Source organism: Tamandua tetradactyla, chromosome 6 (genome assembly GCF_023851605.1).
Source record: "Tamandua tetradactyla isolate mTamTet1 chromosome 6, mTamTet1.pri, whole genome shotgun sequence".
NCBI classification, from domain to species: domain Eukaryota; kingdom Metazoa; phylum Chordata; class Mammalia; order Pilosa; family Myrmecophagidae; genus Tamandua; species Tamandua tetradactyla.
Genome location: NC_135332.1, coordinates 92390355 through 92462443, shown reverse-complemented (window position 1 = coordinate 92462443; position 72089 = coordinate 92390355).

Sequence of the window (72089 nt, the reverse complement as noted above, 5' to 3'; positions counted from 1 at the left end):
TTGAGGAAGTCAAGCAGACATCTGGGCAGCATCTTCTATCCCATGGAAATGCTACCTCTTATTAGGGAAAAGCAAACACCTTTGCAAGCCCTAGAGATCCAGAGGGGGCCTTCAAGGTTAGCAGTCCCAGAAACGTCCATCCTGGGGTCTCTGTCTCCCAGTTTCTGGTTCCAGGTTCTCCTACAAAGGCCCAAACTATGCATAATATACTCACATGGCTGAGCATCCAAATGGCTTGGGAACCCAAGACTATAACAGCAAACGCTCAGCTATAATAGAATCTGCTCAGGTTCTCTGTCCCTCCACTGTGAGCTGACACAGGAGTCCTACAGCTTGCACACTTACCCTTCAATGCCTTTGAGCAGCCACATGTCCCTCACTGTCTTTCTTCAGAGCATCAGTTCGACACCAAGATAATCACCAACCTACTCTTTTAAGCAATACCCCCCACATAATTTTTCTAATCAAGAACTATCTCACTTTCCACATTTTTCCTTTCCACTGCAACTTTTCCCCGGTTCACCACTAGTGAAATATTTAGTAATTATGCTGCCAACTTACGTCAGAACTTTATCTGCCCCATATACCAAACAAGCCTACACCCTCTCCGCCTGTCAAATAATTGATGAGCCAGTCAAAACTCCCCTACCACCTGGCTGAGTCCTCAGAGTACTCCTAGCATCACTTGTTTTAGCCCAGGCCCTCCAAGAAGTAGAAGCTTAAACAGGAAAGCAACCTATTAGGGGAAATATCTATGATAGAAAATGAAGAGGGAACCGGGAGAGAACAGAAGTATCCAATTACAATGCTTGTCTGACCTGAGAAGAAGAGTGAAGGAAGGTAGGAAAGTGGACAAGCATCTTAGACTATGGTGCAGTGTGTTCAGGAACATTCAATAAGGCCATCGGGGGAATTCTGGATTGTCCTAGCAGTGGGTCTCCCTTAGCAACCGTGCTGTGCAGTCAGTCATCGTAGCAGGCCATGGGAAGCATTCTGTTTTGCAGACTTTGCAGGTGCCCACTTTTAAAGGGAAGTTCTTATGATTCTTTGAGTTTCTGAGTATCACAACCAATTTAGCCCACATGTCTGAGAGTCATTGGAATGTTCTCATCATGGACTTTTCAGGTGATGATGGCTGCAGATGTGTTTGGGGAAGAGTCGTTGCCATCTTCATGATATATGTTGACCCTGGTGTTCCCAAAGCAAAGCATATTGACTGGGGCCCTCAGTCAATATACTACCTGCTTTCAGAGATCTGGAAGGTACATTCTCACAGATGTGTTTATTTGCTGAAGTGCTGGGGAAAATTGTTACTGATATTTGTTTAACTGTATGATTGTATTTACAAGTGCAAATGTCTGGACCTGGCTTCTTCATTGGAAATTATTAAATTATGGATTCATTTTCTTTAACAGATAATAAACCATTAAGATTTTCTATTTGTTATTGCATCTTTGAATGCAAATTGTGTTTTTATAGTTATTTGTCTGTTTTGTCTACACTGTCAAATATACTGACATGTATATTTGTATAACTGTTCTAATAGTTCCTTATACTATTTTCAGTGAGTACGGGATCTGTTGTCCTATCTCTTTCATTCACAATTTTGGATGTTTATGTTTTATGTATTTTGTTTTTATTTTTCTTGCTAGGTGTTACTTTGTTCAGTTTTTCAGAGAAGCAACTACTTGAGTTTTGAAGTTTCTAAATTATTTTTCTTGTTTTTTTATTTCATTGATGCCTGTTCTAACTTTTATTATTTTACTGTGATAATGTAAACAGAAACACATAGATCAATGAAACAAAATAAAGAGTATGGAAAAAGACAGACACACACACACATACATATACATATAGTCCACTGATTTTCAACAATTGTTCAAAGGCAATCAATTGATGAAATGACGGGATTGTCTTTTCAACAAATACCATGGGAACAACTGTGTATCTATATGCAATAAAGAAAAAAAAATTGCTCCATTATTTGCATCTTGCAACAAGACATGGTTAGTTCAAAACAGATCATAGACTGAAAGGTAAAACCTAAAACCAATAACATTCTTGGAAAAACATAACAGAAAATAAATGTGACATTGAGTTGGACAAAGAGTTTCTTTATCTGAAACTGAAAGCACAATCCATTAAAGAAAATTCTTGCTGTGTGGGAGCAATTTTAAGAGAACAAAAAATAAGTAACATACAGGAAGTAAAACTTTTAATTCACATATCTGATAAAGAACTTAATCCAGAAAATGAAAAAAATCAAAGCTTAATCATGAAACTACCCAATTTTAAAAGACTGAGCAAAATATTTGAACAGACACTTCACAAAAGAAGATATTTGGATGGTAAATAAATACACGAAAAGGTGGTAAATACAATTTGGTATCAAGGAAATGCAAATTAAAACCACAATGACATAGCACTGTTCACCTATTAAAATCTCTAAATTTAAAAGAATGACCATACCAAATGCTAATGGGGATGTAGAAAAACTGACATTCTCATTCATGGGAAAGCAAAATCTTTCAACCATTTGTAAAACAGTTTGACAGTGGTTTCAAAATGCTAAAGATATGTTTATCTTATGACCCATCATTCCACTCATAATCACTTGCCCAAAAGAAATAAAAACATATGTCCATACAAAGTTTGGTATACAACTGTTCTTAACCACAAACTGGGGAAATCCCACATATTCATCAATAGGTGAAGGGATAAACAAATTGTGCTTATTACACAATGGGACACTACTCAGTAATAAAAGGAATGAATTACTGATACACGAAAACAACATGGCCATTTCCCAAATATTATTTGGAAATATATATATACATAAAGCAAACTTGTTTTCCTGGGTGGGGAGTAGGAGTAAGGGGAACAGGGAAAATTGAGAGGAATGGATTGCTAAGGGTTACAGAATTAGATATGTTTATTATTTTTATTATCGGGATACATTCATGAATGTATATATATGTTAAAAAGTCATGCTGCATACTTTAAAATGGGTAGTTCAATGCATGTAAATTGTAGTTCAATAAAGCAGTTAAAATAAGCTATCAGAAAAAGTTTTAAAAATTTTTGAAAGTCACTGAGACTCATAACTAAGCACTCATTCTCTCTGTACATATTTCAAAATAATGTGCATTCTAAAGTTGCTGGGAAAGTGCTTTATAAATGTCAATTAGGTCAAGATGATCTATGGTGTTCTTTGAGTCTGCTATAGCTTAGCTATTTTTGTCTACTTTTCCCAACAATCACTGATAAAATCTCATTAGAATCTTTAATAATGTCTGCATAGTTGTTTATTTCTACTTTTACTTAATATTTTTAATTCCCAACATCTATTTTTTTTCTGAATTGGATATTTTTAACTCTTAAAAGCTAGCTGTTTCTCAAAATTTTAAATTCCACACTTCAGATTCTTTTGTTTTAATGCATTACACCACATTATTTGTAAATGTGAGAATGCTTTCAGAAACTGACAAAGTTAAAACAATTATACCAAGAGTTTACTCAATATTGATAGGACTACCTTCTATATATAATGCATGGCCTTTATTATTACAGAATGTTTGCCCTCATAAATTACCTAATGAAGAATCACATTACTTTTTGCTTTACTATCCCAAGCAATGTGTGTCTGCAGTTGTGGATTTGATAGTCTCTGGGTCCTGGGGTATTAATGATCGTCCTAGAATAATTTCCACTTTCACAGTTCCTAGAGGTAGATCAACATTGAAACCACGCTCCTACTTTGCTGTGAGGTCCTCTAAGACTCAGATATACGTGAAAGACCCCTCCCCATCCTTATTCGGTTGATGCCACCTCATTTGTATAGCAGGTGTAAAGCTTTGATGGGCTTCCCAGAGTTTGCACGTCCAGTGACTAGGTCATTAATTTGCTTTTTTCCTTACTCATTCAGCTTACCAGTGGTTACCATGACACTGGTGTTCTGGTGGCATATCCTTTGCCAAAATTTTTTTTTAAGTGCCTTTAATGTTATCAATTTATTTTTACTTATTTTGAAAATCTGTTCCTAGATGCATTCAGGTTCTTAATTCTCTCTAGTGAACTGATCATTTTCTTATAAAATACTGTTTTTTTTCCTTTGGAGGTACCTCTTTTTCTTGGAGTCCATTTTGTAGGATAGTAGCGAAATTTACCAATTTTCCATGAATCAATATTTCTATCCTTTTACTTCAACTTATTGGTGACTTCATATTTTAATGGATTCACTTAGTGCATTAAAATTCATATTTTTAAAGCATATAGTTGGATCTTACTTTTTGGATGTTGAAAATATCTGTGCTTAGACCATTTGCATTTAACGTAACTATTGATATGCTCAGGTGGAAATCTATAATCTGGCCTTTTTCTTGAGGAGGGGTTGCTGTTATCCTTTCTCTTTTTCCTTTCTATTGCTCATTTCCTGCCCTCCTGGATTAATCAATACTTTAAATATTCCATTTTATTATTTCTATTTGATTCTTAATATATCTTTCTTTAAAATAAAATTTTAGTGGGTTGACATAGCACAATATGCATCCTTATCTTATTACAGTCTTTGTTTTATCATTTCACACTTCAAATTTCATATCTGACACTTCCTATTTCCCATTTACATATTTACACTTAAATTTTTCTAACAATATAATTCATTTTAACCATCGTCCATACTATATACTACTGTCATATTTTTACTACTACATACATAATATGCAGCGCCATACAATGTTAATAATTAAAGGGAAAAACACATTTTTGATATTTACCCCAATTTTTTTTTCCAGTGATCTTTATGTGTTCTTTTAAATTCATTTTTCTACAACACTAAGCATTTTTGGTGGTGTAAATCTACTGAAATGATAATCTCAACTTTTGTTGATCAGAACAAGTATTTGTTTAATTCTCATTTTTGAAGTGCATTATTACTGGAAATATAATTCACTTCTTTCTCTCAGCACTTTAAAAATGTTGTTCCACTACATTTCTGTCTAGAAGTCAGCTCATATTTGTGTCATTATTCCATTGCATTTATCTATGTTTTTCTCTGACCGATGTTAACATTTTCTCTTTATCTCAGTAATTCTACAAACATGTTGCTAGATTTGATTTCCTTCTTTACTCTCTATCTCCCTCTCTTCCTTGCCCCACCCCTCTTCTTTCTGTTTTCTTTTAGAATTTTTGCTTAGAATTTATTGAGTTTCCTACAAATTTAAGTCAATGTTTTCTATCAATTTAAGAAATTATATACCTATTTTTTCCTGCTTATTTTCTCCTTTCTGTCTTTCAGGTTCTATCTATACTATCCGTGTTACTTTCCACAAATGCCTGAGGCTCTCCTCATGTTTCTTAATTCTTTCTTTACTTCAGATTGGATAATTTCACATTGATCTATCTTTAGATACTTTTATGCCATCAAAATTTGCTGTTAACTCCATCCAGCAATTTTATTTTTCCTTTTAGTGCTGTTCTGTTCATGATTCCCATACGGTTCTTATGTTTTCCTTTACTCTACTGACATTTCACAACTGCACACTCCTTAAGATTATGTTTATCGTTATGTCTTCTATTATATTTAAAATAGGTGAGTTAATCTATTTTCTACTTAATCCACGGTTTGGGTGCCTCTGCCTGTTTCTTTTGACTATATTTTATTTCTTGACTATTAATTCTTTTTAAATTTATTTGTATTTATAGTAATCTTTTTATGAGGGACATTTTGGCTTTTTGTTTTTCCTTTTAGGAGTGGTGATATTTCATTTACTGGTAAGTCGATTACTGGCTAATGATCTACGAGCTGTGCTGATAGCTGTTACCATAGCCCTCTTTGGTGGGGCTCAAATTCGAAACTCTGTATGCCCCATGAATAATTTTGAGGCTTAATGTTCACTTTGTTAAGGAAAGTCTAGTGTATTTCTTAGTCTGGGCATTGTCCTCCCTTCTAAGCTGGATCCTTTCTGGTGTCTCAGTTGGGGCAGTGGGTGTTATGGGTGTTTCTCTATTCCATGGAGGCTGTCAGATCCTGTCACTGCTGGATCTCTAATATTTCTGTCCGGTCTCCACCTTGTTGTAACCACACTCTGAAGGGGTGCACGTTGTCTTGCCATGCACATGCGCAAACCAACTGTCTGCCCAGGAGGAGCCTCCACTTCCACACAACCTTCTACTCCCTGGAGTCCATTCCCGGTGTTCAGTCTATTTGGCAGCGTGGGACTTCTGTGTGGGTCTCCATAGATCAGCAGGAGGGTCATGGGGAGAGCTAAGGGGATGTGGGGCTCACCTCTTTCTCTATTAGAAACAGTTTCTAGCTTATGTCTTGTTATCCAGTACCTGAAAATAGTTACACAATTTATTTCATACAGTCTTTCCAGCTATTTTATCGTCTACAGAAGAAAAACTAGTGTAGTACAATTTGATACAACATGGTAGAAATTTTGTGTCCACTTTTAATTGACAATATTAGACATTTTTCCCAAATTGTTCAAACCAATTGATAGTTTAGCCACCAATTCAAGGGTTCACTGGGTCTCAACGAGACATTTATAATATTGTGGTCTTAGTGTTTATTACTCTGATTGCTAATGAAATTAAGCACATTTTCAAAAATTTCTTATGTCTTTTCAAGACTATTGCCCATTTTTTTATTGATTGTCCACTCTTCCTTTGAAATTTGCAAATTTACTTTATGAAATGTGTTTTGTCCTTTTTACATATGTATAACACTTTTTCCACCTACCCAGTTGCTCTTTCTAATTGCTGTTTCAATCTCCTATGATGTATGAAAATAAACAGAACCAATTTATCCATTTCCCTTTGCATTTAACTTTCATTGCTTTCTTTAAGAAATCCTTGCATCTTTGCATAGAAATATTTCTCTTCACAAAGATAATTGTTTTCTCCAAAAAGTATTATTATATCTTTCACACTTATATGTCCAATACTGGCATCGATATTCTTTAGTAAGAAATGACATAAAAATCAAGACCCATACTCTTTTCCTATCGGGATATCTCATTGACATAGCACAATTTGTTGTTAAGGACAATTTGCTCTTCATTGAACCCCTGTACTATCCCCTTTAAAAAAATCAGTTTTCTGTAAATGTATGCAATACATTTTCTTAATTATTGTTACTTTACAATATGTCTTGCTAATACTGACATAAGACTTTGTTCTAGTTTGCTAGCTGCTGGAATGCAATATACCAGAAACAGAATGGCTTTTAAAAAGGGGAATTCAATAAGTTGCTAGTTTACAGTTCTAAGGTTGAGAAAATGTCCCAATTAAAACAAGTCCATAGATATGTCCAATCTAAGGCATCCAGGGAGAGATACCTTGGTTCAAGAAAGCCGATGAAGTTGAGGGTTTCTCTCCCAAGTCAGAAAGCACATGGCGAACACAGTCAGGGTTTCTCTCTCATCTGGAAAGGCGTCACCTGCTAGCTTTCTCTCCTGGCTTCCTGCTTCATGAAGCTCTCCAGGAGGCATTTTCCTTCTTCATCTCCAAAGGTCGCTGGCTGGTGGACTCTCTGCTTCTCATGGCTATGTCATTCTGCTCTCTCAGAATCACACCTTTCTCCAAAATGCTTCCTCTTTTATAGGATTCCAGTAAAGTAGTAAAGACCCACCTGGAATGGATAGAGACATGTCTCCACTTAATCCAGTTTAATAACCACTCTTGATTGAGTCATATCTCCAGAGAGATAAATTAATTAAACTTTCCAAACATACAATACTGAATAGGAATTAAAAGAAATGGCTACCTTTACAAAACGGGATTAGGATTAAAACATGGCTTTTCTAGGGTGCATATATCCCTTCAAACCAACACAGACCTCTTGCTATGCTCTTCTTTAAAACTATTTTCTTAGATCTTAGATTAAACCTCTCAATTTTTTCAGAAATGTGTTAAGATTTTGTTTGATATTGTACTGCAACCATGGATTAATTTGGAGAGAACTGACATTCTGTTGCATATTGTATATTCCTTTATTTGTTTAGACATTCTTAAGTTTTTCTGAATATTGTTTCATAGTCTTAATTTATATGTAATTTATTTATTTCATTAGATTATTTCCTAAGAAGTTGATACTCTTTTGCTGCTGTTGCTATAAACCATACATTTTATGTGTGTTGTTATTTATTGCATCTCGTTCATAAAAATACAACTGATTTTTTATACTGACCTTGAAGTCAGAAACAATCTATACAGAACTATTAGAATTTATAAGTTAATTTAGCATAGCTTGAATTTTCTTCACTGAAATCATGTTATATGTCTCTATGAATAATATTTTTTCCCTTCCAATGCTTCTCCTTTATATTTTTGTTCTGCCTTACTAAGTAAGAACTGCAGTAAAATGATAAATAGAAGTGGAGATATTATGCAACGGTTATCTGATAAAAAGCTTTAAAACATTTCTTCCCCTTTAAACAGAGTATTTTTCATAGCTCTTGGTCACTATAAAGATATTTTCTAATAGTAAGTAACTTCCTTTCTATTCCTGTTTTGAATGTATGTTAAATTCTGTCAATTTATTTCATTGCATCTCTCAAGATTTCCATTTGATATTTTGCCCATTTTTCTATTAATAATTACTGATAGCTAGATTGATTAATTTTTAAGTGCTAAAGCATCCCATTTTTCTTGAATAAACTCTACTTAGTAACAATGTATTATCTTTCTTGTAGATTGCTCAGTTCAGTTCTGTTTAGATTGGGATATCTAAGTTCATGAGAAGGACTAGAATAAATTTTTCTTTCCTGTAATTTTCTTGTTAATTTTAGTATGCAAGTTATGATGCTCTCCACAAAATAATGGAGCAGATATTTGCTTATATTTTCTAAAGAGTTTGTGTAGCATTGGTATTCTTCTTTTCATAAAGTTTAAAAGAATCATTGGCAAAGCTTCTGGGCCTAGAATTTTCTTTAAAGGAACTTTTTCTTCCAGTGTAATAAATTTAAAATCTTTAATAGATATTAGGTTGTTCATATTTTCTCTTTCTTCTTTTGTTATCTTTGGTGTCTTGAATTTTTAAAAGAAATTTGCCGATTTCCTCCAGATTTAAAAATTTATCCATATCTTCTCATTTTCTTTTAGATGTCATGACAATTTGTAGTGATTTCTTTTTTATTCCTCCTTTTGTATCTTGTGTTTCTTCCTTTCTAGACCACACATTTTTTTTACGGATTTTTCAAGGAATAAATAATAATTTTGTTTTTACTCCATTGTTTTAATCTGAACATCTCCTTGATTCTACCTTCCTTACATTTAATTTCCTGTTCTTTTATTATTTTCACATACTAATTCATTAATATTTGTTTTTTCTCCTTTTGTAAAGCTCAATGTTTTAAAATTACCAGCACTATATTTGCCTATATCCCCACAAGTTTTATTACTTTATTTTCATTATCGTTTTGTGAATACTTTTTATAGTTTCAATTTTGATTTTATCTCTGACCCATGAAATATTTTAGAAATTTCGATTTAAATTCTTGTCTTCATTTATTTTTTTAAGTTATTTATCTTGACTAATCCCAATGCTCTAATAGATGATGGTTTCAATAATTACCTTTAGATTTTCAAATTATAAATGAAGTCCTCAAAACTGTGAAAATAACTGGATTTTAAATAAAAATTACGTGGTCTTATGGCAAATTTTAATAGTAATTATTCTTAGAGAAATTTTAGATTTACAGAAAAATTGAATGGACGCTACAGAGTTCCTATATACCTCTACCACACACTTATCTTCATAGTTTTAACTATTAACATCTTGCATTAGTTGGCACATTTGTTACAATTGATGAACCAATATTGATAACATTATTAATTAAAGCCCTTGTTAGTTTAAATATGGTTCACCCTTTCAATTATAAGTCCTATGGGTTTTGACCAGTGCATAATGTCATGTATCCACCTTTGCGGTATCATGCAGTATAGTTTCACTGCCTTAAAAATCTCCTTCACTCGACCTATCCATTGTTCCTTCTCCACACCTCCTTCTGAAACTCTAGCAATTTTTTGATCTTTTTATTATCTCTACAGTTCTTTCAGAATGCCAAATAGTTGGTATCATATAGCATATATTCTCCTTAGACTGGCTTCTTTCACTCAGCAGTGTACATTTAAAATTTTCCATGTCATTTCATGGTTTTATAGCTCATTTCTTACCTCTGAATGATATGTCATTGTATGCACATACTAAGATTCTTTATCCATTCACGTACTGAAGGACATCTCCATTGCTTCCAATTTTTGACAATTATAAATAAAGTTGGTATTAAAATTTGTATGTAGGTTTCTTTGTAGAGATGTTTTCAACTCCTTTGAGAAAATGCTAAGGAGCACAATTGAAGGTTTGTATGGTAAGCTTCCACATAGTTGTGTCAAAAACTGTCAAGCTGTCTTCTAAATTGGCTGTACCCTTTTATATTCCACAAGCAATGAATGGGAATTTCTCTTGCTCTACTTTTTCATCAGTACTAGGTGTTGTTAATATTTTGGATTTTAACCATTTTAATTGGTGTGTGATGAGTGATATCTCATTTTAATTTGCAATTATCAAATGACATGATATTGAGCATATTTTCATGTTTGTTTGCTGTCTTCTTTGGTAAAGTGCTTTTGTAGATTTTTTGCTTATTTTGTTTTCTTGTTGTTGGGTTTTAAAATTTGTCTATTTTGAGTCACATCCATTGTCAGGTATTTGCATTGTATTTTTCTCCAAAACTGTGGCTTGTCTTTTCATTCTCGTAATAGTACTTTTTGCAGAGCAGGAATTTTTTTAATTTTTATGAAGTCTAATTTAATCTTTTTTCTTTTTGAATTTTACATTTGGGGTTGTATCCAAGACATCCTCACCAAATCAAAATTAAAGTACATGAATTTTTCCTAAGTCATGATGTATAAGTTTTATAGTCTTGCATCTAACATTTAGGTCTATGATACAGTTTGAGTTAATTTTTGTGAAAATTTACGGTGTCTGTCTTATTCATTTTCTTTACATGTGAATGTCTATTTGTCACAGGACCATTTATTCAAAAGATTATCATTTCTTCACTAATTCGCCTTTTCTCCATTTTCAAGGAGAATTTAATTATATTTGTTTGGATCTGTTTCTGGACTCCTTATTCTGTTCCAGTGGCATACTTAACTATTCTTTGGGGAAAACCACACTCTCTTGATTGCTGTTGTTCTGAAGTGAGTTTGAAAGTAGTGTTAGTCCTTCAACATTGTTTCTTCAGTACGGTTTGGGCAAAGTTGGGTCTTTTGATTCTCCACCTAAACTTTAAAATCTGTTTGTCGATAACCACAAAATAACTTGCTTAGGTTTCAGTTGTGATTGCATTGAATCTGTAGATCAGGTAGGAAAGATTGACATCTTATCGTCATCCTATAAATGAACATGGAGTAAATTTTTATTTGATTGTTTGGGAATTTCTACATGGACAATTACAGCATCTGTGAATAAAGAAAGTTCTACTTCATCTTTCGCAATCTGTCTACTTTATTACTCCCTTTCCTGTCTTACTGCATTAGTTCTGACGTCCAGCCCAATGTTAAGTAAGAGTGGGAAGAGGAAACGTCATTGTCTTATTCCTTAACTTTGGGGGAAAGTACCCAGTTTTCCACCATTGTGATGTTGGCTGTGGGTTTTCTATAGTTTTTTTATCAAGATAACGAAGTGCCCCATATTCCATATTTGCTGAGAGTTTTGCAACTGAGAAATGGGAATTTAAGGGATAACTTTGTTTACTGAATTATCGTGTAGATGTACCTTTTTACTTTTTGGTGTATTAGAGTAGACAGAGGGAAATATCTGAAATCTTTGAGTTGTAATCCAGCTGCCTTGATCTCTGATAAAGATTGTAAAGCCTTAATCCTGTGCCTTTGTGACTGTAAAAATCTTATGACTTGAACTTTTTTGACTTCAGAATTTGTGATCACTAAAGATAGCCTTTAATGTTTATTAGTGAAGGATCTTTGGTCAGTTGAGAACTAAGCCACCCCAAGTACAAAATTATCTTTATAAATGAAACGAGATCTAACCAAATTGGGCCCACATGACATGCTAAAAGCTTAGACTTTATAAGTCACTTGTAGCTCATTATAATACTAAAAAGTATGCCCATTATCATATTAAGGTCACTATTTTCTTACACACATTTGATGACTAGCACTCAATCTCCGTGTGCCCAATTTAATCATCTCTAATTACATCTTCTTGGACCATTGGGCTCATTATCCTACTGATCATCTTTGAATGCTATAAAACTATTAGAATTGCTGCAGTTCAGGGAGACAGATTTTGGGGTTGATAGGCCATCTGATCTGCCACATGCCTAGAAATAAACTTTTTCTCTCTTTGGAACCCTCTGTCTCAGGAATTGTTCATTTGTACCCTCAGGCAAGAATCCCCTGCCTTTGTCCAGTAACAGTTTCAGTTTTATTATAAATGTGTATTATACTATACAAAATGCATTTTCTGCATTTATTGCTATGCTAATATGTTTTTTCTTTTTAAATTTGTTAATGTGATTCATTACATTAGTTGATTTTTGAATATTTAAACCAACTTTGCATACCTAGGAATAAATCGAGTTTACTATGGTATGCAATTATTTCCTACATTATCAGATTCAATTTACTAATATTTTATAGAAGATTTTGCACTTATACTCATAAGAAATATTGGCCTGTAATTTTCTTTTCCTGTACTATTTTTATTTTTTTTATATTAGTTTAGTGTTGGCCTTATAAAATGAGTTGGAAAGTGTGTTCTCTGCTTCTAATTTCTGGAAGAGTTTGCAGAGAATTGGTTCTGTTTCTTCTTTAAATGTTTGGTAATTTTCTCAAATGAAACCATCTGGGCTGATGTTTTCTTTTTGGGAAGTTATTAATTGTTTATTAATCAGTAGGTCCTATTCAAATGATCTGGTTCTCCTTTGGTAGATTTTGGTAGATTGTTTTTTACGGACTTGTTTCCTTTCATCTCAGTTATGAAATTTGTAGTCATAGAATTGTTCATAAAATTCATTTATTATCCTGTTTGTGTACAGGGAATCAGTTGTGATGTCCCTTCTTTAATTTCTGATATTAACAATTTATCTTTTCTCATTTACTCTTGATGATCTTATTTAAATGTTTATCAACTTTAGTGATTTTTTTTTCAAGAAACTTTCTTTTGATTTCTTTGAGTTTCTCTATTACTTTCCTGTTATCAATTTCATTGACTGTTAGTTTTATCATTTATTTGTTAATGATTTCTTTGGTATTAAATTGGTCTTCTTTATCTCATTTCCTAAGGTAGAAGCTTAATTATTGATTTTAGATCTTTCTTCTTTTCTAATATTAAGTGTTTGATGCCTTAAACTTCCTTCTAATCACTGCTTAGAATGCATCCCACAAATTTTGATAAGCTGATTTTCATTTTCATTTAGTTCAAAATATTTTAGAAATTTAACTTGATGTATCTTCTGTAGTCCATGAGTCATTTAGAAGTGTGTTGGTTGTTTAATCTCCAAATACTGTGGAATTTTGAGCTTCTTTCTATTATGGATTTTTACTTTAATCCTATTGCATTCTGAGAGCATCTTTTGCATACTTTCTATTATTTTAAATTTGTCAAGATATTTTATGGCTCAGGATGTGTTCTGGTTTGGTGAATGTTCCTTGCGAGCTTGAGAAGCACTTGTATTCTACTGTTGGATGAAGTCTTCCATAAATGTCAATTAGCTCTAGTTTATTGATGGTGTTCTTTGGTTCAGCTCTATCTTTACTGACTTTCTGTCTGCCTTATCTGTCAGTTACTGACAGAGGGGTGTTAAAGACTTCTGACCTTTCTATCTCATCTAAAGAAATGGAAGAAGCAGAAGAGTATTTGTGAAGGTCACAGCATTTCCTAATATAACTCATGTAGATAGTTTGATTGAATGTCATAAGTACTTGGAATCTCAGGTAGCACATGAGATTTTATTGGTTTGTCCAGAGTTATCCCCTGATGAATCCCAGAATGATTTGATCAGTGACTGGAAAAGTATTTGCAAGCCCCCTTCAGGGAATAGTGAGAGTGGGGAGAAATTCAACTTCCCCAAGTTGAATTCTTGATATTCTCACAAGCAGTGTGGACAACCAAAGCTATAGGCTGAACCCCCAGTCTTGCAGTTTGTTCACATGAAACTTAACCTTACAAAAGATAGGTCAAGAAAAAAAAAAAAGACTCCAAGTATAAAAGTAATCCATCTCTTTTCCTATAAGTTTTTTGAAGCTGTGTGATGTGTGCATATGCTTTCAGGATTGTTATGTCTTCTGGGAGAATCAACTCCTTTATCGTTATTTAATGCCCCACTTTATCCCTGACAATTTTCTTTGCTCAGATATCTTTTGTCTGAAATTAATGGAGTTACTTGAGCTTTCTTTTAATGAGTGTTTGTATCATAGTTCTTTCTCCATCTGTCTAGTTTTTATCTTTCTATATCTTTATCCATAAAGTGGGTTTCTTATAGATGACCTAAAGTTTGGGTTCTGTTCTCTTACACTCTTTGATAGTCTCTGTATTTTATTGGTACATTTTGACCATTGCCATGATCTTAAAGTTTCCATATCTATGCTTAGAGTACCATCTGTTATTGCACGCTGTCAGTTTTTCCCATTAGCACAAAATTCATAGTCATTTTAAATTCCCAGTCTGATATTTCCAAAATAACTTCCATATCTATGTCTGGTCCTGATACATGCTCTATGAATCCTCAGTGTGTTTTGTCCTTTTAGTATGCCTGTTGTCTTTTTCCTGAAAGCTATTCAAGATGTACTGAGTAAAAAGTACTGAGTTCAGTAAAACTTTAGTATGAGGTCTATGTTTATCTGGTGAAGAGTTAGGTTGTGTAGCTGTAGGTATCAGAGGCTCAGATTTCTTCTTTTGTCCTTCTTTTAGTGTCTCATTTTGTCTTTAAGATTCCTTCGAACTTCATTGTAATCTCCTATTATTATACCAAATTCTTATAGATATGGTAGTAAGGGGTAGGGGAAGGAGAAGCACGCTGTAATCCTATGATTAGCCCTCAGTCTTTTCCAGAGCCTGTACCCCCAGGCTGTGACCTTCACAAGTACTCTTCTGCTTTTTCCATTTCTTTAGATGAGACAGAAAGGTCAGAAAGAGTTGTACTGGGGTGTTTCTCTTCCCCTATATTGGTTAAACTCTGGAAAAATAGTTTCTTTGGAAGGCAGTCCTTTGCCAAGTTGAAAAGAATCCTCTGAGTATTTGAAAATGCCCACTTTCCTTCTCTTCCACTGCTGGAGGGAATTTTCCTCCAATATTCACAGTGGAGTTTTCAGAGGTAAAACTAATAAAAGTGTGTCACTCTCCCCAAAAGTAATTCCCTCCATGTATCCTAACTATCACTTTGGTCCCCTGTCGTGGTCAGGTTCGTGTGTCAATTTGGCCAAGTGGTGGTACCTTTTTGTCTGGTTGGGCAAGTGCTGGCCTGTCTGTTGCAATGAGGACATTTCATAGAATTAAATCATGATCAGGTCAGCTGCGTCCACAGCTGATTCCACTATAATCAGCCAAAGGGGAGTGTCTTCTGCAATGACTGATGCTTAATCTGATCACTGGAAGCCTTTTAAGGAGTATTCAGAAGAGACAGGCTCTTCCTGCTTCGGCTGACGAGCCTCTCCTGTGAAGATCGTACAGATCCTCCATTGGAATCGTCAGCTTCACAGCCTGCCATTCGGATTTTGGACTCTGCGTTCCCACGGTCATGGGAGACACTTTCATAAATTTTATATATATATATATATATATATATATATATTTTTAACATGGGCAAGCACCGGGAAATGAACCCTGGTCCTCTGGCATGGCAGGCAAGCATTCTTGCCTGCTGAGCCACCGTGGCCCATAAATTTTATATTTGCAAGTGTTCCCTGTTGATTCTGTAACTAATACAGTCCACACTGAACCTCCTATGGCTCCAGTACTGATTTCAGCAGAGAGTTTCTAGTCACCCATCTTCTCCAGGTAAGCTGCAATTCTCTTTATCTGCCTATCTTTTCTCTCTTTCGGAGAAGAGGCTTACCCAGAGACCTCACTTCTCTGATTGATCTGAGAAAAGTTGTTGCTTTTCAATTGTTTGATATTTTTCTTGTTGTTGTTAGGATTGGAGTGAGAAATTCCAAGCTCTTTTTGTTGGAGTGGAGCTGGAAGTTCTTAATAGCCAATTTTGATCTGCCAAAAAACAATGAAAAATATTATAGGCCACTAATATATATATAAAGCTATCATTCTTGCTCTCTGCACCAAGAGTTCACTCTTTCCTAACTGCTTTGTTATACAGTAATAATCTAATGTGAAATATGATGCTTTCCTTAGCAAACTCAGTTTACTACTAGAAGCTAAATGGCTGTTGTTCAATTAAAACAGAATAAAGTAGGACAATTGCAGGTCCTTGGTTTCCTATCCAGCTTTTGAAACAGTTAATAGGCAATTGCAAGTCCCTAATTTCTTATCTAGCTCCAAAGGAATTAATGCAAAGCTGTAAGCTTCATGGGACAAAAATTTTCCCTAAAGCCCCCAAACTTTTCAAAACTATGGAAACCATCTCAAACCACAAAAGTCTGTAAAATCATGGGCCCCAAATGAATTATTAGTTAATAACAGAAAGTCTGGGATTGTATAGATTGTTAAACATCTGCCCAAACACAAATTTTGGTATATGACAGGGGACCATGAGTGTCAATAGTTATTGCTCCTGAAACAATGCAAGCCATCTAAGTACCTGGTTAGTACAAACCATGTAAGCCTCTGGTGTTCAAAGGTTACTGTGAAAATCTGCCACCAGTAAAACCTTCTTATCAAACAAGTTAACCCACTCCTCTCAGTGTGTATTTCTCCCTTGAACATGTCCTCCTTAACTTATGTAATGTGTATTCTCTCTGTCTTTAACAAACTTTACTACTGATTCCTACTGGTTCTCTTGTCTCTAAATTCTTTTATCATCAAGATCACTGAACCTGGAACAGGGCTCAGCTGGCATTATTGCCATGACACTTAAATAGAAAATAATCACAGAGGTATTAAGTTTATCAAATCCAATGACACTTCTAAAAATATAATAGTCATGGGTGGGCAATGGATGCTCAGTGGCAGAGTTCTCACCTCCTGTGCCAAAGACCAGGGTTCGATTCCAGGTGCCTGCCCATACAAAAAAAAAAAAAAAATAGCTACTTGATCTTGGAATATATAAGAAAATCCAAGATATAATTATGCGAAGGATATTTGATTCTCAGCTAAGCAGTTGTATCTGTTTTATTATATAAAACATGTACATAAGGGGTTATGCTTCTATTAAATTTCCACTCTGCACATCATATTCAATATTGATTATATGACTTATCTAGTTATAAATTGTGATATAAGTACTCACAGCGCTTGTCACAAAGCCATGGTCCAAAAGACATTAATTTATTGTAATAAGGTTATATGAAAATAAGAAAGAAAATAATTTTGTTAAAGGATCTAAGTGAGATTTATGAGTGTTTTTGTAGCCTACTTGACTGTATATGTATCAAGAATCTTTTCTGCCTTGGTTGCAATACTTAGAATATCAATAAGATACTTTTCTTATAAGATGTCTTATTCCAAAAATGAAATTGCAAGAATGAGATCAATTATTTAAAGTTTCTGATGATTTTTGCCTAAAGGTGTTAAAGCACAAAAGAAGTTCTACCTTGAGTTTGCAATAAATGGAAAATTGCATTAAAAGGTAAATATCAATGGTTTTTCTATAACCTAACAGAGTGAGGTGAAGAAATGTTGACACAGTACATTCCTGGTTAGACAGTATTTCTTTCCTAATGTGGCCATATAATCACTTATGAAATGTTTAACAATGTTAGTAAAAAATTCCTCATGCTTCTTGAAATTAATGATTAATTGGGTTGCGTTCCAAAGTATAACATTTTTAAAATATTCAATAAATTTAAATGACGAGACGTAGAATGACCTCTATGTAAGCAAGTAGTAACAACTGAGATAAGGAACTTATGAAGTTAGACCCATCTTTCTCTGTTTCTAACCTATATAAAAACCAATTGAAAAATCACTAAGGGGAGGCAGATTTGGGAAGTTTTCCTGCCCTCCTGCTGATATAAGTAAACCTCCTTTTCCTCCACAGCCCATTTGATGTGTCTGTGTGTTAAGCCACATGAAAAAAATGAACTCATATTTAAGAAGCCCTCATTTACAGTAAATGTATAAAGCATGGACCAGGAAACTAGGGGTGAGAAAGACTACTTCACTTTTTTCACTGCTGAGAGTTGCCTGATAAGTGTCAAAACAATCTGATCACTAACATTTGATTAATGCTCTTTTGTTACATAAGCATTCGGCAAATGGGTGAAACAGTTCCTGCCTGGAAGAGCTCATGCTGTCTTCTATTCAAGGACTTTCTCATAGGCTTGTGAGTTTGTGGCTTATTCTGAATATTATGAACACTCAGTGATAATTCAGTTTGTGTAACACTACACTCAGCATTGCTTAAAATATAGAATATGTTACAAAACCCCATTAAATGAGAAAGAGAAATAAGCATGTACTGAAATTATCATACATGATATTTGAATAATGGTAATCTAAAATTAGAATCGCAAAATTGTGCAAATTTAAATAGCAGTTTTTAAAGTTGTTTTATTGTTAGCTGTATATTTAGCATGTAAATGGTGGCAATAAAACCACAATTACCCATTAATAAAGCAAGTCTAGTGATGTGAACCTCTTTGGATCGGCATGTTCATTCTTGGCTTCAGAAGGATATACAACAGTTAATATAAAAGTCCAGATTATAAATTCTACAAGTTGAAGATTGAAAGGCACATTTGGAATACCTCAAAAAAAGTCTCATTTTTAAATTGCCTGAAAACTGAAGCACAAATTATAAAAGCACCCCCCTCCCCTATACTTTAATCAAAACCTGCTGTGGAGAAGAATTTGTAGCACAGAATAATCTTAGAAAGGGATGGTGACACTGAATTATATTACTACTTAAAAATCAATAAGGAACCAGGTGGAAACAGTGTTAGAAATGTGTGTGGCATTATATCAGGATGATGAGGTAGATTCACACAGCTGTAACAGTACCAGAAGAATTCAAGTGTCTCCGAAGCAAGGCACAGATTCTGCATTTAAAGTGGAAGAAAATTATTTTTGCTGTCTGAGCTGCTGTGTTGTAATTTGACTTGTTGTGTTGTGAATTTTTTGCATCATCTGTTGGGTTGAATTAGGTGAAAGGGAGCAGTTTAAATTCAGGACATTTGTCAGCCCAGATACCAGCCCACCATTGGTAAATATGCCTCCCAAACACAGTGTCATCAAAACTCCTTAAATATCTTACATTCTGTTAGTAGAGTAGCTGCTAATTGGTGGCTTGGATAGCAGCTATTGGGGTTGATCTCAAAAGATTGTGTTTGAGAGAACCATCTGGTTCTAGAAAACAGCATATGAGAATGCTCTTGGAAAGGGGTTGTGTGATAGACTCTGCCTTTACCTTGCAATTCAGAGTGATAAAAAAAGCTGTGAGGAGGAAAAAGTGAAAAACTAACTTCTTATAATGTGTAGGAAACAAATGCTATTAAGAGAACTTAATTGCTGCTAAAAGAAATAAAACTGAAAGAGGACTTGGTACAAAATAAAGGAAATAACTTTAAAGCAAAACAGACTGTTGGACTGAAAAGGCAATATATTTTCCTGCATATTGTTTAAAACATTTTATTTTAAAATAATAATAGCCTCCCAGGAAGTTGCAAAGCCAGCATAGAGTGCTCAAGGCACAAAACTATCCCACAACCACAAAGTTTTCCATCGTTACCCCCTTTAGCAATATCCCCTCCCCCCAAATCATTCCTTACTCCTGACAACCACTAATTTGCTTACTATTTCTACAATTTTGCCATTTGAGACTATTATTTAAAGGGGTTCATACAGTACGTGACCTTATGTTATTGGCTATTTATACTCCAACTGTTGTGCTTATCGATAGCTTAGTATTTTTTATTGCCAAGTAGTATTCTGTGATATGAATGTACCATAGCTTGCTTAACCATTCACTATCAGGGACATTTTGATCATTTCTGTTTTTTTTTTTACTATGACAAATAATGCTTACATGAAAAATCATGTAGGTTGTGCTTTAGGTGTAAAGTTTAATAAGCTACCTCCTATTACTAGATCTTGAAGGTATTTCCCTACATTTTCTTTTAGAAGTTTAATGGTACTGGCTCTTACATTTAGGACTTTAATCCATTTTGAATTAATTTTTGAATAGTGTCAGGTAGGGTTCATCTTGCATTCTTTTGCTCTTGAAATCCAGTTCTCCCATGCCTATTTATTGAGAAGACTATTCTGTCCCAGTTCAGTGGATCTGGGGGCCTTGTCAAAGATTCAATGCCCATAAACTTGCTGGTCAATCTTTGCACTCTCAATTCTATTCCACTGGTCACTCCTTCTATCTTTGTGCCAGTACCATGCTTTATTACCACTGTGGCTTTATAGAAAGAAAAAAAAATAGACAAATGGGAACTCCTTAAGATCAAGAGTTTCTGTGTCTCAAAAGACTTTGTTTAAAAGGTGAAGAAGTAGCCAACTCAATGGGAGAAAATATTTGTAAACCACATATTGGATAAAGGTTTGATATCCTGTGTACATAAAGAAATTATACTGTTCAACAGCAAAAGAGCAAACAACCCAATTATAAAATGGGCAGAGGATATAACAGGCACATTTCTGAACAGCAAATACAGATGGCTAAAAAGCACATGAAAAGCTGTTCATCTCCATTGACTAAAAGAGAGATGACAATGGCATATCAACTTACCTCTAAGAATGGCTGCTATTAAACAAACAGGAAACTATAAATGTTGGAGAGGATATGGAGAAATTGACACACTTATTCACTGCTGGGGAATGTGTAATGGTTCAGGTGCTGTAGAAGTCAGATTGATGATTCCTCAGAAAACTAAATATTGAGTTGCCCTATGATCCAGCAATACCAATACGCATTATATATCCAGAAGAGTTGAGGGCAATGACATAAACAGACATTTTTGCACTGATGTTCATAGTAGCACTATTCAAAATTGCTAAGAAATGGAAAGAATCCAAGTGCCCATCAACAGATGAGTGGATAAGCAAAATGTGGTATATACACACAATGGAATATTATGCAGCAGTTAAACAAAATGATGTCCCAAATATATCACAGCATGGATAAAACTTGAGGACATAGTACTGATTAAAATAAGACAGGCACAAAAGGACAAATACTGTATAATTTCATTATCATGACTCTGGAAAAGCCTCCTATGTTTTGGAGCAGTTAGAAGGAAAAATCTGACATGAGGGAATGGTATCCCAGGTCAAACCTACTAATTTTAACATGAATCGGCGGCCAACCTGTCGAACACCCCTTTATCATTATCAGCCAAGTAGCCTCAATCTCATAGTTCTCAATTATCTTAATCCTAATCCACTAGCAGGCATCCTAGAAAACCACCTAATAAAACTATAGCCCTTGTAGTATAAATATTACACTGCTTGTTTAAGCATGCTTTGAAAATTATTGCTTTTATCTTTCTTTGCTTTGTATATATATTTTATATTTTACAACAAAAAAATGGTAAAAAGGAAACTACAGGCAGCTATAGTAATACTAGATAAAATAAATTCCTGAAAACTTTCCATAAGAAGACATAGCTTCAAGGGATTGAGAAAACCCCTGGAATGAGCTGAGACTCAGCATCAAGGGATTGAGAAAAACCTTCTCGACCAAAAGCGGGAAGAGTGAAATGAGACAAAATAAAGTGTCAATGGCTGAGAGATTCCAAACAGAGTCGAGAGGTTATCCTGGAGGTTATTCTTATGCATTAAATAGATATCACCTTGTTAGTCAAGATGTGATGGAGAGGCTGGAAGGAACTGCCTGAAAATGTGGAGCTGTGTTCCAGTAGCCATGTTTATTGAAGATGATCGTATAGTGATATAGCTTTCACGATGTGACTGTGTGATTGTGAAAACCTTGTGTCTGATGCTCCTTTTAACTACCTTATCAAAAACGAGTAAAACATATGAAATAAAGCTGAAATTTAGAGTGAAATACTGGTGATCGGTGAGGGGGAGGGGTGGGGGTATAGTATGTATGAATTCTTTTCTGTTTTCCTTTTATTTATAGAGACTTAAGGAATAACCTTATATAAGTACAGATAATTTCTTGTAACAAATGTTCCAAGAAATGATCATGATGATGAATATGCAACTATGTGATGATATTGTGAATTACTGTTTATATATGTAGAACGGAATGATCAAAAGCTACAGATGTTTGCATTTGTTTGGTGTTTTTTGGTATTTAAAAAAATAATAAAAAAGCAAAAACAAAAAAAAATTAAAGAAGAAGACAAAGCTTATACATTATTTAACTCTGTAATGGTTATTCTAGTTTATAGTTAATGTTCCTACATGGAACGTGAAAAAAAATAATGTTCATCAGCTTTTACTCTGACGTATTTTGGATTCCTAGTAATAATTCTCACGTCAAATATTTTCAAAAGCATGGCACGCATGGGTGGTTCAGTGGTAGAATGCTCGCCTTCCATGCAGGAAACCCAGGTTTGATTCCCAGACTATGCACCTAAAAAAAAAAAAAAACATTTGGATTTTTCCGTGTTTGGACTGGCTGGAACAAGTCTAGTTGTTTCCTCCCAATGTGAAAGCCAAAGAATACATTTCTTCCGTAATGCTAGGGTCCATACGAAAATGTTATCTTGAACGTATATGTTTTCTACCATTATATTGTATTAATGTTCCCCTAAAATGAAAAAAAGGAAAAAGAAAAAAAACATGTAGGGTTTTTTTGTGTACATAAGGTTTAATTTTTCTGAGATAAGTGCCCAGGAGTGAATGTGGGAAGTTTCTCTTCTTTTAAGAAATTGTCAAACTGTTTTCCCGATGGATTATAACCAATCTATAGTCCAACCAGGAGTGGATGAGACAACCAGTTGCTCCACATTCCTGCTGTCATTTGGTGTTACTTGTATATTTGTTGTTCTCATAGGTATTTAGTGATAGCTCATTGTGGCATTAATTTGCATTTCCCTAATGCCTAGTGACGTTGAACACCTTTTCCTGGGCTTATTTATCATCTCTACATCTGCCTTGGTCTTTTGCCAATTTTGTAATTGGATTGTCTTCTTAATGTTGAGTTTGAGAATTCTTCATATATTTTATGTATGAGCTTTGCTGCATATGTGCTTTGCAAATATTATACCAGGTTTTAGTATTACTATCCATCCCTAAGTAGGCTTTTTTGAAGAGCAAACATTTTAAACTTTGATGCAGTCTAATTCACCCATTTATTTCTTTTATGCTTCATGCTTTGGTGGTCATTTAAGAATGCTTCACTAAACCCTAAGTCCTGAAGTGTTTCTTCCATGTTATCTTCTAAACTTTTGTCGTTCTACATTTTACATTTGAGTCTATTATTTATTTTGAGTTAATTTTGTACAGAGTGTAAGGGTTATATAAAGGTGTTATTTGAAACTTTTGTTTTTCTTTCTGTCTATGGATATGCAATTGCTCCAGCAGCTATTGTTGAAAAGACTATAAGTTTAATACTGAATTGCTCTGGCACCAGTGTCAAAATAAATTAGCTGTACTTATATAGGGCTATTCCTTAATTCTCTATTTTGTGCTTAATTTTTTTTGTATTTTAGCATCTCTATTAAGATGTAATTCACATTCCTTACAATTCACCCATTTAAAGTGTACAATTATATGGTTTTTAGTACATTGACAGAGTTGTGCTACCATTAGCACAATAAACTTTAGAACATATTTAGCACCCCAAAAGATATCCCATAACCATTTCCAGTTACACACTGTTTCCTTTCAATCTTTCCAGTCCTAGGCAACAAATAATTTTTAATGACTTTTTAAAAGGCTAATAATTTTCTCCACATGATCTTTTTATACTCGATTGCTATGAAAATATTATTTTGAGAATTACTTCCTATGGGTGTTTCCTATTATATAGAAATACTAAACTCCTGTGTTCTAAAAATCCTTTGAATTGTTTTCACATAGATTATCCTATCCTAATAAAAGACTACCTTTTTATTGTAAATAAAAGTTATTTATTCTTACTTTTTAATCCTAATGTATCTTAGAATATTAGCATTTCATGATTTTTATGAAGGTTTGTCATTAGCCTTTGTACATAACCCTTATATAGTTAAGGTGCTCCCATATTATAATTTTTATTCTGAGTTTACATTAAATTGTAATGAGGGCTTTTGAGAATCTATTGGTCTAATAATTTTGTTTTTTATTCCCTTTAATTTCCTAATTTGGGAAATTATATGAATATATTTTCTAACATGAAACCATTCATCATTTCTGAAAAAAAAATAACTTTGTCATCATTCACTATCTTGTATGTCCCTTGCAGGATTTAGTTTGGCAATTTTAGAAATTTTACAGCTGTATTCATCTGGGCTATTGACCTGTAATTTTCTTTTCTCATCTGTGCTTGACTAATTGTGATATAAAAATAAATAAATTATGCAGAACTGTCATATAAATAAATGTTGTTAATTATAAGTAATAAATGAGGTAGAGAATAGTCACTCATTTTCTTGTCTCTGGAAGAATTTTCTTTATTGGAAATACTTCTGCCATGAGTGTTCGTAGAAATCACCTGTAAACCCCCCTGTTATTTTGTGTCTGGAAATATTTGAAATTCATGATTCAGTATATTTGACGGTTTCATAAATGTTTGGACTGTTGCTCCTTGGGTCAGTTTTGATATGTTATATTAAGTTAGCACACAGAAAAACAAGCCGTTATGATGACGAATCAAAAGAAAAAAGAAACACCTTGAAGAATCAGCAGGTGAAGGCTACATATATTAGAATAACCAGAGAATAAAATGAAGAATATTTTTATACTGAAAATAAAGGAAAGGATTAAAAATATGATGAAAGACCATCAAAACTGATCACACAGAATTTGAAAAATAAATATTCTTTTAGAAATAATTTTTTTAAAAAATCTCTATAATATCCAGCTGAAATGGAAAATAAAGAATTGACATAGATATGAAGAAATAACAGAATTAATTCAAAGAAACAAATGCCAGCCATGAAAGGTAGGTTTAAAAATAGGTAACACAGTAAAAATATCCAACATATGGCAGCTATTAGTTCAAGTTAATTGATTCTTTTATTTTTTTTAAGAATTCAAAGACTTTATTATTTTTTAACTTTTTTATTGTATAATATAACATATATACAAAGCAAATAAATAAAAAAACAATAGCTTTCAAAGCACTCTTCAAAAAATAGTTATAGGACAGATCCCAGAGTTTGTCATGGGCTACCATACGGTCCTCTCAGATTTTTCCTCCTAGCTGCTCCAGAGTATAGGAAGCTAGAAGGCTTAAAATTTGTTTTAACATCACAATCAACTTTTTTTTTATTTTTTGTGAAAAATAACATATATACAAAAAGCAATAAATTTCAAAGCACAGTACCACAATTAGTTGTAGAACGTATTCAGAGTTAGGCAAAGGTTACAATTCCACAATATTAGGTTTTTACTTCTAGTTGCTCTAAGATACTGGAGACTAAAAGAGATATCAATTTAATGATTCAGCATTCATATTCATTTGTTAATCTCCTTCTGTATAAGTCCACCATCACCTTGATCTTTCTATCCCTCTTTTGATCCTTTCTTGTGTCAGTTCATAGATACACTTGGGCCCTTTCAGTAAATTTTTCATGTTGTTCAATTTACATTTCAATGTCAGAATTTTTTAATAACCTCCACTCTTCACTGATATTCTGATGACAAGTTGTCATGATAACTGTGAATGGGATCTAGGTGGAGGAAGGGAGACTCTGATCTCTTGGGTGTACTTGCTAAGAATTGAGCCTCTGAATCTCGGAATTGGCAAGGATGAGAAATGCTGGCAAGCTTCCCCACCAAGCGAGACATCTTACCCTTTGGTTTGGAGCTTAAAGGAGGTAAAACTCCATTTTATTGGCCATACCAACAGACAGGAATTTCCACAGTCATGCTGAGATAGGGAAGAGGGAATGATAGAGAGGGCCAAGCTGATGTGCAAAAGACTCTCTTTTTTACCAATATATAGTAGATTTTCTTAAATAAATGTGCTGTCACTTGTTATTTGCTTTCAGCGTAATTTCCAGAAACTTGAAGTGGCTGTTTTTCAAACATATTTTATACCAATATATTGATCAGTTTTCTTTTTTTTTAATGCATTATTACTTGCCTTACACCTGAAGGCAGCCCAAATCTAAACACTGTACAATAGTTTCAGACAGAAAATGATCCGGCAGAAACACTCTTGTTGGCCAGAGGATGGAAACAGGAATCCCTGTAGTATGGGGACTATGTGGGAAATACCTTATTTTTTTCTGTTTCCTTTGCTGGACCTGCTCCAAGGCAAGCTCCAATCACAAAGGTACATTGTTTTAGTTATGGTAGCTAATATGCACCCACCCACTACTCTTAGACACAAGATATAGCAAAATATCTAGCATGTTAGAGATAAAACTAAAAATTACTTGACAAATGATTAATCAGGAAGTATAAATTTTCAAGAAAAGTACAATAGATGCCAACATCATGATGGCCCCAATGTTGGAATTATCAAAGTTTTTAAAACAGATATTATAATGATGATTCCTGATGGGTGAAATTCATGACATCAATGGAAAAAGAATGTCTCAGAAGAGAGTAGAAATTATTAAAAATGTAAATTTTGGCACTAAAAATACAGTAACTGAAATGAAAAATTCGTTGAATCAGTACAATTGCCCAATTGAGATTACAGGGAAAAGAATCCATGATCATAAAAATAGATTAATGGAAATTACTCAATCAGAAAAACTGACAGAAAAAAATATTTTGCAAATATGAACAGATCATCAAGGACCTGTGGGACAATATTAAAAAAAAAATCTAACGCTCATTTTTCTGCAATTCCAGAAAAGGAGAGTTTAGTGCAGAAAATATAAATATTTGAAGAAATAATAACTGAAAATTGCTCAAATATGGTGAAGGACAAATATGCTCAGATTTAGGAAGCTCCGTTTATCTTAGAAGAATAAACTTTTTAGGAGTCCCCAGATACATCATAATCAAACTGATCAAAACCAAAGATAAAGAAAATCAGAGAAGGGTACAATGATTTGAATGACTGGATTTCACATAAGAAACCATGAAGGGCAGAAGGCAGTAGAGTAACATCATTAAAGACATAAATAAAGTCAACCTAGAAATCTGCATCAAGCAAAAAATATTCTTGAAGAACAAAAAGCTCATTCCCAGATGACAGAAAATGAAAAGAATTTATCACCAAGCAAAAAAGCTTAAGGAAAAGACTTAAGGAAGAATTTCAGTTTCACCTGGTTTCTCCTATCCAGATTTCCATACACCAAGTTTTAATATCCCAATATTTCCTGATAATGCTTAAACTCTCATCTGGAAGAAAACTGATGAGTCTGTGAATTCAATTCAACTGCTGTGATTTAAAAATTGCACAGTTAATTTTTTTTAATTTTCATCATAATCATTCTTGCAGCTATGAGAAATGAGAGATTCTTTTAGGGATGTCATACAAGCTGTCTTACTCAGACTGACTAAAGCTATAAATTAATCTGTCTGAGCTTGCCATTGTCTCTCTGTAAATTCCCTTAACAACAGTCTTTATAGTCATCATTACTGACTATATATTGAGAGTCATGTGCAGAAGCATCCTGAGCTTTCAAGTCATTGAAAGGCTCCATTGCTACTTCATCAAAAATAACCGAAGGCAATAGACAGTTTAAGTTGCACAACCATATGCCGTGTGTTACTAGCTTCCCTTTTCCCAGTGGCAAGAAGCTTAACACTTTACTTAAGACCAAAGAGAATGCAAATACCATCTTTAGTGCCATATCTCAAGGAACTAGTATGGCTGCAATCAGGAAACAAACTGAACAGTATTTATACAAGGCAAGTTCAATATAAAGAATTAGCAACTATGATAAAGGAGCAATTATAATATGTAAAGATAACTCTAATGTACACCCTAGGGCTGAAGGAAATTATCTAAGGAAGGACAAACATTGAGGAGAACTGTCATTTCAAGGATGGAATTCAGACATCATTGAAGAAGGGTATAAACAATTCCCCATTGCCCACAGGTGTTGCCTGGATCAGAGCTGTTTCACACTCTCAGTGCAATCAGAAAGCAGCCATCTAGCCATCTGGTACAACAAGCATGCAGAGATGGGCAAAGCTGTGGATGGCAGGGCTGGATACCTGATGTTTGTGTCAGGAAAGCTGCAGGAAACAAATCTTGGGGTGCAGGAGAGCTACAGTCAGTCCATAGAGGGAGTTGGGGCACTGGTGAGGACAGGAGAACTGGAACATAAAGTATATGTATTTGGAGATGTGCAGAAGACAAATCTATGGAGGACAGGTCTTGAAGAGGGAGTCAGGGCACCACTGAAGGCTGGAGGCCAGTAACATGTAGTATCTCCATTGGGAGGGCTATGAGAAGGTGAACATGGAGGTGGACTGAGATGATAGAAGTTGCAACCATTTGGGGCATGTGACTGGGGAGCAGCATCACAGGATATGCTCACATCTACAGCTCACCAACTGTGCAGCATCCAGAATAAGCTAGAAAGTCAACTTCATCCTCTAAGCTCTCTTTGTTGCCCCTACTAAAAACAGTGCACCATTGTGCTCCCTGTCAAGGGGAAATAATTGAATTATTCAGTTCATGATTGCAGAGAGAACTTGTTGCTTCAAGGCAATAAAATTGATAGTTCACACAACTCTTCTCTCTAGTGACACCAAGTTGCTACACTTGTACAACATCACATTACTATTCAAATCCATTAGAGCAGAGTCCAGGCATTCCCACTTTTCCTGAGAGAAGTCCCCATCACAGAACATCACTGATTTCTGAGTCACTTGTTCTAGAATTGCAATACTGATCAGTTCACTTCTAGATTCCTATATTAGGAAGCACAGAATCTGGAAAAGGCAGAAACAGACAGAGGATGCAGTTTAGGGTCCAGAATCTGGCAACCTGATCAATGCACAGTTCTGGGCCTACCAACCCAGCCAGAGCTTAACTCTCTACTCTTTTTAATAGCCTCTCTTTATTCCTCCACTAATACCAGAAGTGTTCATTATTATAGCTATAAAATAAGTCTCAAAATGAGTTAGATTGAATCATCCCATCTTATTCTTATTTTTGCAAAATAGTTTTAACTACTCCAGTTATTTTTCTTACCACATAAATGTAAGGATATTCTTCTCTATATTAAAAATTGTATTGGGATAATGAAAGAAATTGCATTAATCCTGTATATAAATTTAGGGAGAATTGAGAGCCTTACTAAGTCGAGTCTTTGATCAGTATCGTAGGATGGCTCTCAGCTTTTTAGATCTTTGATTTATTTTGTCAGCACTTTTCAGATTGTATGTTTCCTTTTTTTGAGTGATTGTAATTGGCAGAATATTTTTAATTTCAGTTTCAGCATGTTGTTTCTAGTACATTTGATTTCTATATATTTACCTTCTCTTCTGTGGCCTTGGTGAATTTGTTTATAAGTTCTATGAGTGTGAAATTTATGCATGATAATTTGTAAGTTGGAATTGTTTGATCAAAGCATATGCCCATCTTTTATAATTTATAATGATTGATAATTAATTATCCTAAAGAAAGATTGTGTTAATTTGCACCCTCTCCAGCAGAGAATGAAAGTACCCACTTCATCACTCTCTCACCGAGAATGTTGTTTCTTTATCTATCCATTTTTGGCAATTCAACTTTAGGATAAATATGAAGTTCTTTAATATATGATACAGTAATATGTAGACTCTCACTATTTCAATAGTAGAACGAAAATATTGTGTATATTTTAAAAGCTATAATTATCTGTAGAGGTAAACTCACATTAGAATTTGAAAAAAAAATTACCAAAAATATTGGTTAAAAAGAGAAAGTGCCAGGATAGTTGTCTAGTTTCCTGTTTCTCTCAATTAATTAAAAAAAGCATATTTCATTTGAGAAAATATGTTAAAATTGCAGCATTTAAACTGTAGTTATCAAATGTTTGTTCTACTTTTCTTGAGGGAAATATTGATCTAATTCCTGGTGGAAATTTATATATCCAATTATATAAATTGGATACAACTATGAGTAGAATGTGTTATAGGTCTACGTGTTCAAAATTCTCTTTATTATAATTTAAAATACTGAAGAATAATAAGATCAGTTAGAAGAATAACACCATTTTCATAGTAGGTAAAAATGATGGTTTTTGGATCAAAATTTTTTAATTTAATATCATGCAGAGTTTTCCAATCAACAAATCATTATAGGAACAACACAACTTAATTTTGTTTCTCTCTGGATATCTTTCATGAAAGTCGAAAAAGCTATCTTGAACTTATCATTTAGTTATCTCTCTGAAATTATTTTGTCTAAGATCTCCAAACCATGTTACTAGACTGAGTTTAAGAATAAGAAATTATAAATACCTATTACATGCATATATAAACACACATATCCTTAAGTGTAAAGAATACTTGGCTGATGTTTCTATTCTTATAATGCTTTCTTAAACACAGAAAATAGAAAGAAAAGTATAACGCTCATGGCTCACCACCTAGAATTAGTACTATTAGTACTTTTCAGTAATTTGAAATTGTGGTGAGGGAAATAAACCATTTAAGATATGGTTTATCTGTCTCTTGATATTCTCCCTGTCTTATTCTGTTTATACTTCGGGGGCGATGATAGCCAAAATTGCTGTGCAAATCTTTATAGCCCGTGTTTTGTTCTTTTTAAACTTTCAATATTATTAATTGTATGAGTGATATTATAATGGGCCTGTGGTCTTTAACTTGCTACATGTTTTTCCATGTAGCAATGTTTTTGTGGTCTAACCCCGAGGGTGATTGTAGATCTAGTTCATCAATTTTATTGGCTGTAGAGCATTTTATTCTAGGAATCACATTTTTAAAATTATATCACTGGTTTTCTTTTTACATAGCTGTTCTCTTATTCCTGGACTTGAGGGTTTTCTCAACAATACTCTATTAAATGTCATATTACAATACTACCCTTATGTATACCTTTGATATATGGCATATAGAAGTAGGATTACTAGAATACAAAGCATCCATAATTCCAAGTATAACAAATCTATCTGAAGTTTCTAATAGCAGATGAGGAATCTTCAACACCAGTTGACATTGAACTCTTGAACTTCTTGAACCTAACAAATTGGAAAAATACAATTGGGGAGTTTTAATCTGAGTTCTCAATTTTTTTATTGAGCAATACATATTCTTTACTGAATAACTGTTAAATTTATGGGTTATGTTATTTTGTATTTTCATAAGAACTATCTGTCAATATATTTTAAAACAATAGAAACAGAATCATTTAGACTCTCTGTTTTTCTGGACTGCTAGAACTTGTGGTTTCAACCCACCTATCCTGGTGCTTCTACACCACCCATTTTCTGGTTAGATGGGTAAAGGATATATTTTGAGCATTGCTAAGATTAAGATGAATTTTAGAGGAATCCAAGAAGGCTAATTAGGGAGAAACTGGTCCCAGTTGTCTCCCAGAAAAACAACTAGGGGACAGATAGAAAATGTAATATCTGAAACAATGGATCTGGGACTCAGGAAATCATGGGGAATGCTCTGTAACATCCAAGAAAGTGAAAGGTGAAGGGACAGAGAAGCAATGGTGACAAATCATGAGCAACCTCTCACAGCCCTGGCTTCTGCTACCCATTCACCACTTTTGGGGCAGAAAGCTTCGGGGTCTCTGGTCTCTGACCCCTGGCAGGTGGGCAGTTGCATACTGAAAGGGCCATGGAAATGCGCTCTCCCAAGAACAGCCTCAAGAATGGTCACAGTCTACCACAGTTCCAACTGTTAGCTGGTGAATTTGGACTGCTAGAACTTGTGGTTTCAACCCACCTAGCCTGGTGCTTCTACACCATCCATTTTCTGGATCCAGCAGCTAGGAAGAGCCCACTTGCTGAAGGCTGAGATGAATAGATTGCCAAAAAGTGCAGCTGTTGGAAAGTCAGGAAAGCACACCAACAGGAAGATGTCTAAAAGTTTTTTGGGCAAAGAGAACCATACATAAGGGAGACCAGGAGGACATCTTTTGGAAACAGAAGTAAAGAATTTTTTTTATTAATTAAAAAAAAACAACTAACAAACAAAAACATTCTTGACATAAGATCATTCCATTCTACATATATAACCAGTAAGAATTAAAGAATTTTTTGTGTCTTTATTTGACCATCTCCCTGATGCCTAGTGGAAATGGTGTATCACCCATTCATGAGTTCCTGGCCCAGCCATAGTTCGGTAATATTGATGAACCAAATATAAAAGAACAAGTCCAATGAACAACAAAATCTTTGACAAGAAATAAAACATTACTTTCACATTAAACTCACCAACGTAAGATGCCCAGAAATCAACAAAAAATTACCAAGAAATAGAAAGAGATGGGCCAGTCAAATTTTCACGTCAAAAAAGTCAGATAGATAAAGAATATGGAAATGATCAAAGATGTTCAAATAAATCTCTTAAAGTAATTCAAGGAGATGATTAAAGAGATAAATGATATTAAGATACTGTGGTGAGCATAAAGAAAAATTTGAAAGCATACAAAGAAAAAACCTAACAGATCTTATGGGAATGAAAATCAAAATAGATGAAACTAAAAATATACTAAAGGCATATAACAGCATATTTCAAGAGGCAGAAGAGAGGATCAGAAAGTTGGAAGACAGAACATCCAAATTTGAACAGACAGGAAACAGATAGAGAAAAGGATAGGAAAAATTGAGCAGGGCCTCAGGGAAATGCCTGAATGCATAAGGTGCACAAGCATTCACATCAGGGATGTCCTAGAAGGAAAAGAGTAGGGAAATGAGGCAGAAGGGAAATCTGAGGACATAACAGCCGAAAAATTTCCAACTTTTATGAAAGTCATAGCTATCCATGTCAATAAAGAGAAACATATTCCAAATTGAATACATCCAAGTAGGCATACTCAAAGACACACATGAATCAAAATGTCAAAACTAGAGAGAATTCTGAAAGCAGCAAAAGAAAAGTGATTTATTACTGTCTTAATTTGCTAAAGCTGCCACAATGCAACACACCAGAGATGAGTCAGCTTTTAATCAGGGGATTTATTTAGATAAAAGATTACAGTTGTTCAGAGGAAAGGCAACTAGCTTTCATCTGAGTTTCTGTCACGTGGGAAGGCACACAGCAGCATCTGCTGGCCTTCTGTCCTGGCTTCTGTGTTCCAACAGCTTTTCCTGGGGCATTCTTTTCTGCACATCTAAATATCTGGGCTGAGCTGCAAGTGCTGAGATGAGATATGCTGAGCTGCTGACCTCTCTTCTGATCTCTCTCTTTTAAGCCTTCAGCTAATTAAATTAAGCCTCACTCACTGTGGAAGGCCCTTCCCTTCACTGACCACAAATATAATCAGTCACAGACGAATTTCACATTACTGATAATTTAAGTCCACAGAAACAGAAGAATGGGTCACCATCACCTGGCCAAGTTGACAACTAAACCTATAAGAATTACATACAAGAAATGCTTAATAAGACTGAGTTTCAATTTCTTATCAGAAACCATGGAAACTAAAAGGCCATTTTTTGTATGCTGTATGTGGGGTCACACTTCATCATATTTCCATGTAAGTATCCCATTATTGCAGCGCCATTTGTTGAATTTTTGTTTGTTTGTTTGTTTCGTTTGTTTGGTTTTTGGGACGTGCATGGGCTGCGAATTGAACCTGGGTTTCCCGCATGGCAGGCAAGAACTCTGCCATTGAAATACACTTGCACCCCTGGCCATGGTGTTTATATTCAAGGTACTGAAAAAGAAAAACTGCCAGCACAGAATTCTCTATGTGACAAAGGTCTCTTTCAAAGATGAGGTGGAATCTCAAGGATGAGCTGGCCCTGGCACCACAGGATGGACAATATCTGTCTGACCAAATGGGGGAAAATAATTTAAACAAAATAAGCTATCAGTGGCTAAGAGAGTTCAAATAGAGTTGAGAAGCTATTCTGAAGGCCACTCTTATGCAAGTTTCAGCTAGTTATTGCTGTTTACCATGGTTTGTCAACCCCCAAATAAAACCATTCCTGCCAATCCTAAAAATCACCTAGGACTCTTTCTGAGATTCTACAAAAGTATAATGCACTATGATTACTCCCCAGAAAATTTCAATCTCCAGAAGGTTTCCTAGGCCAGATGAATCCTGAAACCCAGAGGGGCTACCCTCTTCAGAATAACAACTAGTTCCTTCCCCCATCCCATATTATTAACAGCCCTTTCCAACATGAAAAAGTTAAAATAGTCATAGTCGAAACACTCCTAGAGAGTGGGAGAAAGATCAAAGGAGAAGGAAGAGTTATACCAGTGAAGAAAGGATTCAACAAATAAGTATGACTTCTGATCATTATATTGATATTTCTTTTAGCTTCCAGTGTCTTTGCGCAGCTAGAAGTAAAAATCTGAAATTATAAATCTGTAACCTACCCCAAACTCTGAAATCTGTTCTATATTTACTTGTTGCAATGTACTTTGAAATTTATTGCTTTTTTGTATATATGTTGCATTTTACAATAAAAGAAAATGAGAAGAGTTTAAGATAGTCACAGATAGGCAGAAGCTGGAAGAGTTTGTTACCTAGAGAAATAGTAAAGAAATACTAAAGGAAGTCTTGCAGTCTGAAAGGAAAGGACAGTAGAGAGATACATGAAAAAGAGTGTAGAAATGAAATGTATCAGTGAAGATAACTAAAAGAGTAAAAAGAGAAACAAAAATAAGATATAACATTTAGAAGCCAAAAGATAAGTTGATTGAAATAAGCACTGCCATTACAGTAATAACATTGAATGTTATTGGATTAAATTCCCCAATCAAAAGACTTAGACTGGGAGAATGGATAAAAAATTATGAGCCATCTATATGCTATCTATAAGAGACTGACCTTAGATCAAAAGATACAAATAGGTTGAAAATGAAAGGTTGGAAAATATATTCCACATAAGCAATACCCCTTCTTCACCAAAATAAAAGCCAAGCAAGCAATATAAAATAGACCTAAAATATAAAATAAATAAATAAATAAAGTTGGAAACTTGTATTGATAAAAAATAGACCTTAAATATAAAACTTAAAATAAATAAATTTGGAAACATGTATTGATAAAAGCCCCCAAGAGGAAATAACAATTATAAATATATATGCAATTAATCAGGTTGTCCCAAAACACATGAGATAGAAACTACCAAAACTGAATGGAGAAATAGACGTATCAACAATTCTAGTTGCAGATTTCAATGCACCCACCACTCACATCAATTGATAGAACATCTAGATAGAGAAACAATAAGTAAACAAAATACGAATAATACGATAAATGAACTAGACTTAACAGACATACACATAACAATGCACCTCAGAACAGCAGGATATACATTTGTTTAAGTGCTAATGGAACATTCTCCAGGATAGATGATATGTTGGGTCACAAATGTCTCAATAAATTTAAAAATATTGAAATTATTCAATGCACTTTCTCTGATCATAATAGAATAAAGCTGAAAATCAATAAAAATGGAGGACTGGAAATGCAGTAATTTATGGAGGTTAAACAACACACTCTTAAACAATCGGGATCAAAGAAGAAATTGCAAGAGAAATCAATAAATATCTCAGAAAAAAAATGGAAACAAGAAGACAGCATCAAAACATAGGAGGCAGTGAATGCAGTGTTGAGAGGGAAATGTATAGCTCTAAATACCTACAATTAAAAGGGAGAAAGAGCTCAACTCAAAGTCTGAACCATACACATTGGGGAACTAGAAAAAGAACAGCAAACCAATCTCAAAGCAAGCAAAAGGAAAGAAATAAAAAATATTAGACCATAAATAAATTAAACCAAGAACAATAAAATAAACAAAACCAAAGCTTGGTTATTTGAAAAGATCAACAAAATTGACAAGTCCTTAACTAAACTGTCAAAGAAAAATGAAGATAAAAATAAATAAAATCAGAAATGAAAGGAAGTCAATACTACTGACCTCAAAGAAATAAAATAAGATCATAAGAAGATACTATGAACAAACGTAGGCCAAAACCTATACAACTTAGTCAAAAGGGACAATTTTCTAGACACATACAAACAACTTGCACTGACTCCAGAAGAAATAGAATGCCTCAATTCACCAATAGCAAGTAGAGAGATTGAAACAATCATCAAAAACCTCTGAAAAATAAAAAGCCCAGGACCAGGTGGCTTCACAGGTGAATTCTACCAATCAGAATTAATACTAATCATTCTCAAACTTTTTCAAAAAAAAATTGAACACATTTTATGAAACTATCACCCTAATACCAAAGCCAGAATTAGATACAAGAAAGAAAAATTACAGACCAATCTCTCTAACGCATACAAATGCAATAATCCTCAACAAATTACATGCAGATCAAATCCAACTGCAAGTTAAAAGAATTATACACCATGATCAAGTGAAATTTGTCTCAGGCATGCAAGAGTGGTTCAACGCAAGTACATCAATGTAATATGACCACATTTACAAATCAAAGGAGAAGAAACATATGATCATCTTAATTGATTCAGTAAAGGCCGTTGACAAAATCTTGCATCCTTTCTTCATACAAATATTTTGAAAGATAGGAACAGAAGGAAACTTTCTCAATATTATAAAGTGCATATATGAAAAACACAACTAGCACTGCACTCAATGTTGAAAGACTGAAAACTTTCCTGTTGAGACCAGAGTCAAGAAAAAGGTGCTTACTGTCACACCTATTATTCAACATTGTCCTGGAAATTCAAGCTAGAGGAATTAGGCAAGAAAAAGAAATAAAAGTCATACAAATTCAAAAGGAAGAAATAAAATTTTCACTATTTGAGAATGATATGATCATACATCAGAAAGTCCTAAAAAAATCTGCAACAAAGCTGCTAGTGTTAATAAACAATTTCAGCAAAGTGGGGGATACAAGACCAACACGCAAAAATCAGTAGTGCTTACTATATATTTATTAATGAGCAATCTGAGGAGAAAATAAGGAAAACACTTCTCTTAACAAAAGCAGCTAAAAACATCAAGTATCTATGATTAAAATTAACCAAGGATGTCAAGGACATGTATTCAGAAAACTAAAATAAATAATGCTAGAAGAAATCAAAGTAGACCTAGAGAAATGGAAGGACATTCCATGTTCCTGCATTGAAGACCATTGTCAAGATGTCAGTTCTACCCAAATTGATTTACAGATTCAACACAATCTCAATCAGAATTCCAAAGCCTATTTTGCAAAATTAAAAAACCAATTATCAAATTTATTTGGAAAAGTAGGTGATGCCTGAATAGCCAAAAACTTTTTGAAAAGAAAAATGAAATTGGAGGTCTCACACTTTCTGACTGTAAAGCAAATTAGAAGGCTATAGTGGTAAAAAAAAAATCAGCAGGTTATTGGCATAAATATAGTCATATTGACCAATAGAATTGAATTTAACTCTCAGAAGTAGTCTCTCACATATATAATCAATTGATTTTTACAAGGTTGTCACATTCACTTAACTGGGACAAATGGTGCTGAGAGAACTGGCTATTCATATGAAAACAAATGAAAGAGGACCCCTATCCCACATCTTGTACAAAAATTAACTCAAAATGGAACAAAGGCCTAATTATAGTCTCCCTGTGGTCCTGCTGGTTAATTAAATGTGAGAATTGAATTTTTTCTTAATTTCCAAACACCTGCTGTTTTGAAGGATGGTTAAATTTAAAAAACAAACAAAAAAAAACTGATGATGAAATCACAAACAATGGTTGCTGTTACAGTTAATTCAATAAAAATATTGAGTATCAACTTAAAAAAAATGGAACAAAAACTACATATAAAAGCCAGAAACATAAAACTCCTAGAAGAAAATATATGGAAGCATATTCAAGATCTGTGGTAAGAGGTGGTTTCTTAGACTTTACATCCAAAGCACAAGCAATGAAAGAAAAAAATTAGTTAAATGGGACCTCCTCAAAATTGAATGCTTTTGTGCTTCAAACAATTTTGTCAAGAAGATGAAAAGGCAGCCTATACAATGGGAGAAAATATTTGGAAACCACACATCTGATAAAGATTTAAAATCCAGTTATATAAAGGAATCATACAACTCAATGATAAAAGGAAATAACCCAATTAAAAAATGGGAAAAATATTTTAATAGACTTTTTTTCCAAAGAAGAAATGCAAATGGATAAAAAGCATAAGAAAAGATCAGCATCATTAACTATCATTGAAAATTACAATTGGATATCATTTCACACCTACTAGAATGGCAACAGTAAAAAAATTATAAGTGTTAGAGAGAATGTGTAGAAATAGGAGCACTTATTCACAATTAGTGGAAATGGGGAAAAGTTCAGCCTCTTTAGAAGATAGTTTAGATGTTCCTCAGGAAGCTAAATATAAAATTGTGTATCATCTGGCAATTTTGCTACTAAATATATTCTCAGAGGAACTGAAGACAGAGTAGTGAACAAACATTTGCATACCAGTTTTCATAGTGGCATTACTCATAATTGACAAAAGATGGAAACAGTGCAGATGTCCATCAACTAATGAATGTATAAACAAAATATAGGGTAGATCTGAGGTGGAATATTATGCAACTATAAAAAGAAATGAAGTATTGACAAGTGCCTACATGGGTGTACCTTGAGGATATTATGCTGAATGAAATAAATCAGATACAAAAGGAGAAAAATTGTATAACCTCTAGAGAAGGAGGGGCTGATACTTATTTGTGCAGAATTTGTAATAACGTTGATTTTAAATGTTTAATAAATGAATGGATATGATGGCAGCACATTATAGTGAGTGTAATTAACAGTGATATGTGGGTGTGATAGTGGGTGAAAAAAAGTTTAGGGTCATATCTGTCACGAGAAGGAAAGCTAGAGGATGAGATACGGGACTGAATGACATAGTAAATCCTCTTGAGGTTGGAAATATTCTAGAATTGATTGTGGTAATGAAAGCATAACTGAGAAAATACTAGAAGACATTGATTCTACACTTCAGATGGATTTTATGGTATGTGAATTTATCCAATAAAACTTTCTTTTTAAAAAGATTGATTTTAGTGAACATTTATTTATTACTGAATCAAAGATCAGGTCAATTAACTTGATTTGATTAATTTCAGTTACTGATTCAAAGCACTATTCAAACACTGATTCAAAAAAACAGTTGACACTGCTTGAGAAGCAATAAATCTTTACCTTGAATGAATTCTCTCTGAGTATTTCTAATGAGGTTATGTGAATAGAAGATAAAGAAATAAGACAAAACAGATATGTCTGCATATGGATATAAGTGTTGATGTGTGCAAATTGCTTTGCATGGAACAGCTTAATAAATATTTGTTTAACTGAATGTAGGTTATACAAATAATTATTTTGTGTATATCATGTCAATTCAAATAGATTCTAATTTTGTGGCTAAATATTTAGGTTGCACTCAAGCACATGATCTTAAGAGCTCTGTGAAGATCTTATTTGTTTAAATAGTACTCATCCAATTAGTAATTATTCAGGTGGTCCTTAACTAGTCATTGTGATGTGCAGTATGATTAAAAACAGCCTCTAATGGCACTTGCTGTTGTATTTGAGTGTTGGTGGAAGTTTTGAATTATATTATATGGCAAAGGGAAGCTTATCCAGATGAGCCTACACTAATCAGGATATTTTCCTGAAGCCAATAGAAGGGGCAGCAAGAGAGTTTTGAGGAATGAGAAAGACTCAACATGCTTTTGTTGGCATTGAAGATTGCAAGGGCCACGTCAGAAGAAATGCATGTTGTCTCTAGGAGCAGACAGTGACTCCCAGACAACAATCTTCAAGGAAACAGGACTCCAATTCCATGACCAAGCAGAACCAAATTGCATCCACAACCAGAATAAACCTGGAAGCAGATTCTTCCCCAGAACCTGAAGGGAAGAGCCCAACACCTTGACTTCAGCCTTGTGATACCATAAGAAGATAGCCCAGTTGAGCTCAGTGGACTTCTGACATACAGAGCTGTAAGGTAAAAATAGGTGTTTCCAGTCAGAAGTTTTTTGTTAATTTGTTACACAGCCATAGAAAGCAATTAATTTGGGGGGACATATTAAGTACTTCATTTGCTTCATACTGTAAAGTGTAAAAAACATGATAGTTTTAGAATATCTTTGACTTAGCAGAGTTTGAAGTCTAGAAGAGGTATATAAATGATTTAAAAACAATGCTGCTGAAGGTGGGCCACGGTGGCCCAGCAGTCAGAGTTCTTCCCTGCCATGCTGGAGACCCGGGTTCAATTCTCAGTGCCTGCCCATGCAAAAAATAATAATAATAGTAATGCTGAGTTGGTCCAATCACAGAGATATGTAAAGTGACACTAAGCACAAAGCTCTTCACTCACATCATTGCAAACTGGTCTGCGCCATATGGCACCATTTACCACAGGTGGCTAAAGTTTTAATTTAAACTATATAATTGTTGGTTACATTTTCTATGTTTCACATGCTCAATAACCATTTTTGGCTATTGACTGCCGCCTTGGACAGAAGGGAGATAATTTCTTTCAACACAGAAAGCTTTATGCTATGGGGCTGGTCTCAAATCCCAGGTGGGTTTTGGAAAGGATAAGACCCAACCTGAGTTGGGTCTTAAAGGATGAATAATACCTGATACAAAATTTCCTTTTATAAACATTGCCTGCCAAGTTTGAAGTGATTGGTACTTAGTTTCTCTAGAACATATGGGTGGACCTTAAAATTTTTAAACATAGCTATCATTGCCAAATACGGCAATTCCACTACTTGCCACCAAATAAGAGATTATCTTCCTTACAGATGGACTCATTACAACATGAGCACAGCTCGCGTCAGGAGGAACTCTCATCTCAATTGCAGCTTGATAGTTCCTCCAGACCTTTCCATGCAACCATCCTTCTGCACAGAAGTTAGTGGTCCTCCCTAAGCTCTTTTTTTTTGCTATATTCCAGGGTCACATTTCATTCTTTTTCCATGTAAGTATCCTGTTATTGCAGCACCATTTGCTGAATTTTTTGGTTTGTTTATTTGTTTTTGTTGGTTTTATTGTTTGGAAAATGCATAGGCCAGGAATCCAACCCAGGTCTCCTGCATGGCAGGTGAGAATTCTACACTGAGCTACCCTTGCATCCCTTTTCCCTGAGTTCTTGAAGCAGAGTCAAGACAGATAAATTGGACTCTGCTCTACTGGTAAAGCAATATTTCTATATGTGGACTTCATCTAGCTCCATTCACTTTCTTAGAGGTGGCCATTGCCTTAATTTGCCAGGAATGCTATGATAAATACCACATAATGGGTTGGCTTACAGAACAGGAATTGATTATGTTGTTGCTTTGGAGGCTAGAAGTTCAACACCAAAATATTGACAAGATGTGCTTTCTCCCAAGTCAGTGGTGTTCCAGCAATCCTCTTTCATATGAAGATCTGTCTTTTTTTTGTCTTTCTCTGATTTCTGGCTTCTACCAACTGACTGCTCCTGAATTTCCATTGCTAGGGACTCCTGTCATAATGATAAAGGTTCACCCTGACTCAATTGGCCACATATAAAAAGGATCTTCAAAGGTCTTATTTAAAAAAGGGTTCACAACTGCAAGACAAGGGTGTGTGAGGGACATGGTTCACTTCACAACAGTCATTTCATATTTCAGTGTGATACAGAATGGTGCTCATAATGGGCTGGGATCTTCATTGATCACCTTGAGAAGATATCCCCCTCACTGGTGGGAAGGAAGCAACCCTGAGGTCAGCCACTCACTAAATCCCAAGAAGGATTTGTCATCACAGCTCTGGTGGGGGGCACAGTGAACAGAAAGTAAACAAACATTAAAGTTACACATTCCAACTAAATACATAGTGGAGAAGAAGTATGCCAAATTTAAGGTTGTAATGCCTTTAAATGGACTAGTAGATGCTTTTCTTTCCTCCTACTCCTTGTCCTCAACTATTCCTGATATTTGCAGAGTACTTGAAATTTCCAAGCATTGTAGTGAACTCTTTTCATACAGCATGTTTCATTTTATTCAAACATCCTGTAGATTAGCTTCTAATATTATTTTCAATTTATAAACCAGAAGCCAAGGTTCTGACAGCTTAAGTAACTTGCCAAAACACACACCCTCTTCTACTGGGACATCTTCCCTTATTCTCTATGGTGGTTTTAAGCTGCTACATTGTACCCCAGAAAAACATGTTTTCAAATTGAATCCATTTCTGTGACTGTGAAACCATTGTAAGTAAGACTGTTTCATGAAGTTACCACAGTTAAGGTGTGACTCACTGCATTCAGGTTGGGTCTTAATATAATTACTAAAGCCCTCTATATACAGGATGAAATTTAGAAATAGAGAAAATCCACAGAAGTAAGGAGCTGAAATCAATGAAACCCAAAAGAAAATGTGCAGTGCCATGTGACAAGAAAAGTATCAAGAATCGCTGGCAGCCAGCCCAGAACATCACAATCTTCAGAAAGAAATCATCACTTTATCCCTTGATTTGGACTTTCTTTACGCTTCAAAACTCTAAGCTAATAAATTCTCATTATTTAAGCTGACGCATTATCTGGTATTTTCTTGAGCAGCCAAGGAAAACTATAACAGTCTTTTGACTGAACCAGGCATCCAGCACTGGTTTCAACACCCAAAGGCAAAAGGGAAGGTGAACTTTCGATCTTACACTTCAGAGGGCAAGTTCCAAGGCTAGGTAAGTTGTCTGTGTGTGTGTGTGTATGTGTGCGCTTTTGCATCTTATTATGTCTGCTTAGGTGGATAATGTCGTCGAAATATTTTAAATATGCCTTGTTTGCCAATGAATAAAAGGGTAGAGGAGAGGTGATTTGGCATGAGTAAACTCATCAATGTGAAAATGGCCACTTGTGTGTGATTGTGTGTGTTAATTAAAAGAAGTTGGTGTTGTTGGAAATTGAGGTGGACAGGGAAAATCATAAAAATATTGACATATATTAAGTAGCATCTATAGAATTTTATAACCATTGAAATTTTATAAACAGGTAAGTGACAAAGCCAGATTTGTCTATTTTGGCTATGTCTGAAATTCTACCCTGAATGATAAAACTGAAAGCCTTAGCACTTTTGTTTATGTAAATGTAAATATCTCACAGTAGGGAAAATAAAAATATGCTGCAATGAGTTATTTAAACTTTCAAATAAAAGTTTGTAAATGGGGTTCCATGGTTGGGCTTTAAGGGACCCAGGACTTACCTAAAATTGTGTGCAATATTTTGTTTGTACAAGCATGTTTCTGTAAAATGAGTGCTATGATTTGATGGAATTCTCAAAGGGGTCTATGACTTCAAAATATTTAAAAATCACTGTTTACATCATAGAAATTTAGAGCACACTGTGCTAGGTGAGAAGTGCTAAACAGTATGAGTACATTGTGGATTTCCTTAAAGTAAAAGTGACAGTAAGATTAGGATTTCAGGACCTATGAAAATTCATGCTCTAAAAATAATCTATGTTGTAATGTTTGCATCTTGTATATTTGTGTTTGTGATTTATATTTGTATATTATATATATTGTATATTATATATTTTCTTTCTTGCATCATTTCAATATTAAATGTAATTTTCCTCTTCACACATCTTGGAATTATTGCTAAGTAGTTCCAATTCATTTTTACCCTAGCTCTTTGATGATTAATAGAAAGTTATAAGTTCTTAAGGTCAGAAAAAATGGCACTTTATCTCTTTGCAGAACAATATATTTTTTAAAATTTTGTCGTTTTAAAAGACTGGCTTAAAAAAATAATGGAGTTGACACCACCTAGTAATAACTGTTAGGCATGAGGTCACTAAAGGGTTCCACATGAGACAGTGAATTAAAGCTTAAGGGGTTATTGCTAGAAAGAAACAGACAGAGGGCAAAGATGAAGCAGGCAGGTGGGAGCCAGCAAAACCTGCCAGCAAAAGAAAAAGAAAAATGGCTCCAACTTTCTTTCTGATAGCTTGTGGTTTTAAAGGAAAAACCGCACCAAGATGGATGAGGGTGATGTGTGGCTGCAGGCATCACCGGGAGAAAGCAGGCTGATGCAGATCATGACTTCATACTCATGGTTATCTGGTCTGGCCTCTGGCAGGTGGGGTGTCGGCACATCTGTGCTTACTATCCTGCCGTCACATCTGGTCCTGTTAAAAGAGCTGCTGAGGGAGAGAGACTGAAGGGGTCCTCATGCGACACAATCCATTTTGTGTGTTCAGTTTTATTTTCTGATACCTGACAATAACCAGATGAGTTTATCAAATGTAACATTTTCCAAAGTGCTAAGTCCACCTATGTGAGCATAAACCTGTGGCTTGACTTTCTATGAATGGTCTCTGAGCTCACATCTTTCTCACACTGAGGATGGATTGGAAAGCAAAGCAAAAGAAATAGTCAAATGACCGGAATCCTCTTTAGCAGTGAAGTAAAAATAAAAGAAAAATTATGGAGCCTTTGACTAAGTAATGGAAGTTAGGCACAGAATTCTGAGTAGTCCTTTAATAAGAAAAAACAATTCCCACTGGGTACAATGCTATAAAACTTCGTGTTAAGTTTTGGCTTTATGTTATTGGAACAATTCATTTTATCCTATTTATTTTTAGTAAAAATGATGACATTACATGGTTCAGTAATTAGATATGTGAAATGTGTATTGAAATTTTCTATTTATTGTAGAAAATGTATATATAATAAAATCAAGTCTAAATCATCTCATCCAAAAGAAAACTTTTCAGGAGTTAAAGGAACCATTTATTTTAGATGTTATTATACCAGCTAGTGTAGGTGGAACTTTCTCTCAAAAGAACAGTATAATACTTCTTTGTATAATACATAACAGTATAATCCTTCTTTGTTCATGTGATTGAAAAACAGATAATTTGCTCTTTTTCTTGAGGAACTCTGGACTTGCAACTCTTCTAATTCTTAACAAAAGCTGTTCCTTCCAACACTCTATAAATTTGCATGACAAGATTCACCTTCCTGGAGGAAAGCAAGGAGAATTTGAATTCTTTCCTTCGTTAGTCAATGCAATCAGAATCTTCTAGTAGGAATGGAGAGTACCACTGTGATCTGCTTATAGGAACAGACTCCTCAGAGACTTGTGCAAACTCATGGGTTCCTTGTTCTAAATTCTGCAAAGGCAATGTTGGATGTCAGCATGAGTCTAATGGAGCCGGAGCGCACAGGGGACCTTTGATGAGGTCATGGTCAACATTGTTTGGAAGCGCTGACCAAGATCACACAACTGCTAATAAAGAAGAAAAACTTTCCTACCCAAAGATTCATTTATTTTTGATGGGGAGTTCACAGAAGCAGTATTTACTTGATTAACTGTGATGTCTCCATATATATATACACACACGTATATATGAGTATATATATGTGATGCCTCCATATATATGTGGAGACATCACAGTCTAGATAGATAGATAGATAGATAGATAGATAGATAGATAGATAGATAGATAGATAACTTCTATCTATCATGAAGATATTGTAACTTCAGGAGTAAAAGAATCTGCTTGCTTAGAGCAATTTCACCTACAACGACATTGTTGTGAGAAATGTCTTCTTTCTTCTCCTCATCCAAAGAAGTTATTTTGAAATCAGGAATTCCTGCAATCTATTTATTATCAATTCCTTTTATGGATTATTTTCTATGAGATGAATTTCTAATCTATTGAAACTTTGATAGGAAGAATGCCAGCCTGATAAAATAGCAGGTTGTACCTATTTACTATTTCATATATATATATTTAAATTACTCTGTTGAATGTTATTCTAACAAACATTTTATTAAATGACACAGAAGAGAGAATTCAGAGCAATGTTTCTTTTTTTGAATTAAATGTAAGTGATTCATACTGTATTAATTTAATTGTAGTTACTTAACTGAATAGGGAAATCAGTTCACCTTAGATTAAATTCAAAGTTATCTGCTTTAATCATGGCAAAAGCCTCTAAAATTCCAGCTACTTTCATTTACCTTTGTAACGTTGAATTGTTCTGACTAATGCTCATGGATTGAAGTTTATAGAAGACTCAAATTCTTTTCTAATAAGCTGATCTATCTTCTATAAGCCATCATTGGGAATTTCATCTTTTGATATATAAACAGTTGTTTTGCTTTCTATTTATTTTTAAAATAATGTTAATTGACACATCTTAAGTGGGATAAACAGGAGCTGATCATGCATTTAAACACACTTTGTTCTTGAGATTCTCTGGCTCCTGTGTCAGTAGGATAAATTTGATATTTCAGGTGATAGACTTCATAATCAAGAATCATGGGCTTTAATTCTAATTTGAGCATTCTCTATGCAGTGGAAATTGAACAGTTCACATCTTTGAATCTTCTTTTACTCATCTGAAAAAAAAATGAGGATAATAAATCCCAACTTAATGAGGACTGAAATAGAAAATCTGTCTTAAGCTTTGAGAACAATTCTCAGTATCTGTTAATTTCCCAACCTGTAATCACCATGATTATTGTTGTTTTCACCACCATCGTCACCTATTTCATTCAGTCTTCTACATTATAACTTTTTACGATGTTTAAAATAAATTTATTGAACATTAATTTAAATCATAGCTATAAAATTTAATAAAATTATAGTCGATCCTGATTGGTAAGTAAAATTGGTACATGAATAGAAATTCTTACCTGAATATTATAAATATAATAATTTATGAATGCAGAAAATAAAAATTTAAAATATAGAGAAAAATTCATCAAGATAATGCTGAAACTAAATACTAGTAATGATAGGTTTCTAGATACAATATTAACACACAAAAATGTGAGCCTTCCTATTTACAAAAAAAACGGAAAAAAGTGCAATAGAAAATTAAATCACCATAGAAAAAGCTATAGAATTATACAAATGCTATCCCAAAAGTAATTTAGAAACAAAAATTTTGATTTATATAGAAAAAAACCTGAATTTTTATTATAATTTATAAAAACATACAATATTTGCTGAGGTCTGAATAAATTGAGTAAAATTCCACTTGTTTGCCAAAAACTTGATATTAAATAGCAGTCATTTTTCTTCAAATTAATCTATTCATTGAACAAAGTTCAATAAAAATACATAAAGTGTTATGAAAGAACTCGACAAGGTGATCTTAAAATTAATATTAAAGGCCAAAGTTCTAAGATTAGCCAAAATATTTTTTGTGAGAAGAAGTTGCCAGAATGGCCTTTCAGAAATTCAGGTTTATTCTAAAGTTATAATAATTAATACAGCATAATATTAGCATAATGTTGAAGCTACATGAGCCAAAGTAATTTAATTAAAGTGCAAGGACACGGTTCATATATGAAAAAGAGACAGTTATTCATCAAATATGAATTAAGTATCTGTGAAGCATCAGGCACTGTAGCACTCCTCTAGGCACTAAGGATTTAGAAATAAAGAAATAAAATCAAAATCTTTGCTCTTACAGAGTTTATTTTATTACATGCTAAGTAGAAAGAGGCAGCTGTAATAACATAATTTAATATAATGGACTAATGCAAAAATGTTTCCGTGATTAATTACTCACTATCCATAAGGAAAATATGTTATAAAACTATAACATGCTACATCTTGGATGGCAAACCACATATATGTATATTAAATTTATATGATTAGGGAAAGAGATTGGAAGGCACTATGCATACTGCAGCTTTGCTCAGTCGGTAGTTGTTAAAAAGGTATTTTCCAAGAAGATTTGCTCAGGAAGGAAACAGCATGTTTGCAAGTAGAAATGAAGGTAAACAATGAGAGTCTTAGTAATTCGTAGTCTTAGACGGTTGGGAAACCTGTCTACTTCTAGTTTCCAAAAAGAAAGAATTTGGATTTTTTAAAGGTGTTATGTGACAATGGTATAGCAAAACTTTTCAGCTGAATTAACTACTTCAGGCAAATGATAAAAATAAGAGTGGAGGTTTTTGATCTATCAAAGGTATTTAACAGGCTATTACCTTCATAGACAGGAGTAGGAATGGAAAGCAAAGACATGAATAAGGCACAGGCTCATGTACTTTGGGTGACTACTGATGAATGAGCTAGTCTAGAAGCAAATAGAGCAGAAGCCTACTCAGGATTTCAGAGAGTTTTACCAATAAAGGACCCACCTACTTGAATCTGCCCAGCCCCAAAATTAAACACCTGAGCTTCAAACCACTTTGAGGCTCCTGTTATACAAACAGGAAGTAAGCTATGAAAGTGGTGCCCCCTGTGTGGTCCAGGAGGAAAACAGGACAAGAACTTCTCAAGGGTGGAGCTGGGGCCAATGGACAGGGTAAGACCAGAATACAGACTTGGAGTATAACAAAGAACTTTCCCCACCTCAAGCACAGGAGGCCTTGATTGATTGCCACAGAGTCCAGCAAGGCTATAGACCAAGCCCTGCCCCCTTCTCCAGATTGTTTATTGGGGTCACCCTGCCCTGCTTTCTCACTGTATTTTAGGTGGCTAGGTTGTGTGTAAGAGGGAAGTCTCATGCGACCTCATGAAGTAGACAAGCATCAATTGTAAACATCAGATTCTTGTACACGATGCCCTTTGGGAAGGTGTGATGGTGGTCTCTTTGTAGGAAATAGAGGGAGATGGATAATCAGTAGTCAGAAGAGTGATGGAAATAGACAGTTTTCATCAAAATCAAGTTTTCTGAGCCTTGGGTACAGCTTGAATGCATTCCACAGATCTCTTGCCCCTAACATATGCCCACACCCTGACTCTGTATGGAACCACGTAACTATTTTTTGGCCAATGGGATATGGTGTAGAATGAAGAAGACAGAATCCAATCCTTTCCATAAAATGCCCCACAAAATGTACCAGGTATTTTTTCTTCCCTTTTCCTACCTCTCTCTACTGCTACAGATGAAAGTGACAAACATCTGGGACCTACAAGATGGCAAATGTACTCAATGCACCAAGACCATTTATCTTAACCTCTCATTGTGAGGAGAGGTGCCCAGGAAACACTCAACCAAAACCATCCTTACAGGACTGTCTGAAAGTATGAAATATGTTTTTTATTGTGTTATTGCTGAAATTAAGGCTGTTACTGTAGCTATACTTGACATGCAGTTAGTCTTAGCATTCACACTATGAAAATAGTTAATGGGTATATGTTTCTACTGCATGTTATTATTTATATTTGTGTGTTAGAAATATGTGTTAATGAAAAGGAGTGGAAACAAGGAAATTTTTACTTCTTTATCTCCTTTTCTCATTCCTTTAAACTATAATTAATACTGAGTTGATACTGACCCACTATCGAATTGATATCCTGCCTTCCAGCTAAGTCTAAGTTGTATTGTGACATTGTCAGTCTAATAATTGTTCTCCACTAAATTGATCTTAATTATGTTTTCTATATGTGCATATAATATATAAATATTTATATACGATTTTATGTTACATGTATATGTACATATTTATATTTATGTACTTTTCAAATTCAGTTCAAAATATGAATTTATCATTTCTTTAGAAAATTATTGAAAAACAGTAAAAAATTAAGATTCTGTAATGACAAGGAAGGTAATTGCATGGAAATCTATCTGAGAATCAGCATCAACTCAATAGTAGGATTTATATGGTAACTTCATTTAAATATACAAAAGTTGAGTATGCTTTTTCCGTGATTTATATAGTATGCATAAACGTTTCCAATTGCATTGGAATTTTGTTTTTACTAGCCAATTTCAGTTTGCTTTATGGCTGGGAAAATGCAAAGTAAAACAAAATAATAGTATCTCTGGCAATTACCTGCCTGAATATTGATTTCAAATCCATTTGCTTTTCCATAATTCCTCATAAATATTGGATTTATGCAATCTGAAACAGGTTATATGTGAGCTCAGATTATCCTGAAATACAAACATAGCAAACCAATGATTTTGGATCATGATTCTATTTAACATATTTCATGACTGAACTCTTCTACAAGATGAAGATCTGACAATTATGTGATCAATGATACCATTCTGGACAAATAATACCAGTGGGGAACACAAATTATTAGAATAAATTACAACTTGTGGATAACATGGCTGTTTACTAAATGGATACAAATGAGTCTAAGTTCTTATTACTCCTTTCAAATAGACTAAATGCTTGCATACTAGTCTTCAAGGCATTTAATGTATGATTACCTTATAATGTTTATGACAGACAGGGTTGTGATGGTTTGGAAGAAATCTTACATGAATTCAGAATGAGCTGAACATGAGAGTTAAGTGGAAAGAAGGTGTGGACAAAGGAGGGTCGCACAAAGCTGCAGCTTATTTTGTTTTTGGCTTTGAGGAATCAGTAACTGGAATAGATAGAAGATAGCAAAAGAATGTGGTAGGAGTGTGGAAAAGGAAAACAACAAGCTAATAAAAGCCCATTGCACTCTATTGGAAAGACCAACTGAGGCCAGAAAAATGGGTCAAGGTGTGGAGTGTTTGTGATGGAGATGTTAATGTTCTTTGGGCCACCTTTGAAATCAATTTGGACAAAAGAATGTATTACTACAGCTGCTAACACTCACAGGTAGGGGAGACAAGTGACATCTTTTATCCTAAACTTACCTTTTCTCATATCCAGTGGTCTTAAGACCAGCTCAGTTGGCAAGATAAAAGCATCACTTTCAAAATCATATCATCAGTACCTCTGGCCACAGCCCAGCCAAGCTCTGCTAAGTGGTTTTTCCTCTTCTACCCTAGGTATTCAATATCATCAGCCACAAGTAAGAGCAGCTGCTCCAAAATTTCAATCTCTGCTTCCTCTGTTTTCCAAGTCTAACTCTTGCTGTATGTAGGAGGATATTTCCTTTTGTTTGGTGGCTGTGGCTGAGTTCCAACAGACTAAAGTAGTGACACACAAAACAAGTCTCTGTCCAACACACAACCCGTAACCACCCATGAGCTCCCCCAAGATGAAAGGTTTTGAGGTAGACTGGATGCCAGAAATTGCATTGAGATCACACAGTGTTTACAGGATCTGTTTTCTCTTTATTCATCTCCTATTTCTTTAGCTCTAGTATGACTCTCTGACAAGATCTCCCTTCTTGGTTACAAAATATAACAGGTGCATAGGTAATAACTTCTAAGCAGTGCCTAGTGGAAAATGAAACTTCTATCCTCTGTCAAGTGAAAGTTTTGTCTTGAAATGAATCAAGAGCCCTTCCTTGAAGCAATATCCATCTGCCTTGGGAACAGCATCTGCCTTAGCATATGGGCATACTCCCATGGTATTTGGGCTGAAATAGAAAGGACAAGTTGTACTCCAAAGGAAATCCAAGGGGCCAAATTGATACTGCTGGCTGGATCATGTCTGTGCTGCTCATATTTAAACCAAGATCCTAAAACTGACTTCACTTAGGTTGCACTTTATAAGGGCATTGATGGGTAAATAAAATGAAGATATAAAATATCCTTCAATATGATTATGTGAAGTTATAATGAAAATAAATTGTCGTCACTGGAGACTGTGCTCTCCTCACATCTTTCCCTCAAATGGCTACAACACCAGCAATTTGCACACTTAGTAATTTTCAAAATGACTTCACTGATCTTTAATCATCAAAGTGATAGATGCATAGATTCATCTTTTGTTATGTCTAAAATATTCTTGATCATAATTAATCCATTGAAAAGAGACCCATTTTCTCCAGACATGCTTTATTGCTAGAAGGCAAGTTATATAACACAATGGTGTGAATTGGCTTTCTAAATTGTTAAGTTCAGGAAATTATATATTAGTTGGGTTTATTCTGTAAAGATTCTGACTATTGGTTCCAATTAAGATCTTCAACAAGAAAAGATCCCTTAGAAAATTTAATGTTATGCAGCAGTTAATGTTTGTTGAATTAACTAAAAAACTTAATGAAGAAAGGACTATGTAAATGAACAATCTACTCTCATAAGCAATTCTTTTGCAATTAAGAAAAGTGTCAGTTATTTATCATCAAGTGTAAAAGTGCTACTTTAATCTTTTACCCAATTTAAATATTAATTTTGCTAATATAGAAATGCAGCCAACTTTACTGACAAATATAAAGTAATTTCAGAGAACAACTTCTATTTAAAAGTAAGTAAATACTAATTATAATTGGTTGGACTAATATGATAAACAACTTCTGTTTTTAGTTACATATTGTTTCAACCATATAAACTTATGTAAATTTACAATCAGGTGCACAAATATAAATTTGCACAAATACATAAATATGATATTGTACATGATATATTATTTAGGACATAAAAAAGATTTTATATCCTTTTTCATTGTTTGTTTCCTTTTTCTTCACTACTTAATCCCCTTCCTTACATTATCACTCTCAACAAATGGTTACCATTTGTCGACTGCCTGTCAGTTACCCTTCTATATTTTATTGATTGTTCAATGTCGAACATTTTTGCATATATCAACTTATGAATATATGATTTCCATCTATATCCTTGAAATATATTCTCCAGTTCTGGAGTTAGAAAGAGGAAGTGGAAAAATGGGTACATCTCATTTCTTTCACTTCTCACGTTGACATTCGACGTATCTCTTTGTGCAGGGTCATAACTACTGGTCCAGTTGCTTACCTAAGCTCTGGGGTCCTTTGAGTATTGACCTTCCTCCTTGTAGGCACTCGTATAAACAACAGGTTATGTGGATGGCTGTGCATCCCAGTCAGCCCTGTGGGGAGGTGCTGGTCACACTTGTGTGTGGTTCTTGGTCTTGGCATTGTTTGTTCTATGCTTTGAGCTTTGCTGGACATATACGAAAAAATGTCCTCGATATCTCCTGTTCCAATGATTCCTTATTTGAAACAGTGGTATGAGGCATGGCTGAGTTAAGAGAGATGGGGCTGGGTTTAACAGAGAGAATGGCAGAGGAGATGAGCTTGAGGAAGAAACTTGCAGTTAAGCAAGGTTTCCTTGTTGAGGCTACAGCTTGGACAAGGGGAGCAGTGGGGAAAACTAAAAAGGTAAAGTGTCAATCAGGTTTACACACAGTATCCAGCACCAGCTGTGCAGAGACAACACAGAGAAGGTACACCAGGAACCACTGTAAAATATGCACCCAAACCAAAAGTGCAAGAGGTATGATTGCAGAGAGTAGGACACTATAGGTTTTAAGAGAAAGCATTGTGAGACATCAAATGCAAATTGCATCAGCCTGGATTCCTTAGGTCTTTAACCTTCTGATGTTTACTTTCCATCTGCAGCTAGAACTGACAACAAATACCTTTTTTTTTTTTTTAATTGGGCAGGCACCAGGAATCAAGCCTGGGTCTCTGGCCATGGCAGGTGAGAACTCTGCCTGCTGAGCCACCATGGCCTGCCAGACAACAATACCCTTTTAAGTATGGGTAATAAAGACAAAGCGTCCAGCCTGGAATTAGGCAAAAGACATCACAGTCCCTGGTGCTACCCTCAGTTTTTTTCCTTACCTCCAGTAAATAAAGAAAAGGAAGTAACAAGTAGAAGACAGGTGAAGGATAAACAGAATATCAGTCTAAAGAAAATGTTGTTAAAATATGCAACAATTTCTTAAAACAATTTGAAATTCTTGGATGAGGGAATCTCAAAAAATAATTATAAGGTATTAAAGAACATATGCTAAAAACCAAAAATAAATCAATGGGAATGAATGTTACAGAAATGACCATGAGATTAGAAGCAGTAAAATGCAAAATAGTCACTGCTGAAAAACATCAGTGCCAGAAAGTAGAGGTCTGAAAAAGTCTGCAATGGAAAATGGTGATGCAAATGATGGGGGAAAGAAGATGAAAATGAATGGTAGATTTTACACATGCATAACTGGTATACTTCAAAAAATGTATAAGAACAGAAAATAACTATTCAAATAGATATTAAACCAGTTTCTGAAATAAGACTCCATTAAAAGCACACATCAAGACTCAAGTCTCATTAGCACAAACATAAATTCTGGTAAAGTCTATTAAACTTCAAAAATAAAGACATTCCTGTAGGTGCACAGAAATAGAACAAAAGAAAATGGAAAGAAATCATCTATAAGGAGGAAAAAAATCAAGCTATTTCATGTCAGAAAAACATGTAAATGGCTAGCAATCTCTGAGGGAATGTGTAGCACACAGCTTTAAAGTAGACAGACTAACATTTAAGTATGATTGGAAATATTCTCAGACATGAAAAAAATGATATTCATTAACACACCTTGAAAATTTTACTTTTTGCAAGATTCAGCCAATAATCAACAAAATCAACAATACCTTTTGATTTTTTAAAAATCCAAAACATCACAATGCTACTCTATGAGTGACAGGTAGGCTAAGAAATGAGATGAAAATCTTCAACCCAGTAATGTTCAATAATTAATAAAAATGCATAATATATTTAATATCTTCTTTGTTTTTTTGGTTCGCTACATTTCCACCATAATTGCCACTATATTTCTTTTCATTTAGGCTCCATGAGCAATCGGACATTCTGGGTCTTAAGTTTAGTTCATTCAATAATTCTGGAAAATTTTCAGGCACTAACTGTTCGAATATCTCCTTTCACACACTTACCATTTGACTGTATTCCTGGAACTCCAATTTGACCTACAAGATTTGCTTCCTTTATCCTGCTCTTTTACATGCATCTCATGGCTGGCTACCCAGCAGAGGGCAGGCTCAAACCCCCCCCCCCAAAACTGGTTCACGTATCAAGCTTGATGAAGTCGCACACATACCAGGAAGCTATGAAAAGAATAGTTATTCGCATCATGAGGCTTTCTGTAGAGTAGAACAGCACCAAACCTTGTCCATAAAAAAGGGCTTGCATGAAGGGAACTTTGAGCAGCTCTGGTTTTTATCGTGGTTGCAGTTTGGGCTGAATTGAGGGTTCCCAGGTACAGGTTGTGATACATGTTGTTTGAAGTTCCCCTTAAGTGCCAAGGAACGGGGATGGCTGGCATTTATTAGCTTGCCCAGTTGTGGGACAACAGAGAAACTGGGAGGAGAGGGACTTGCAAGCTCCCAGAGGTCAAATATAAAAAAAATAGGATCACCTCCTTTTATCACATTTTCTTTATATCCGTCCCCACTGGGCTAGGTAAATGCTTTTGGTGAATCTTCCAACCTAGTAAGTTTCACTTCCGCAGTCACATTTGCTATATACTCATTTGCAAATTCAGTCCAGCAATTCACTCTAATTTCAAAAATGTTTTCCAGAGCGTTTAGTGCTTTCCTTAGGAGATAAGTTCAAGGTCTCTCGTTCACAACAACACTTCTGGGTGTGAGAGCCATGTGCTACCTTTTCTATGAGCGTTCTGGCTCCCACTTAAGGACAGGCATGCAGCTGCCTCTCGTGGCCTTTGGCTGTAATGCTAAGTGGTCCTGATTCTGGGACTCTTGTTAACAGGCCCAGTGACGAATAGGCTTAAACCCATATTCTCAGCGCAGTCTTCATCAGTTACGAAGGTGGCGTTTTGCTCTTTGTCTGCTTTCTTTGCTTTTCTTCATATGTTCAGGATCCACATAGGAAAAGAGAGACTAGGTATTGAACCCTGTGAAACCCCCACATTTTGAGTGGCTTGGCTATACCAAGTGTCAGAAACATGCTGCCATTTGGGAACAAAATACATGGGATAGGAGTTCAGCCCAAGCAAAATTGTAATATGCAACCTTGCTGATAATGCACTAAGACAAGTCAATGCAGAATTATTTTCTTATCAATTTCCCAGTTAGTTAACCTACTACACTGAAAAAAAGTATTTGAATGTCTCAAAATAAAACAGAAAATTTAAAGTAAGTGGTCATTGAAGGAACATGGAAAAGGTGAATTTGGCTTGAATGCATTTATTCATTGGTGGATTGATTTAAGCAGAACATCAACTGGCAAAATATCGATCACATCTACACATTGACTGGTATATTGTATCAATGTTAGTTTCCTGCGTTTGATAATTGTACTATTTTTATATAAGAAAATATCTCTGGCTTTAGGAAACAAATTTAAGATCAAAGGAAAACCTAAGTTCAGATGGCTTAGAGAGAGATAAATAGATGGATAGATGATAAATAGAAAGAACGAAAAAAATACATCCTGTAAAATGTTTCCATTTAGGAAATCTGGGTAAAGCGTATTGGGAATCCTTTGTACCATTCTGGAAAGTTTTCTGCAAATATAAATTATGTTAAAATGCAAAGTTTAATACAGGAACAATGCCAGAGAAGGTGCTGACTTTTTACAAGTGAACATTAAGGTTATTCTCTCGAAATACTTAAATGAGGCAGGCAGCTTATTTTTATTTTAGATTTCTCATCACATTTTTATGCCTCAATATTCTTTTGATGTAATGCCTATGATATAAATGTAAGTTAAACCAAAGTAAATTAAGCTAAACCAAATCTAAGCTTCTGGTGAATTCTGATTGCTCCCTCTGGTTAATAATACCCCAGGCATTTTAGACATCCTCACCTGCAGCCTTACTGCTCCTCGCATGAAGATATTTCACTTGTGTAACTAGATGAGATTCATGCAAATCCCCACATTATGTGGTTTCCACTTTCGAGATAACCACAATTTATCATGTGCATTGTATTTGTGAAAAGTCCTCGTGCTACTGTGCCCCAGTTTTTTCAAAATATTGTTTATTGTTTTCAATACAACTCAATATGGTATTAGTAATTACTGAATTGACACACATATAAAATACACTCAAGGATTTAATAAGAGATTATAAACTATGGTTTTTCTCTTTAGATCTTTTGCTCAATATTATCTATTTATCATTTTATGTTTTCTTTATTTTCATATGCAATGATCCACTGGAGTGTCTCTAGAGAAAATACAATTGTATTTCCTTTAGGGGCTTATGTTACAAATCATTGTTTTGAAATTAAGCTCACATTCCCTGGATTTTAAACTCAGTGTTAATTGAATAACTCATATTATTTGAAATCAAATGCTTAATGGATAATTTTATAATTATCAGAACTTCCAGATATCTGTCCCTCAGACCTGTTTGCTCTGCATATTTTGTACAACTTAAAGGCAAAAATAAATCACCTCATAAAGGAAACTTCTACTTCATTTAGAAATTATGTTGGGGTTTATGATATATAAACATATGATGCATTAACTAATTTAGAGTAGTTTTAGAGCATAGAAGGAAACTTCAGGATTAAAACTCTGACATATATGTTGCTAATAACCCTACTTTAAACAGTTATTTGATTTTTATCATTTCATCTAACACTTATTTGGTTTTTATCATTTCATCTTGATACAGAGAAAGCATGGCACTAGATAGCATGTTTTCTTACATATTCATGGTTTTATTCAAAAAGAAATTGTAAGCCACCCCCACCAAAAAAAAAAATTCTGACAGATATAAACCAATTCTAAGGCTTAGATGTAAAATGTAGATATTGTGTCTCTATGGAACTTCTCACTCTGGGGCTCTGTCACTGGAATTAAGCATCTGTCATTCTCATCAATCGTCAGTTTCCCATTTACAGCTGACAGCTGTTGTTAGAGAAAGCCAGAAACAGCTGCTTCCTAATTATAAGAGATATGACTAGACAGATACAAGAGAATCTAAGCTTCTTGGGTTGGTAGAAATCTGATTGCGATGATAGACTGTGAACCACCAAGGAACATTTTGATGAAATATTTACCAGGCAGGTTAATCGTCACATGGAGAATCTGCTGCCCATGCATATAGTTGGGATGCATTCAAATATAATAAATATAATAAATGGACATGTCAGGTTGTAATGTATGGTCTTCAGGAAAAAAATTCCAGAAAGTTCGCCTTCCTAGATTGTTCATTTCTTCAATTTAACCACAGTGGATTGGATACCCTTTATTTCAACAAGGCAATAGTTACTTGTGGATATTGATGCCTTTAAACAATTAAAAAAAAAGAGAGAATTTGTGCAAGGTTTTTCCTCATATTTTGACTAAAGTCTAGTATCATTTGACTTTTTACTATCTGCTTTAAAGTAAAATAAAATGAACTTCTCCCAAAGCATATTTTAACTCATATATAAATACGTTCCTATCATACTGTTTGTAAATTATAAAGATCAGAAGCCATTCAAATGTTCATCAGTGGAGAACTGGTTCAATACAACATGATACATCCATACGATGTAGTACACACAGCTATAGGAAGAATAAAAAAAACTTCTACCTACCATTATGGCATAGTCTCCTTGAGATTAGGTATCATTATTTTTTTAGAATAAAAAAATCAAGTTGAGGAGAATCCACATATTTCAATATCATCGCTCTGATTAAGAAAGGGGCAACATAAGCATAAATATCTATGTGTATATGTTAAAAACAAACAAATGGTACTCACACCTCCTAGCATGAGAGAATAACGGCACCAAAATTTCCCTCCCATTTTAACAGATTTGACAAATATAAATGAAATAATTGTTTACAAACATTGAAAAATTAGAAGTAAAGGAATGTGGTTTCTGACAGAAGGAAAATGCATCTTTTGGATCTCTGCAGAGATGCAATTTCCTGAAGTCAAGGCTTGTATTGAGGGGTTTCAACTGCACTGAGAAGAAAGTGATCATAGATGCAGGTTTCTGAGACATCTGTGCCAGGTGGGGCAGGTTACCAGAGAGGAAGGTGCACAGCATAGCAAATGGTAGATCATACAAATTTGGTCTAATGATGCCAATATCGTAGGAAAATTTGATAATTAATTAGGAAGATATTGTGAAGGGCCTAAAATACTGCTCAACCCATAAACAGTGGCATCTTCTCATCCCTTTGGTTGTGCCTACCACAAACAAATATAAGATACTTCTGGAGGCATAGCATGAATATGGCAGGGGCATACAAGTGAAGAAACGAATGTTACTGCTAAAAAAAGTAAGATTTTCACTTCCAAAAGAGATATGGTGGATTGCATTATGAATTGCTGAATGAAAGGCCCTCTCTCATTTGTCTCTCTTCCTCAAACACTCTTACATGGCTCTTAAAGGGAGGGATCTATGGAATGGTTAGTTTAACAAAAAATTGTGTTTAATGGATCAGGTAGGAAAAGTTCAGAAAGAAAAGGAAAAATAGAAGTGCAGAATTTTTTTTTTTGGTACACTGTATAGTGGGTCCACATTTCATTGTTTTTCCAGGTGAGTATCCCATTACTGCAGCACCATTTATTGAATTTTTATTTGTTTGTTTTTTGTTTGTTTTGCTTGTTTGTTTTTTATTTTGAGGAAGTACACGAACCAGGAATCAAACCTGCGTCTCCTATATGGCAGGTGAAAATCTACCAGTGAACTACCCATACACTCCTAGAAGTGCAGAATTTTAATATAAATTCTAAAAATGTGAACCTTAATATATTTTGAAAATACTAATTTCAAAACAATATCAGTGTTTGCTTAGATGTAAATATGAATAACACTTATAGTGTGTCAAAACAATGATGGAGGAGGGGGGCCAAGATGGCGGCTTAGTAAGGTGTGCACGTCTTAGTTCCTCCTCCAGAACAACTACTAAATAACCAGAAACAGTGCAGAACAGCTCCCGGAGCAATAACAGAGACTGGACACACAGTGTACCCCAGCCTGGACTGGTTGGACCCGCTGCGAGACTCTGCTGCGGTGAGCTCCCCGAGCGGCACGTATTTCCCCAGGCCATGGCTGCTGGTGGCTCGTGCCCCTCCCTCCCTCCTTCCCAGACTGGCTGGGAGTCTCCGATCAGCAAATTCCCCAAGCCGCAGCAGCCAGCAACTGGTGCCCCTCCCCCACAGGCGGCTACCCGGAGGGAAAGGAAAGAGTCTCCAACAGTAGTGGGTACTGAGCCCAACCAAACACCAATAGTGGCATTAATGGACAAATTCTGACTACTAGAAGTAGGCCCCCAGCTCAGGCGAAACTGATCAAGGCAGAAGTTGCCTATTGGGCTAATTGAAAAAGAGGAAAGGGGGCGAAACAGAGCCTTCTGCGGCTGTTTCTACGGAGGCTCGGTTGCCTCTGGGCTCAGCGCCAGGATTACACAAGTTGCAACTGCCCGAAACGCAGAAACAGGCTGCCTTCAGGGCTCTCTACCACCTGACCCTTCCCCAGGGGAGGGATGAAACGTAACTCAGGCAGAATCCCTCTCTCAAGGAATTCAGATCCCAGGACTTTGCAATTTGAAGCCATCAAAACCAGCCTACAAACTTACCTCTGTCTCCACCACACACACAGCAGGAAGAGCCTTCCAAAGTTAAAGGAGCAACAACATCTTTTGCTAGTGGGACCAGCAGACAGACAAGCGCCACATACTGCGCAGGATAAGAAAAACAGAGTACAGAGACTTCACAGGAAAGTCTTTCAACCTGCTGGGTCTCACACTCAGGAAAATCTGATTAAATGTCCAGACGCCAGCAAAAAATAACAAATCACACCAGGAAAATTGAAGATATGGCCCAGTCAAAGGAACAAACCAATAGTTCAAATGAGATACAGGAGCTGAGACAACTAATTCTGAATATACGAACAGAAATGGAAAACCTCTTCAAAAACCAAATCAATAAATTGAGGGAGGACATGAACAAGGCAAGGGATGAAGAAAAAGAAGAAATGGAAAGTCTGAAAAAAGAAATCACAGAACTTATGGGAATGAAAGATACAGTACAAGAGATGAAAAAAAAACAATGGAAACCTACAATGGTAGATTTCAAGAGACAGAGGTTAGAATTAGTGAACTGGAGGATGGAACATCTGAAATCCAAAAAGAAACAGAAGCTATAGGGAAAAGAATGGGAAAATTTGAGCAGGGGCTCAGGGAAATGAATGATAATATGAAGAGCACAAATATACATGTTGTGGGTGTCCCAGAAGGAGAAGAGAAGGGAAAAGGAGGAGAAAAACTAATGGAAGAAATTATCACTGAAAATTTCCCAACTCTTATGAAAGACCTAAAATTACAGATCCAAGAAGTACAGCGCACCCCAAAGAGAATAGATCCAAATAGGCATTCTCCAAGACACTTACTAGTTAGAATGTCAGAGGTCAAAGAGAAAGAGAGGATCTTGAAAGCAGCAAGAGAAAAACAATCCGTCACATACAAGGGAAACCCAATAAGACTATGTGTAGATTTCTCAGCAGAAACCATGGAGGCCAGAAGAGAGTAGGATGATATATTTAAATTACTAAAAGAGAAAAAAATGCCAACCAAGAATTCTATATCCAGCAAAATTGTCCTTCAAAAATGAGGGAGAAATTAAAACATTTTCAGACAAAAATTCACTGAGAGAATTTGTGACCAAGAGATCAACTCTGCAAGAAATACTAAAGGGAGCACTAGAGTCAGATACGAAAAGACACAAGAGAGAGGTATGGAGAAGAGTGTAGAAAGAAGGAAAATTAGATATGATATATATAATACAAAAGGCAAAATGGTAGAGGAAAGTATTATCCAAACAGTAATAACACTAAATGTTAATGGACTGAATTCCCCAATCAAAAGGCATAGACTGGCAGAATGGATTAAAAAACAGGATCCTTCTATATGCTGTCTACAGGAAACATATCTTAGACCCAAAGATAAACATAGGTTGAAGGGAAAGGTTGGAAACAGATATTTCATGCAAATAACAACCAGAAAAGAATAGGAGTAGCTATACTAATATCCAACAAATTAGACTTCAAATGTAAAACAGTTAAAAGAGACAAAGAAGGATATTATCTACTAATAAAAGGAACAATTAAACAAGAAGACATAACGATCATAAATATTTACGCACCAAATCAGAATGCCCCAAAATACGTGAAGAATACGCTGCAAACACTGAAAACGGAAATAGACACATATACCATAATAGTTGGAGACTTCAATTCCCCACTCTCTTCAATGGACAGAACATCTAGACAGATGATCAATAAAGAAATAGAGAATTTGAATATTACAATAAATGAGCTAGACTTAACAGACATTTATAGGACATTACATCCCACAACAGCAGGATACATCTTTTTCTCAAGTGCTCATGGATCATTCTCAAAGATAGACCATATGCTGGGTCACCAAGCCAGTCTTAACAAATTAAAAAAGATTGAAATCATACACAACACTTTCTCGGATCATAAAGGAATAAAGTTGGAAATCAATAATAGGCAGAGTGCCAGAAAATTCACAAATACGTGGAGGCTCAACACCACACTCTTGAACAACCAGTGGGTCAAGGAACAAATTACAAGAGAAATTAGTAAATATCTCGAGGCGAATGAAAATGAAAACACAACATATCAAAACCTATGGCATGCAACAAATGCAGTGCCAAGAGGGAAATTCATTGCCCTAAATGCATATATCAGAAAAGAAGAAAAGGCAAAAATTCAGGAATTAACTGTCCACTTGGAAGAACTGGAGAAAGAACAGCAAACTAACCCCAAAGCAAGCAAAAGGAAAGAAATACCAAAAATTAGAGCAGAAATTAATGAAATTGAGAACATGAAAACAATAGAGAAAATCAATAAGACCAGATGTTGGTTCTATGAGAAAATCAACAAGATTGATGGGCCCTTAGCAAGATTGACAAAAAGAAGAAGAGAGAGGATGCAGGTAAATAAGATCCGAAATGGAAGAGGAGACATAACCACTGACCTCACAGAAATAAAGGAGGTAATAACAGGATACTATGAACAACTTTATGCTAATAAATACAACAATGCAGATGAAATGGACAAGTTCCTAGAAAGGCATGAACAACTAACTTTGACTCAAGAAGAAATAGATGACCTCAACAAACCAATCACAAGTAAAGAAATTGAATCAGTCATTCAAAAGCTTCCCAAAAAGAAAATTCCAGGACCAGACGGCTTCACATGTGAATTCTACCAAACGTTCCAGAAAGAATTAGTACCAACCCTGCCCAAACTCTTCAAAAAAATTGAAGTGAAGGGAAAGCTACCTAATTCATTCTATGAAGCCAACATCACCCTCATACCAAAACCAGGCAGAGATATTACAAAAAAAGAAAACTACAGACCAATCTCTCTAATGAATAGAGATGCAAAAATCCTCAACAAAATTCTAGCAAATCGAATCCAACAACACATTAAAAGAATTATACATCATGACCAAGTAGGATTCATCCCAGGTATGCAAGGATGGTTCAACATAAGAAAATCAATTAATGTAATACACCACATCAACAAATCAAAGCAGAAAAATCACATGATCATCTCAATTGATGCAGAGAAGGCATTTGACAAGATTCAACATCCTTTCCTGTTGAAAACACTTCAAAGGATAAGAATACAAGGGAACCTCCTTAAAATGATAGAGGGAATATATGAAACTATATTCATATATATCATTGAGGATGAACTAATATCATCCTCAATGGGGAAAAATTGAAAACTTTCACCTTAAGATCAGGAGCAAGACAAGGATGTCCATTATCACCAGTGTTATTCAACATCGTGTTGGAGGTTCTAGCCAGAGCAATTAGACAAGAAAAAGAAATACAAAGCATCAAAATTGGAAAGGAAGAAGTAAAACTATCACTGTTTGCAGATGATATGATACTATACGTCGAAAACCCAGAAAAATCCACAACAAAACTATTAGAGCTAATAAATGAGTACAGCAAAGTAGCAGGTTACAAGATCAACATTCAAAAATCTGTAATGTTTCTATACACTAGCAATGAACAAGCTGAGGGGGAAATCAAGAAACGAATTTCATTTACAATGGCAACTAAAAGAATAAAATACCTAGGAATAAATTTAACTAAAGAGACAAAAAACCTATATAAAGAAAACTACAAAAAACTGTTAAAAGAAATCACAGAAGACCTAAATAGATGGAAGGGCATACCGTGTTCATGAATTAGAAGACTAAATATAGTTAAGATGTCAATTCTACCTAAATTGATTTACAGATTCAACACAATACCAATCAAAATCCCAACAACTTATTTTTCAGAAACAGAAAAACCAATAAGCAAATTTATCTGGAAGGGCAGGGTGCCCCGAATTGCTAAAAGTATCTTGAGGAAAAATAATGAAGCTGGAGGTCTAACGCTGCCGGACTTTAAGGCATATTATGAAGCCACAGTGGTCAAAACAGCATGGTACTGGCATAAAGATAGATATATCAACCAATGGAATCGAATAGAGTGCTCAGATATAGACTCTCTCATCTATGGACATTTGATCTTTGATAAGGCAGTCAAGCCAACTCACCTGGGACAGAACAGTCTCTTCAATAAATGGTGCCTAGAGAACTGGATATCCATATGCAAAAGAATGAAAGAGGACCCATATCTCACACCCTATACAAAAGTTAACTCAAAATGGATCAAAGATCTAAACATTAGGTCTAAGACCATTAAACAGTTAGAGGAAAATGTAGGGAGATATCTTATGAGCCTTACAATTGGAGGTGGTTTCATGGACCTTACACCTAAAGCAAGAGCACTGAAGAAAGAAAGAAATAAATGGGAGCACCTCAAATCAAACAGTTTTGTGCATCAAAGAACTTCATCAAGAAAGTAAAAAGACAGCCTACACAATGGGAGACAATATTTGGAAACGACATATCAGATAAAGGTCTAGTATCCAGAATTTATAAAGAGATTGTTCAACTCAACAACAAAAAGACAGCCAATCCAATTACAAAATGGGAAAAAGACTTGAACAGACACCTCTCAGAAGAGGAAATACAAATGGCTAAAAGGCACATGAAGAGATGCTCAATGTCCCTGGCCATTAGAGAAATGCAAATCAAAACCACAATGAGATATCATCTCACACCCACCAGAATGGCCATTATCAACAAAACCGAAAATGACAAGTGCTGGAGAGGATGTGGAGAAAGAGGCACACTTATCCACTGTTGGTGGGAATGTCAAATGGGGCAACCACTGTGGTAGGCAGTTTGGAGGTTCCTCAAAAACCTGAGTATAGAATTGCCATATGACCCAGCAATACCATTGCTAGGTATCTACTCAGAGGACTTAAGGGCAAAGACACAAACGGACATTTGCACACCAATGTTTATAGCAGCATTATTTACAATTGCAAAGAGATGGAAACAGCCAAAATGTCCATCAACAGATGAGTGGCTAAACAAACTGTGGTATATACATACGATGGAATATTATGCAGCTTTAAGACAGAATAAACTTATGAAGCATGTAATAACATGAATTTACCTAGAGAACATTATGCTGAGTGAGACTAGCCAAAAACTAAAGGACAAATACTGTATGGTCCCACTGTTATGAACTGACATTAGAGAATAAACTTGGAATATGTCATTGGTAACAGAGATCATCAGGAAATAGAAATAGGGTAAGATAATGGGTAATTGGAGCTGAAGGGATACAGACGGAGCAACAGGACTGGATACAAAAACTCAGAAATGGACAGCACAATACTACCTAATTGTAATGTAATTATGTTAAAACACTGAATGAAGCTGCATCTGAGGTATAGTTTTTTTATTTTTCATTTTTTTATTTTTATTTTTTCTCTCTATTATCGTTTTATTTCTTTTTCTGTTGTCTTTCTATTTCTTTTTCTAAATCGATGTAAATGTACTAAGAAATGATGAATATGCATCTGTGTGATGATGTTAAGAATTATTGATTGTATATGTAGAATGGAATGATTTGTAAATGTTGTTAGTTAATTTTTTTCTGTATTTTTTTTATTAATTAACGGAAGAAAAGAAATTAATCCAACATTTAGAAATCATACCATTCTACATATGCAATCAGTAATTCTTAACATCATCACATAGATGCATGATCATCATTTCTTAGTACATTTGCATCGGTTTAGAAGAACTAGCAACACAACAGAAAAAGATATAGAATGTTAATATAGAGAAAAAAATAAAAGTAATAATAGTAAAAACAAAACAAAACAAAACAAAACAAAACAAAAACCTATAGCTCGGATGCAGCTTCATGCAGTGTTTTAACATGATTACTTTACAATTAGGTGTTATTGTGCTGTCCATTTTTGAGTTTTTGTATCTAGTCCTGTTGCACAGTCTGTATCCCTTCAGCTCCAATTACCCATTATCTTACCCTGTTTCTAACTCCTGCTGGACTCTGTTACCAATGACATATTCCAAGTTTATTCTCGAATGTTGATTCACATCATTGGGACCATACAGTATTTGTCTTTTAGTTTTTGGCTAGCCTAGAGTTAATTTTTTTAATTAATAAAAAAAAACAATGATGGAAAATGAACATGTATGTATGAAGTAATTGAAGTCCAGAAAGGTTTAGCTAATTGATCCAAATTACACACCTAATCATTTACAGAACCAGGGATAGAATTCTAGTTTCCTGATATCAAGAATGATGGTGCAACACATTAAAGAACATGCAAGTTCCCAAGCCATCATTATAACATCATGGTTAGACGTGTAGAAATTTAGAATCAAGAAGGCAATAAGCACAGAGACACACACATGCACACACATATATGAATACTTATGTATGTACATGTGTACATGACATTATATGCACACACAGGCGTACACACACATCCTAAATGAAAATGTTGACTGAGGCTTATAGCCTAAATAACTTAAGCAATATTGGTAACCTCTTGCTATCTACTTTGACGGCAGTTCTTTTGTGTAATTATTACTGAGGGGTATAGTTCATTTGTAGTTGTTATCAAAGCTGCAATCATTTTTTTTAATTTTTTTTATTAATCAAAAAAAAGAAAAGAAATTAACACAACATTTAGAAATCATTCCATTCTACACATGCACTCAGTAATTCTTAGTATCATCACATAGATGTATGATCATCATTTCTTAGTACATTTGCATCGATTTAGGAAAAGAACTAGCAAAACAGCAGAAAAAGATATAGAATGTTAATATAGAGAAGAGAATTAAAATAATAATACTAATACAAAATATATACATATATAAAAAAGGAAAAAGAAAAAAACAAAAACAAAAGATACAAACAAACAAACAAACAAAAAACTATATTTAAGGTGCAGCTACATTCAGTGTTCCAACATAGTTACATTACACTTAGGTATTATTGTGCTGTCCATTTTTGAATTTTTGTATCTAGTTCTGTTGCACAGTCTGTATCCCTTCAGCTCCAATTACCCATTATCTTACCCTGTTTCTAACTCCTGCTGGTCTCTGTTACCAATGATATATTCCAAGCTGATTCTCGAATGTCGGTTCACATCAGTGGGACCATACAGTATTTGTCCTTTAGTTTTTGGCTAGACTCACTCAGCATAATGTTCTCTAGGTCCATCCATGTTATTACATGCTTCATAAGTTTAGTCTGTCTTAAAGCTGCATAATATTCCATCGTAGGTATACGCCACAGTTTGTTTAGCCACTCGTCTGTTGATGGACATTTTGGCTGTTTCCATCTCTTTGCAATTGTAGATAATTTTGCTATAAACACTGGTGTGCAAATGTCCATCTGTGTCTTTGCCCTTAAGTCCTTTGAGTAGATACCTAGCAGTGGTATTGCTGGGTCGTAATCCATTCTGCCAGTCTATGTCTTTTGATTGGGAAATTCAGTCCATTAACTTTTAGTGTTATTACTGTTTGGATAATATTTTCCTCTACCATTTTGGCTTTTGTATTATATATATCTTATCTGATTTTCCTTCTTTCTACACTTTAGTCCATACCTCTCTCTTCTGTTTTTTCGTATCTGACTCTAGTGCTCCCTTTTGTATTCCTTGCAGAGCTGTTCTCTTGGTCACAAATTCTCTCAGTGACTTTTTGTCTGAGAATGCTTTGATTTTTCCCTCATTTTTGAAGGATAATTTTGTTGGATATAGGAGTCTTGGTTGGCAGTTTTTCTCTTTTAGTAATTTAAATATGTCATCCCACTGTTTTCTAGCTTCCATGGTTTCTGCTGAGAAATCTACACATAGCCTTATTGGGTTTCCCTTGTATGTGACAGATTGTTTTTCTCTTGCTGCTTTCAAGATCCTCTCTTTCTCTTTGACCTCTGACATTCTAACTAGTAAGTGTCTTGAAGAATGCCTATTTGGGTCTATTCTCTTTGGGGTGCGCTGCACTTCTTGGATCTGCAAATTTAGGTCTTTCATAAGAGTTCGGAAATTTTCAGTGATAATTTCTTCCATTAGTTTTTCTCCTCCTTTTCCCTTCTCTTCTCCTTCTGGGACACCCACAACACATATATTTTTGCGCTTCATATTGTCATTCAGTTCCCTGATCCCCTGCTCAAGTTTTTCCATTCTTTTCCCTATAGTTTCTGTTTCTTTTTGGAATTCAGATGTTCCATCCTCCAGTTCACTAATTGTAGCTTCTGTCTCTTTAGTTCTACCATTGTAGGTATCCATTGTTTTTTCCATTTTTTCTTCTTTGTCCTTCACTCCCATAAGTTCTGTGATTTGTTTTTTCAGATTTTCTATTTCTTCTTTTTGTTCAGCTCATGTCTTCTTCATGTCCTCCCTCAATTTATTGATTTGGGTTTTGAAGAGTTTTTCCATTTCTGTTCGTATATTCAGCATTAGTTGTCTCAGCTCCTGTATCTCATTTGAACTATTGGTTTGTTCCTTTGGCTGGGCCATATCTTCAATTTTCCGAGTGTCATCCATTATTTTCTGCTGGTGTCTGGGCATTTGATCAGATTTCCCTGGGTGTGGGACCCGGCTGGTTGAAAGGTTTTTCTGTGAAATCTCTGGGCTCTGTTTTTCTTTTCCTGCCCAGTAGGTGGCGCTCGTGGCACTCGTCTGTCTGCAGGGCCCACCAGTAAAAGATTCTGTGGCTCCTTTAACTTGCCAATCCGAATCTCGCAGTCGGCCCGGGAAACCGCGCGTGGAGGCGGGGGTCGCCAGCCGCCGCGGCTTGGGGGAGTGCCAGTCCAAATTGCCCAGCTGGCCCGAGACACCAAGCATGGCGGGAGGGCCCCGCTATCCAATGTTCCCAGTCAGACCGGGGAGCCACATGTGTAGAGGGGACCCCAGGCGCCAGCTGCCCCAGCCGGGAAAACGTGCGCCCCTCGGGTATCTCACCACAGTGGATTCTCCCTGCCCATTCAACTGTTCCAGAATGGGGTACGCTGTCTTTATGGTCTCTGTCATGGCTCCAGGACCTATTTCGTATTGTTTCTGTTTCTTTAGTTGCTTTTCTGGAGGAGGAACTAAGACCTGTGCGTCTTACTAAGCCGCCATCTTCTCCGGAAGTCTGCAATCATTTTTAAAGTGACTCTAAAGTAGCAACAGGTAAACTGTTTTGAAGAAAGAGAAATTCCCCCAGGATATAAGAAGTTTGCAAAGAAATCAAATAATGTAAAGGCTTGTAGAGATAACATATTTGTTTGATCGCATCCAAATAATAAGCCCTGTCAGTTAGGATATTTATTGACAAAATTTTAATTCTGAACCAGAAACCAGCTATAAATTTATTGTGATTTATTGTGTGTGTCAGTCAGGCATGGAATAGGAAGCACATCTTTCATTTAGACTTAAGAGTGCAGTGCTGACACACTTTATTTCCAAATCTTGTTACTGCTGGCTATCCCTGAGCTCAGGTAGGGAAACCTTAATTTCATTTGTGAAGAAGGCACCGCAGAGCTTCACAAGTGTGGCAGACCCATTTAAAGGGGGGCAGTGGCCTTGAAATGGGTATTGAGTGGGTAGAAAGTGGTCCATAGCTTGTAGGGTCCAGAGCTAAGCTGATTGCATTTATGATAACATCCAAATGCTGATGCCAAGAAGAAACTGTCTCTGAGTGTTTTGCAATTAACAACTAGGTGGATTATGTTTTTAGTAACTGAGATGAGAAAGATGAATTGGAAGAGAAAATACAGAATTTTGTTTTAGATTTATGAAATTAGAATTTTTGAATATTTGCCTGTCTGGACACTGCCTTCTCAATACCCCTACCCCTTCCTTTATAAGCTCCCAAACTCTTGGGCCTGACCTTTCCTCCTGGCACAGATCACATGCTTCTGAGAATCTATTTATCCTTTTGGCTTTAAGGCTGGGGAAGTGGGTCAGGAAAATCCCATTTCTTGCTACAATTTATCATTTCGGTGTGGGGCACAGAATTCATTTTAGGCCAGGGAGCGTGGACATGACCCCTAATGAAGGTTTATGGCGAATGAAATTTCCTTGGTGTATGAAAATGATCCCAAATTCAACCCTATGGGACTCTGGATGGGGAAAGTATCTCAAGAACTACTAATTATTCAATTAAGATCTCTCAGAGGAGGAAACTGTTCACACTCGATTTTCACCTTCATAGGATTTATTAATGAAGACTGTACAGAGCAGTTTCAAAATGCTTCCTACTGTAGGTAAATGAAAATAGACATTTTCCACAAGTGAGAGGCTGTTGAAGGCACCTCTTTCTTAGGAATGAAAAACTCTTAACCTGTGCAAGAAGTGCCACAGCCAAGAAACTATACAGAAAACTATACAGTCCCATCAGGACATTACTATAAAAAATCAACCTTGTTTTATTTCTTTGTGTTTTTTATTGATGTTAGGCATAATAAATCAAATGGCAGAGAGCCTGGCATTTTGTTACTGCTATGTAAGACAGTAAACTCAAATTTCTCTCCCTAAAGGCAAAGCAGAAAGCCATGATAGCTACCAGACTTGGGATGGAAAAGTGAACAAGAGCTAGAAAGAACCTAGGTCTCTGATGTTACTGTCGAACAGTTGAATCAAACTGATCCTGAAGCTTTCTCTACCTCTTGATATACCGTCCACCAATAAATATTTTGTACACCATTGGGAGTTGAATTGTCCATAATTCACAAGAAAATACAGCTTAACAGCAGCAATGTACACAAGTAGATGTCACATTGACCATTGGATTCAAAGGGGAGAGAAGCGAGCTGGTGTTGAATGCCTCTGCGAACTCACAGGAATTTTAAGGGCGTGGGCTTGAAGGAGAGCACCAAGAGATGGAGCTGGCAGGCACAGAAGAGCAGAGTTCTGCACAGTGAGGATCACGCAGAAGCTTCCCAAGGCCACACAGTTCCCAGCTCTGGGACTGGAAGACTTGCTAAAATGTGGCAAGGATTAAATTATGAAGGCAAGGTGATTTTACTTTTAATATCTGTAAATGTAGTATTTTGACCCTCTCCTGCCTGAAAGGGTTACTGTGATGCTCACAGACTTATATCTTCATATTTATTATTAGACCACAGTTTCAGCCATGATTGGTACAAGCTCCACAAGTTTTATAAAACCAAGTCCATTAATTACACTTTAACCCTGCCCCTCTACCGTACTCTCCATACTGATTAATAGTTGCTCAAACTAGCAAACATGGATAGCAAACTATCATGGTATCCTCGTGATAGTTGAGTTACCAAGCCTTGATAACTTTGCTTCTCTGGTCTCCATCTGCTTCTCTCCATTTCCTCTGACACAGCTCATCCCATTGAAAATGCTTCTTAACAGGTCTTATTGCTTATACCTTCCATCCAATATTTTAGATGATCACCAACTTATTTCTAATTCAAGTAATTTCCCTGCCTTAAAATACCATTGCTCTTTCTTGCTTATAATATAAAATCTAAATTTCTTAGAATTAAAAATAGTGGGCAAAGGAAGGGCACGAAACTACTTTGTAGATAGAGGGAACAGCTTGTGGTTGACAAATGCAGATGCCTTAATGGTGGTGTCCTGAAATCCTTACAGCAGTCACCACTTGCCCTTTCACCAATCGTTTTCTTGCTGAAAGCACATCCATACTTACTCTGTAAAACTCTTCTCAGAAAAGCTATCTTCTGGGCAGGCGTCACCACTCCTAATGAGCAGATGAGACCTATGGGACACTTCCACTGCTCAGTGCACACATTTCTACTAACTCTCTTAGCTACTGTCCTGTAATTATCTGAC